General features: G+C 47.9%; 2 protein-coding genes across 2 annotated transcripts; both read right to left on the minus strand.

The window, feature by feature from the left end:
* Window positions 1–37,509: 37,509 nt before the first annotated feature.
* LOC144102675 (uncharacterized) lies at window positions 37,510–43,717 on the minus strand. Its single transcript, XM_077635880.1, has 5 exons — window positions 43,598–43,717; window positions 41,589–41,878; window positions 40,838–41,023; window positions 37,649–38,242; window positions 37,510–37,551 (listed from the first exon to the last, which is right to left on the minus strand). The coding sequence occupies exons 1-5, from the start codon at window positions 43,686–43,688 to the stop codon at window positions 37,510–37,512; spliced, it is 1,203 nt and encodes a 400-aa protein (XP_077492006.1). The 5' UTR covers window positions 43,689–43,717.
* A 17,357-nt stretch (window positions 43,718–61,074) lies between these two features.
* On the minus strand, window positions 61,075–64,840 carry LOC144102044 (uncharacterized). Its single transcript, XM_077635311.1, has one exon. It carries the CDS (start codon window positions 64,734–64,736, stop codon window positions 63,675–63,677), a length of 1,062 nt encoding a protein of 353 aa, XP_077491437.1. The 5' UTR covers window positions 64,737–64,840; the 3' UTR covers window positions 61,075–63,674.
* Between the last annotated feature and the right edge of the window lie 6,661 nt (window positions 64,841–71,501).

Here is a 71,501-nt window from a genome sequence, read left to right on the forward strand (position 1 = left end):
GCTTAACAAGACCATTGCCGACATGATTTCGATGTACGTATACAATGGCCATGGGAACTGGGACCGGATGCTGCTTTGCATCATGTTCGCGTGCAACACAGCACCCCACGAAACGACGTGTTTCACTCCGTTTCATTTGGTGCATGGTCGCAAAATTTTGCCCATGGTGAACTCAATGCTTCTGTGCCGACGATGCTGCCTTTTCTCTCGTGGGCGCTGACCAATTTATTTATTTATTGTACCCTCAGGGCTAGAGGCATTACTGAGTGTAGTGGGTTGCATAGGATAAAGCAAAATAATGAATACAGAACAGTGAATGTTATCAGAATACAAATTCAATTTTCTGTTGAATATACAAAGCAGCTATAGTGCATCGCCAGAACGTTGGTCATCTTGAATGGCTGTACTATCGGGGGCTTGTTTTATTGAGTTTTAACGACCCAAAGCGACTCAGGCTATGAGGGACACCGTAGTGAAGGGCTCCGGAAATTTCTACCATCTGGGGTTCTTTAACGTACACTGACATCGCACAGTACACGGGCCTCTAGAATGTCGCCTCCATCGAAGTTCGACCACCGCGGCCAGGATCGAACCCGCATCTTTCGGGCCAGCAGCCGAGCGCCATAACCACTCAGCCACCGCGACGGCCTCACCACTATCGAGAGGGAAGGCGGTTTAGCTGAGACTGAAAACGCAACAGGCATGTTCGTGACGCAGAAGTCGCTCGCCACCTTGCTCGACATCAAATCAAGCGCCAACAAGAACAACGCCTGCGCCACAACCTCCGCCACGAGAAGGTGATTTACACGCCTTGCGACCAAGTCTGGGTGCGAAGCCCGGTCCATTTTCGAGGGCGCTCTTAAAGGGGCCCCGAAACACATTTTTCAGTGCATTGTTTTTCCTGTTGGTTGCATAGAATGAGTTATAGTGATGCTATTAGCATCGGTCGTACAGCGTATACTGTGGCTTTTAATATTTTAATTAGCTCGCAAAAACAATTTCTGGCGCTTTTTAGCAGCTGATATGACATCACTTAGTGCGAGCTTGATGATTGGACAAAGAGTAAATATATTGCAAATTGCGTTAATAACTAGAGATATGTTTGTTAAGTTTTTGTGTTTCATATTACATTAACAAAACTAACTTGTTTGCCTTAGATAAAAGCACTGTAAATCAAGTAAAACAAAAAGACACCACCAGAGGCACTGGCTACTTTTTGCACCGAAGGACTTTGCGCCTGTCCGTAAACATCCTACGACCTAGCACTAAACACTTATGAATACTCTCTATGTATCTTTGAGAGGCTTTGCGGAATCGATCAGATCGAGCCATTGCACTCTGTAAGGAAGGTAGGAAGGAAAACGTTTATTGAGCTCTAGAGAGTAGGTGAGCAATTTGGCGGAGTCAGGTGTGTCGTCCGTCTTCTTAGCAATGGTCGTCTGCCCCTAGTCCAGGGCTGCGCTGGTTGCCGCTGCCAGCTGTGCTTGCCGGATCAGCCCAAGTTGGACGTCCTGACGGTCGCTGGAGAGCATTCCTTCCAACTGCTCCGCACTCGGGTTTGGTATTTTTGGTGCCACCTCTATTTTCTGGCAGGCCCACGTTATGTGATAGAGCGTGGGTGTTTCATGGCACCATGGGCATTTGTCTGTGTATTGTGTGGGTTGTATTTTGTTGAGTGTATTTAGATTCGGGTATGAGCCCGTCTGTAGCAGCCTCCAGGCGACGGCGTCTTCCCTGGAGAGGGATCTATGCGGTGGGGGGTACCGTTTCCTGCAGCCCCTGTAGTGGTTTAAGATTGCCGAGTAATCTCTAGGGACAGGTTCGGCGTCCTCGAGGTCGCTTTTGGGGGGAGCTCGGTAAAAAGTGTACCCTCGAGCTACCCTGTCGACCACTTGCTTGCCTTCCACTCCCGCGTGTCCCGGCGTCCACACCATCGTATGTTATATTGGTTCTTCTTCTGTGCTTTGTTTGGGTCGGTCCCCAGAGCGGAGTATGCGGAGCGCTTTGTGACCTATTCTGCCTAACATGAAGTTTCGGCATGCCGTTTGAGAGTCGGTTAGTATTGTTAAGGATCGCTTAGTCCGGTAGCCCTCCGCTGCCGCTAGAGCGACGGCCACTTCTTCAGCCTCGACTACCGTGCAGTCCCGTAGCGACGCGCTGATGATTTCCCGCATGTCCGAGTTTATCACAGCCGCTACCGCGTTGGGGTTGTTTTGTCCCGTCCTTCTGGGGTATGTGGCTGCGTCCACATACACCATTGTTGTCTGGCGGGCTAGTGATTTTTGGATGTACTCGGCTCTCGCCTTTCTGCGTTCTTCGTGTAGGTTGGGGTCCATGTTCTTGGGTATGGGGGTTACTTTAATTGTGCCCCGCATGCCGTCCGGGATAGTCGCGGTTCGCTGCATTTCTTGTATTTGTTCGTTGCATCCCAACTTCTGCAGAAGCTCCCTGCCAGGCGGAGTCTGCTGTAGTCTCTGCAACTGGGCGACGTGTTGTGCCTCTCTCAGTTCTTCAAAGTTGTTGTGAAGTCCTAGTGCTAAAAGCTTCTCTGTGGATGTGCATTGCGGTAGATGGAGTGCTGTTTTGTATGCTTTGCGTATAATCGCATCAATCTGTAGGATTTCGCTTTTGATTGGGTTGCAGTATGGAAGACTCGGCTGATCACCAGGCTCCTGACCAGCTTTAGCGTGTCTTCTTCTCGCATGCCCGAGCGTTTATAGGAGACGCGCGTGATCATGCGGGCAACTTGTAGGGTGGAAGCTTTGAGTAGAGAAAGTGCATGTGTACACCGTTGGTTTGATTGTATCCACATGCCCAAGGTTCTTATGAGTGTTTTCTCTGGTATGGGTTTTCCCTCTAGGTAGACATTGAGCCTAAGCTCGTCGCTGTTCGGGACTGTGCGGTTTTGTTTCCATTTCCAGACTCTGAGCAGTTCTGATTTTTCGGTGGAGCATGCTAGCCCTCTCGCTTTTACGTAGTTCTCTACGCATGTCGCGGCCTCCTGTAGTCTTTCTTCCTTTTCTTTTAGTGAGCCCGTATTTGTCCAGATGGTGATGTCGTCCGCATACATGACATGGTGTATTCCTTCGACTTCCTTAAGTTGTTTCGCAAAGCTGATCATTGCAACGTTAAAAAGCGTAGGTGAGATGACCGAGCCTTGGGGAGTTCCCTTGTTAGGGGTGTGGAACTTCTCTGAGCGGAGTTCTCCCAGCCCTATCGTCGCTGTTCTATCTGAGAGGAAAGCTTTGACGTAACCGAAGACCCTCCTGCCGCAGTTCAGGTCGTCCAGGCCTGTCAGGATGGCTTCGTTGCTTACGTTGTAAAGAGCTCCTTTGATATCCAGTTCCGTTATTATGTTCTCTCCGTCCCTAGGAACGTTACTTAGAACTCCTTGGATTTGTAGAAGTACGTCTTGGGTCGACAGCTTCGCCCTGAATCCGAACATACTGTGGGGATAGAGTTCGTGATCCTCCATGTATTGTTGTAGCCTTAATGCTACCACTATCTCGTACAGCTTGCCGAGGCACGATGTGAGGGAGATGGGTCTTAGGTTTTCGATTTGTAGCTCTTTACCCGGTTTTGGAATCATAACCACTTCTGCATGCTTCCAAACCTCGGGAACGGTCTCCGCTGCCCAGTGCTTGTTTAGGAAATCGGTTAATTCTGCGACTAGCTCGTCACTGAGGTTGCGAATGAGTGCGTTGTGCTTCGAATTGCTGCATAGACTTCTTCTCGTGTGATGGGTCTATCTAGGTTTGGATTTTCTTTCCCCTGATAATCTCTTGCATAGGTTCTCGGGTTTGTGTCCCCGAAGCACTTGATGAGCACTTTGTCCAGGAGTTCCTCATCGGTTCCTTCGAACTGGTGGATTAATCGGTATATTGCTTTATTGTTTTCTGCTTTGGTTTTGGTCGGATCGATGAGCGCTTTCAGGATATGCCATGTCCTAGCTGTGCTCAGAGTTCCGTTGAGGGAGTCACTGAATTGCTGCCAGTTCGTTTTCGCCAACTGTACTGCGTACTCCTCTGCTTTCTTTGTAATTTCTGCTATTTTAAGTTTGAGCTTCCTGTTGTGTTTCTGTTTCTTCCACCTATTGATTAGACCACGTCTGGCTTCCCATAGCCTAAGGAGCCTGGCGTCTACTTCGGGTGTCAGTGTTGTTCTCTTGATCTCTTTGGTGTGCTCATTTTGCCTTTGCTTGAGTATGTTTCCCCATTCTTCAATCGTCTGAATCCCTCCTTTGATGAGGTGTTCGTCGCATGCTTCTCTAAAGGCGTTCAGGTCTGTGATTTTAGCCGTGCCTCGTTGCCGCTTGAGTCGGTCGGAGGCCACTTGGGTTTTGATTATGTAGTGGTCACTCCCCAGATTTTCCGTCAGGTTTTCCCAATGCGCCTGTCCCGGACCCTTAATGAAGGTGAGGTCCGGGCAGGTGTTGGTACTGACACTGTTGCCTATTCTGGTCGGAGTCTCTGGGTCTGTGAGTAAATTGTAGCCTGCAGTTTCAGCCGCTTCCGCTGATGTCTTTCCTTTAACATTGAAATTCTTGTATCCCCAGCTTTTATCCCGGGCATTAAAATCGCCTAAGACGACTAGCGTGTTGCCCTTTGCCAGTTTGCTGGCGCCTTGAAAAATCTCTTGGAATTTGGCTTTCCTCTGTTTCGGCGGGCTGTAGGTATTAACGATGAAAATGCTGCCCCTTTTCCTCTGTTTCTGTGGAATAATTTCTATGATCACATGCTCAATGTCCGTTTCAGCTATCCTGTCGTGGCTTATGGCTATGATCGCTTTGTTGACTAGGATTGCCGTCCTTCCTTTTTCTCGGGTTTCGTAGCACGTGTATCCTCCTAGGGTTGAGGTGATTCCTGTTCCCTGAAGCACTATAATGTCGGTGGCGTTCGTTGTGTGTGCATGTACTGTTGAAGTAGGTCTTGCTTCCTCCTATAGCCTTTGCAGTTCCATTGCCAAATTTCTAGGTTTTCTTGTTTGCTTAAGGTTTTGTTGGCCATGTGTAAGCTTCCGTGTTGGTTGTGTTGGCGACGGCCGCCAGCGCGGGACGGTGATATGCCTTCTCTCTAATATTCTCAGTGAATTTTTGCTTGCGGATTGAGCTCCGTATCTCTATAATTTGTAGTTGCATTTGTTGCATCATTTGCTGCATTTCAGCTTTGAAGTTGTTGAAATCCTGATTGCCTGCTTGCGGCGAGGGTGGCGGTTGGATTTGCTCGGGTTGCGGCTGCGGAGGGCTGTTTGATCTCTGTTCCCTAACTGCCTTCGTGAATTCGGCTACCTGGTGTTCTAGCTCGCTCCGTCTGACACGGGCGAGCTCTAGTTCGCGTCTTAGGGCTGTGATAACTTTGTTCGCGTCCTCCTGCTGCTTGGGCGCGTTATTATTGTTTGTATGTGTGCTCTGTTTAGTTTCCCCACCTGAGTGTGGAGGAAACCAAGGATTTCCTGCTCCCCAACTCACCTTGACTCCGGTGTTCCTTGCGGGTTTCTTCTGGTTTTGCTGCTGTTGCTGCCGGCCAACCAGGGGCACCAGGGGCGGGAAGGACCGTGAACGGCTCCTCGACCGGCTCCGTGACGCCCGGGATCTCGAACGGCTGCGCGAGGTCTCCCCCTCAGAGCTGAACCACCGCGGATTCTTTCCGCGGTCGTCCCGACTGCGTCGTCTGCTGTCGTGGCTGCCGCCACCGCCTCCGCTGCCGCCGTGGTTGTTGCGCAGTTCTCTAGTCTTCTTCAGTTTGTCCTTGCACTCCTTGGCTCCGGTGACGTGGCTGCCGCCGCAGATCAAGCATTTGGGTGTGCATTGGTGGCCCTCCACCGGATGTTGCGTGCCGCATTGCTTGCACGCCTTGGCTTCCGGATTCGGTCACACGTCTGACCGATGGCCTTGTTGACAATAGATGTAGCATGCCTGCCACGTGGGGCGATACGGGTAGCACCACATTTCGCCTCCGTAATAGATGACTTGCTTCGGGACTATGGGACCGTCGAAGGTGATGACGGCCGACTTGGAATCTCCTAGCATTCGAGCGCTGTGGATTTTAACTCCTTGAGTGCGCACTCGTAGGTTGGCTTTCAATTCTTCCGGCGATGTCCCGGAGTCCACTCCGTGTATCACACCGCGGCGAGTGTCTTCCGGGGCTGCCACGTAAGCATTTATTGCGTATGAGCTTTCCCCCAAAGTGAGACTGGAAATGCGTCTCACGTGTTGGGCGGCCATCTCACTTGCCGTGCTCACTATTATATGTTTGAACTGGTACGAAGCCTGATGATCAGATCTTCTCCTTTACATTGGTGGTTGCATGCTACCGCTACGGCTCGGGCTACTTGATGAGTCTGGAGCGACTTGACTGCATGTCCCTTCGGTCGCAGAATGATCTTGAAATCATCTTTTGGGAGTGGTGGCAGCCTCGGCCTATGCCGCCGCGGCGCTCCCTTCCCGTCGCTGTTCGAAGTAGCGTCAGCTGTCGCACCAGCTGCCGACGGAGCGTTGGCCGGGGTTTTTCCGCCGAGGTCACCTTGAGCGGTCGGTGGAAAATTCCCGTGAGTGTTCCGTTCTTTCTTCCGTTGGCGTTTCTTTTGGCGTTTGGACAGGGCCAATTCCCAATTTGCTTCGTCTTGCCTTGGGGCGTCTTGTTGCTGTTCTCACATGGCGGCATCTTCGATTGCCCCGTCTGCCGAGGTTTTCGGAGTCGGTGGCGTCGAGGTAGTCCTCGTCCATTTCCTGGGCTTCCAATAAATTCTGGGCTGGTCTGCTCGTTGTCTGTTCAAAACTAGGGTAATTCGTGGGGCGGGAACCCGTACCGGGCTGCATCGTCACCTCGGGCCGAGCCGGGTTGCCCGCGAGCGCCCGTAGTCTAGTTGAGCCTCGTTAGGCCTAGCGCCCGCTCGGCCACCTGGAATCTTCCAGGTCCGGTAAAAAACCAAAAATTGGTCCCACCGTCTGGAATTCGGTGTCCCAGTGGTCCAGCTTGTGTTTCCTCTAAGCTCCTGCCAAAATCTGGGGGCCTTGTGGGTTGAGAAGGTCCGGGGAAGTAAAAATCTGCGGAGCCCATGCGACGCACGTCCGCACTCTTTTGGACAGAACTAATTTGTCCACTCTGTAAGCATTCATTTCTGTCCCAGGGAAGTATGCGTTCGTTTCACATTTAGCAGGCAGTGCGCATCGTCAGCTTGTGGAGGATCACCGGGCGGTGGCGCCAGATGGCACCACGTTCCCGTCAACAGCGCGGGCTCCTTGCTCGGCGTGGCCAACCAGCGCGCTAAGAGCGACGGGCGATGTTTGGCGGTAAGCAGTAGCGGTACACGCTATGCTAAATGTGTCTGATATCTTGCGCAGGCTTTCACACCATCGCAGTGTCTCGCGCTCGAGTTCAGATCCATTAGTAATGGAACGTCACTGATCAGTGTTCCCTTCTGCGCCGTCGACGTGACGGTGAAGCAACGCTGGGTTAGCTGGGCGTTCACATGGTTGTTGTAACCATAAACGGCGCTGCCAGCCTTGGCATGAACGAGTTACAGAGAACTGGAGACCATGGAACGCAAACTTCCGCCACGTGCTAAGATAAGCTGTTTTGATTGGTCGCACTGAGTGTCGTCATTGGGAGAGTGAAATGGGAATGGGAAGCTGTGCGAAAATCGAGTTGAGGGCAGCATTTTGTTCGCTTGTATTTTGAAATTTCTTCATTGAATAACTACCGTTCCTATGCATCGATTCTCGTAATTCTTTTTGAGTCAGCATTTGTGTGACAAAGAATCAATATGAAGCGTAACCGGCATCCGTTCAAGCGGTGTTTCGCAGCCCCTTTAAAAGCTTCTTCGCCGTTACTTTGACATTTACGAGGTGCTAAGCCGCCTCAGCGAGATGAAATACGAAGCGATCCCACAAGAAACTCTAGACAGCCGACGTCCGAAGTAGACCATGCGGCGAGAATGAAGCGAATTACACCCGTTAGCCCCTTTTCAAGGCCCATGTCCAGGGCCAAGGACATTCGCGCAATTAACTTGCAGCTCTTACTCATTCTTTTCCTCGCACGTGTGACATCGAGTCGATGCCTTTGGGAAGGAAGGGGGCAATACGACACTGCTGACACTCTACCGGCTCCATTATGTGGCCTAACCTCACATCTTAGCTCGTGGCAAAGCGTCTTCTTCGTCTTGAATGAGCGCGGCTGTTCGGCGATCCTCGCCCCAGTAAACGGCTGTGCTGTCCTGCTTCTTGCTACGTTTCTTGCTACGTTTTTCGGCAACAATATCATATCCTAGAATGACGTTCTGCCTTCCTTGTCAAACTTCGCTCCGTCGCTGACTTGCTCAAACCGACTACCTTAAAAGAACTTCGCAGCTTTATGGGCTCAAGTTCATGTTTTCGCCACTTGATGAGCAATTTCGCCTCTATCATCTCCCTTAAACGCAGATTCTCGCCGGCAGCACCAGTCATTGTGGTCACCAACCTGCGATGTCGCGTGCAACAATTTACGTCGCCTTCTAGTCGCTCTCCCAATACTTCGCCGTTTGGACGCCGACTGTCCAACATGAATTCATACTGACGCATGCGGCGTGGGCTTGGGTGCAGTTACTGCCCAACGTAAGTCTGGGTATCCGGAATGTGTTGCCGCTTACGCCAGCCGCATCCTCACCAAGACGGAATCCAACAATTTGACAGTCTTGTTCTTCAGCACACTGCCCTGAAAAAAAAAACAGCGAAGTGACCGCGGCCATAATTTTTTCTCGGACGCCTTCGAGACTCTGCTAAAGCAATTACAACTAGTTCATAGTTGTACCTGAGCATATCAATCCTAAAGCAGCGGCATGGTTGAGCGGTTCAACCACACTCTCAGTGACACGTTCGCTATGGACGTTGATACCGCCCATTGTAACTGCGGGTAAGTACTCCCTTTCGTCACGTACGCGCATAATATAATATATAATATGCCACTTCCGGTCTCACCACGAAACTCATTTCTCGGTGGACGGACCTTAGCGCATTCTATAACAAACTGCTCCCATGAATTACATAGTCCAGCCACTCGCTCCTCTCCGGACCATCGTTGCCGGGGGCGCGAAACTGTACCCGTCGAGCACCTGAAACCTTAATGTGATCCCCCCGTTCTTCACTCCCCGAAAGTCGCTAGGGTGGCTCCTTTTTCAGCGGGGAAGTAACTGGAATGGGGCCAACCGGCAGCAGTTCAAGCAGCGCAGCGAAGTAGTAGACGTGGTGCAGTTGAGATCCTTAGTGCCTCATGGGTGTATGTCCGTCGTGACGCTTTTCGACTAACGCTCACTGATCTCATCTCCGAATAAATACGTTTAAATTTCCAAATGCTTCTCTGTAATGAGAACTATAAACCGCTGCAAAATATTTATTTAAAATGTTTGCCTGTTCTTCTATGCTTGTCTGCATAGGCAACAACAATTCGCTACCAGCCGCCGCGATCACATAGCAACCAGCGCCACCCAACGAGTGGAGGTGAAGAGTATTAGAGGAGCCCTCCCGCGCAGCCGGTGAAGGAGACTATCGTTAAACCGAGAGCATCGCGAGAGAGCGTGCGGATAATTTGTTCGCCGGAATTGCATGGACTGCAGAGTTGAATTCGAGGTCTGTTACCTTAAGCAAATGAGTACGCTCGCGCTTTCTTGATAAAGGGCAAGTACATCGCGTGAAGAAGCTCGTGTTATCAGGCAACTCCGAGATCACGGCAAAATGAATGTCACCGACGACCAATGAGCCGCCTTGCTTCCTCATAATAAACACTTGCATTTTGTGTGTCTAGAGATCTCGCTGTTTTCACACTGTTTTAGCACATCCGTGAGCCGGTCTGTACTGCAACGCGTGGCCGTTGCTGCCCTTACGGTGTGCTTGCCCGCATTTCCCGTGCGGTTGCGTAGTATACGTAGCTAGCGTATTTACCGTGTGACAGTGCTGAAACAGTATGCCGACACAAATAACTACCGGTTTCCTGCGGCTTAGTTGCGGCAAGGGAAAAAAGTACGAGTATGGTACACCTGTTTCGCTGCGCGCTCGACTCGCACTGTTCGATCGCGAACCAGTCGCGAGTCTGCGCCTGTTGTGTTATCTCCTTGTCCTTGTCTTTTTGTGCGCAGTACCCCCCTCCTTGTATTTACCAAGAAGGGTTATATATCTTTGCAACGATCTGTACGGATCGAGTGGTACATAATAACGCTCTTTGAAACAAGACGAAGGAAACCGTTCCGGCAAGAGGAGAAACATACATTTTTATTGTCAAACGTTTTCAGTGCTTGCCCAAAGTTTCCATTCATGCACCGCCGTTTCTTCACAGCACTGCGGGCTGACTAGCATGCTTTATGTAGAACAGGTTCCGAAGCAAAAACACCTTCCTCGTGCGGCGTTGCTTTCTGAAATCATTATATATTGGTATTCGAGATGGGAGGAAATTCAACAAACCTATAATAACTTGCGCTGAAATCAAATTATTCCTGAAGGAATTTGTTCTCGCCCAAAAATTTGCACAAATATAGCCATATTCTAACGAGGGGAAAGAACGTCCCTTAATAAAAATTCCGAGCGGTTGTGAGCCAGGTTGGTCTGACGTGGTTTCGCACCGCCAACAAAAAGCCTGCCACATATTCTAGATTGACGTGTGGGGAGCCAATCTCAATTATCGGTCCATGCAATTTGCATTCATAGCTTCATTTCCGAGTAACAGACAAACACTAGTGTGTGTACTGCAACATTTACCGCTGTACAAAAGCAATAAAGAGACTGAAGCTGAAAACCGACTTCCTGGTGAAATATCTTAAGCGGAAGACTACGCAATAGGCAGCGATGCGACAGCTCTAAGGTTTTTGTTTAAAATCGGCACTCTTAGCAAACTGAGAACGCAGCAGGAGCCGCCGTCGCGATCGGGTTGCGGCAGTTTGAGCTCGCGCGGCGGCGTGTTTAACGTGAAATAGTTGCGCTCCTCGCCGCAAGTGGCGTTGCCGTCGGCGCCGGAGTTACGTTAGTCTGCTGCCCAACCGGGAGCTGTCAGAAAGGGATCTCTGAGTAAGGAGTAGCTGCCATTTCGCTTTCGAACCTTCTCCATTTATTTGGTGTGGTTGAGCTGTTTATGAACGACACGTAATTTTGCAACGAGGTTTTTCGACGCTGCGACGTATATATCTGGCTTTCGCTCTCGCGTTTTTATTCAAAATTTATGAAATCTATTGGGTTGGCTATCTACGAAAAATTCTCCCAGGCATTAGTTTGTTTCTTTCTTGCTTCTTTACATTCTAGTGTATGCGATACTTTGCGATAATTTTACATTGGACAAACTGGTAGGTGTTTTAATGAACGGGCACGCCAACATAACTTGGCAGTGAAGAACAATATGGGTAACGTGAAATAGTTGCGCTCCTCGCCGCAAGTGGCGTTGCCGTCGGCGCCGGAGTTACGTTAGTCTGCTGCCCAACCGGGAGCTGTCAGAAAGGGATCTCTGAGCAAGGAGTAGCTGCCATTTCGCTTTCGAGCCTTCTCCATTTATTTGGTGTGGTTGAGCTGTTTATGAACGACACGTAATTTTGCAACGAGGTTTTTCGACGCTGCGACGTATATATCTGGCTTTCGCTCTCGCGTTTTTATTCAAAATTTATGAAATCTACTTGTGTTGGCTATCTACGAAAAATTCTCCCAGGCATTAGTTTGTTTCTTTCTTGCTTCTTTACATTCTAGTGTATGCGATACTTTGCGATAATTTTACATTGGACAAACTGGTAGGCGTTTTAATGAACGGGCACGCCAACATAACTTGGCAGTGAAGAACAATATGGGAGGTCATCTGGCGCAGCATTGTAAGAAATGTAAAGGGAAGGGTAAGGAAAAGAAAAAAGTGACTTGCAACCCAGTTTTGCGCAACACTACATTTTGTTTAAATCTAGAGATAAGACGGAAAGGGAGTTGGTCGAAGCCTATCACATCGTAAAAAATGGTGAAAAATGTGTCAGCACTCCGTCTATTTCGCTTTCACTGAGTGAAATCACGTTTTTAGAAGGCCACCTATAAGTGTTTCACTTATGTCCTAATTTGGTTAAGATGTGTGTACCTCAAAGACGGAAATCTAGTTTTATCTGGTTTAATCCTCCCCTTTACACTTGTTCTTTGTGGGCTTCCATGTCATACTTGTTTTTACATACCTCATCCCACTATTTTACCTGCTTTTAATATTCCCCTTTTGACGTGTTCTTTGTTGTTTCCATGCTCTCATGCCGGTTTTTTCATATGTCACACCATGATTTTATCGCGTTTGCATAGTTTTTTTTACTCGTGTTCTCGGTTGGGTCACCTGCCTTGTCACTTCCCGTATTTTTCACCGTCTTTACTCAGGTTGGTTGTTAGGGCCCTTACATTTCTTTAATCATTTTCTTGATATGGAGTGTTTGGGGACATGCTGACTGAGTGCTGTGTGGTTTATCGGTCCTTCTGCAACGTAAAAATGTGATTAATGTTGTCTAGATTTTAATCAGGTCTTTTGTGAATGACAGCGATGATTGTGCGCCTAGGTTCATGCCTTATATAGCGTTTACATTTAGGTCTCAAATAAACAGTTGGAAGTCTGCGGCTGTGTTGTCGTTTTTGTTCCTGTTTTCGTGTGTGTCTCATTCGCGCAGTACAAACCTTTTTTTCTGCAATGAACCAACTAGCCCACAAGATCGTTCTACTTGTGATCTTGGTTTATTACTAGCCATAGCTAGGCGCCCAGTGGTAATAATACAGTTTGTGAAAAAATTGATTCAGTTCGTCTACACTGAGGTTGTTTGGAAGCATTTTATCTAAGCTGGATTTTTCTCGGAATTGTCCCCAAGCGGCTAAATGCCGCTTCTAACGCTGTGGTTTCGTTGGAATGATTCTGGTGAAGACGTTAGGCTGAGTACAGGTAGATGACTACTTCCGTATCCACTGTCTACAAGAATCCATTTAAAAACAGAAAAAAAATTGCGAAACCAAAAGACAAGTCTCGGAAAAGCGTTTGAGTTTGTTGCCCACAAAATTTTGCTTTGTATCCTAGACCACGCGAATGGAGGTGCAGTAATCCGGTAGAGCGTGGCTATGGCGTGCCGCGGCTATAAGCAAGAGTCGGGAGCATTGGGGGGGGGGGGGGGGGGGGGGGGCGGCAAAGTTTGGTGAGCCCTGGTTGCCCTTTCAGGCCCCTTTTGTTTGCCATTTATATAGAGACACTGTGTTAGAACGTTATCAAAAACGAGACTATTCATGGTTTTAGGTTGCAGGCAGCAGAAGTCAAGTTGCTTGCGCACGCGGATGACTCTGCCGTCTTTAGAAGAGCATACTAATGACCGACACCCAGATCTCAAAAGTAGGGTCAATGCTTGAGCTCCATTAAGCCACTTTTCCTGATAGCTTATATTTGCGAGGCTTGTTATTGGTGCATTGTGGAGAAGAGACTTTCCGTAAGTCATCTACTCTCAACCTCACACAATATTTCGCTTTGACTTCTCCCGTTACGCCTTCGTTATGGAGCATATGTTCCTCCAGTTATCGGTTTCTGTTGTGTGCATTTTTGGTAGTAAAAATCCTCCTGTATTCTCAAAGGTTATCGTCGTAATATTTCCAGGTGAAATTTGCTTACTAAACTTTTTTTAAACAGAGTTGGGAACCGTAATGTTTTCATTGCACGATGTTCAAAATCCCCGGATTTGTGTCTAGGCCACACTTAACTACACCTGCCATTCCGTGACTTTCTGTGCTTAAATCCCGACGGAAATGCTAGTGTGTACATGTCAAGAAGTGTTTCAACATACTGAAATAAACGACTTACCAGATGTTCTGATTGTGTTTGTTTTGCAGTAATAAATAATATTTAGGTGGAAAGCAGGCGAGATAAATCGGATTCATGGTCAACTTGGCACCAAAGGCAAACGGGTGACGAAAGAGTTAAGGAAGACACGACACGTCCTCGTCCTTCGCGATAACTTCACGGTAAATAATGTTCTCTTAATTATCATTCTTGCAATTTCAATGAGCTGTCTCTCGGTGTCTGCCTTAAGTCTCTTGAATGGATGCTTTTTTGTTCTCGCTTATTCCAAGGGCAATGAATTCAGTTTTGTCTATGTTCGACGGGGCCTTGCATCATTCGCCACTTCAGTTGTCTTTAATCATTCCTACGTAATGGGTACACGCATTAAATTCAGAGGGTCTGTATATCTGGAAATAGTCCTTGGCCTATTCCGCTTTAGCTCTACCTATAGCTTTTTTTACTGATCTGGTTTAAACGTTTTAAAGGCTCACATAAAAATCGATATTCTTCTTGCACAGTCAGTCGCCACTTTTATCCATGTCTTCAAAACACTTTTGTGTTTATTTCTTCATCTGACATAATTAAAAACTTTGCGCAGAATAACACAGGACGGGAGGGAGAAACACGCACACACACACACACACGAGCGCAAACTTGCAACTGTATTTTCAGAAAAGATACACCGCCTTAAGAAGCAGAGAGGGCGCAAGCGTACAAAATTCAGAACATCACGTGTGGGAAGAAAAGAGCACGCTCATAGATACAGTAAAAATTGCATCAAGAATAGGCACATGCAGGATCTTATCATAACTAATCAGATTTGAACAACAAAAGCAGGCTATCCATTGCGGAGAAAGGCGAGCCTTACTCACGCAGCCTTTCGTGGTGCTAATTTTAAGGGCCTCTACAATTTCCCGGGCCATCCAATAGGAAGCTCGCCCGATAACAACAGTGGAACGGAGGAAAGGACGGCACTGCTGTTTCTTCTTATTATTACTGTCAGTATAGTGTTCGCATTTGAGGCAATGCAAAGACAGGTTCGAGCCGGCACTTGCGCCCAGAGAATTGGCATGCTCTCTGAGCCTGTCATTGAGACAGCACCCTGTCTGGCCTATGTACACAGACCCACAGCTGAGCGGAACTTTATACACCACACCAACAGTACAAGGCACAAACTGAGTTCGGTGTTTGATTACACATTTGTTATTTGCCCTTTTGATTTGGCACCTGCTGGTCATGGCGCACAGGCGGGACAATTTCAAGGGGGCTGTAAAAACGACATCAACTCCGAACTTATTAGCCACCCTCTTGACATTGTGCGATAGCTTGTGCACATAAGGAATGACTTGAAAAGGTCTTTTTTTCTCTTGCCAGCGTGGAGTGAGGAACATCGACGGCCCTCTCAAGCCTACTAAATTGGTTGAGCATCGACTCCGCCACAGAACCTATTACCGGTCTCGGGAATCCGGCTTGCTCCAAGCGTTCAACCTGGTGGTCAAAACTGGATTCGACCCTACGCGTGCATGACTTTGAAAGGGCTGATCTAAGACAAGAAGACACAATGCCACGTTTTACGAGCTTAGAATGAGAAGAGTCATATGGCAACAATTCTTTCTTCGAGCGCGGCATATAAGCCCATCAAAGGTGTTTGTCAATGCTGAAAAATAATGTTAGATCTAAAAATTGCAGACAGTTGGCCTGTGGTAGTTCAAGGGTAAAATTCAGTCTTGAAGCAAGCAAAAAACTTCCCCAAGACTGAGTCAGCAACCGTAGAAACGTCATTGTTCAAAGCTAGTTGTAGAAGGAGTAGAAAATCGTCAACATACCTAGAAATACCAACAATGCTTTGGTTGTCAAGATCAGCCTTCAAGTCTCGGTCAAATTTAGCTAAAAATATCTCGCATAAAACTGGCGCGACACAAGAGCCAATACATATCCCGCGTTTTTGAACATAGTACCCATTCTCAAACCTGACTACCATCGATTTCAAGTACACGCTCAATAACTCTAAAAACCGAGCCAATGAAACACCACATAAGTTTTGGAAAGCCACTGCGCTAGTTTCTTCTATGCACCCACGGACGGCCAAGAAAAGTTCCTCGTGCGGCACCGAATAAAACAATTCCTCAATGTCCACCGAAAACCGAGAGTTATACCTTCCAGCGTCCTCTCGAAGTTGATTTACCAGGGTATCGGAACTGTCAAGCTTAAAAGGATCATCAATCACAAGCGTGCTCAGGTGACTCTGAAGATATTTGCTAACCAGTGCCTGCCAGCAGCCTCTCTCTGTGATAATGGCCCTGAAAGGGTTCTGGGGTTTGTGTGTTTTCACAGTGAAAAACACATTCAACGTATCTGACTTGCATTCCTCACAGCCTTCATCAACTTCTCCATGTTCAGATCACGGAGCAACGCCACAGCCCCAGCCTTTAACTTCTGCGGTTCCTGCTTACACACTCTGAAGTTCTTCAGCACCGCCGTCATGGCCTTTTCACCGAACATCTGAAAGGCATAACGGCGAAGCCTCCCTCTTTATCAGCTTGCAACAAGGCCAAGTCTGACCCACTGAAGAAATCAGCAACGTTACACAGAATTGCCTTCCCGGTTTGCTTTGCGGAATAGCTGCTGCACACAGCATGAACACCTTCAGCTAGGCAACACGCCCGTTCTTCATCTGGAGCCTTCTCGGCTATCCTGCGCACCGAAGCAAGGACGTCGTGTTTCTCAAGTCGAGTCTCAACCGCAAACTTCAGCCCGCGCTCCAATACCTTGGCTATTTTGGGTGGAACAGAGGCACCTCCGAGAAGCACGAGAGGAACCATACCTTTCTAGTTCTTTGCAGTCTTGGGAAGGCTTTGAAGAAGGCGGCACCACAAAAACTCTGTGCCAGCCTGTACAGATCTTCGATAACCCTGCAAGAGCTTCAATCCAGAAAAACCAAACCCTCCAACGTTGCAGCAGCTCAGTCGAAGCCAGTCGTTGAGCAGACGAACTTGGCGCCAGCATTCTGATTTGAGTATCTTAGCAATTTATTTCTAGTGTCCGATGGACGGCCCAATCTCACCAAAGAGTACTGCAATCTCTGGAGGGCACAAGCCCTTCCGCAGCGAGAAGGCATAGAACCTTGCTCGGCAAGTAGCAACAATTAAAAGATTGCAACAGCGTGCGCACTGTTTCAAAGGCGGAGAATTACATAGAAAAGTGCCCAATGGAGAAGTAATGAAGCTTAATAGGGTAGAATGTTGGGCCAGTTGGTGTAGAGACATAATTAAAAACATTGCGCAGAATAACACAGGACGGGAGGGAGAAACACGCACACACACACACGAGCGCAAACTTGCAACTGTATTTTCAGAAAAGATACACCGCCTTAAGAAGCAGAGAGGGCGCAAGCGTACAAAATTCGGAACATCACGTGTGGGAAGAAAAGAGAACACTCATAGATACAGTAAAAATTGCATCAAGAATAGGCACATGCAGAATGTTATCAGAACTAATCGGATTTGAACAACAAAAGCAGGATATCTATTGCGGAGAAAGGCGAGTTCTTTTTTGAGAAGGGCCACCGAAGCCTTACTCACGCAGCCTTCCGTGGTGCTAATTTTAAGGGCCTCTACAATTTCCCGGGCCATTCTATCAGAAGCTCGCCCGATAACAACAGTGGAACGGAGGAAAGGACGGCACTGCTGTTTCTCCTTATTATTCCTGTCAGTATAGTGTTCGCATTTGAGGCAATGCAAGGACAGGTCTTGACAACCAAAGCATTGTTGGTATTTTTAGGTATGTTGACGATTTTCTAGTCCTTCTACAACTAGATTTGAACAATGACGTTTCTACGGTTGCTGACTCAGTTTCGGGGAAGTTTTTTGCTTGCTCCAAGACTGAATTTTACCCTTGAACTACCACAGGTCAACTGTCTGCAATTTTTAGATCAAAAATTATTTTTCAGCATTGACAAACACCTTTGATGGGCTTATATGACGCGCTCGAAGAAAGAATTGTTGCCATATGACTCTTCTCATTCTAAGCTCGTAAAACGTGGCATTGTGTCTTCTTGTCTTAGATCAGCCCTTTCAAAGTCATGCACGCGTAGGGTCGAATCCAGTTTTGACCACCAGGTTGAACGCTTGGAGCAAGCCGGATTCCCGAGACCGGTAATAGGTTCTGTGGCGGAGTCGATGCTCAAACAATTTAGTAGGCTTGAGAGAGCCGTCGATGTTCCTCACTCCACGCTGGCAAGAGAAAAAAAGACCTTTTCAAGTCATTCCTTATGTGCACAAGCTATCGCAGAATGTCAAGAGGGTGGCTAATAAGTTCGGAGTTGATGTCGTTTTTACAACCCCCTAGAAATTGTCCCGCCTGTGCGCCATGACCAGCAGGTGCCAAAGCAAAAGGGCAAATAACAAATGTGTAATCAAACATTGAACTCAGTTTGTGCCTTGTACTGTTGGTGTGGTGTATAAGATTCCGCTCAGCTGTGGGTCTGTGTACATAGGCCAGACAGGGCGCTGTCTCAATGACAGGCTCAGAGAGCATGCCAGTTCTCTGGGCGCAAGTGGCGGCTCGAACCTGTCTTTGCATTGCCTCAAATGCGAACACTATACTGACAGGAATAATAAGAAGAAACAGCAGTGCCGTCCTTTCCTCCGTTCCACTGCTGTTATCGGGCGAGCTTCCGATAGGCTGGCCCGGGAAATTGTAGAGGCCCTTAAAATTAGCACTATGGAAGGCTGCGTGAGTAAGGCTTCGGTGACCCTTCTACAAAAAAGAATTCGTTTTTCTCTGCAATGTATAGCCTGCTTTTGTTGTTCAAATCTGATTAGTTATGATAAGATTCTGCATGTGCCTATTCTTGATGAAATTTTTACTGTATCTATGAGCGTGCTCTTTTCTTCCCACACGTGATGTTCTGAATTTTGTACGCTTGCGCCCTCTCTGCTTCTTAAGGCGGTGTATATTTCCTGAAAATACAGTTGCAAGTTTGCGCTCATGTGTGTTTCTCCCTCCCGTCCTGTGTTATTCTGCGCAAAGTTTTTAATTATCTCGCTACACCAACTGGCCCAATGTTCTACCCTATTAATCTTCATATGAGTTCATTGGTTCTAAAAGCAAATTTGAGAGATTTGTTTTTCTGGCCCTGCTAGTATGAACATGCAAATGCATTCACGAAGTGAGTTTTTGATGGAATTGTTTGCGGAATTATCTGTCGTATAGTATAGAGCGAGCTCAACAGAGAAGCGGAGAACAGCGATAACGCAGTGCACTGGAAGGCAAGAGGGAGGGGATGACGAGCTGGCCACGTACCACACCGGGTGGCGTATTTACGTTTGCTAGCCGCTGCAGAGAAGACCAATGTTGCCCGTGCCCGTTCCCGACAAGTGCAATGTTGCCAAAACCGCTGCCGCGTATTTCCGTTTGCTGGCCGTTCTGTTTGCTAGCCGTTCCCCCGCGTCTGCACAAGTTATATTGTAGTAACGCTAGCCTGCGTCTGCACAAGTTGTATTGTAGTAACGCTAGCCTGCGTCTGCACAAGTTCCCCGCGTCTGCACAAGTTGTATTGTAGTAACGCTAGCCTGGCCTGCATTTGTGTGAATAGGTGAGTGTCACCGCCAGTGTGTGAAATTCCGTGCCTTTCACAAACCGTCAAACGTTCATATCTATCTCATACCTCTCATGAAAGCTGCGCGCGGTTACGGGTGACGTTGTCGCATGATTGTTTAGGCGAAACTGAAATAAAGGAGCTGAAGTGACAATTATGTCAGGTAACCTAGAACAGTGCACTGGGCTGTAAGATCATTGCCTTTAGCCACTGTTGCAAACAGTTTCATGATGGCATATACTTGCTGTCGGCATACCCTTGCTGTCTTGCCTTAACATTGGACACAGGAATGGAAAAATCCCACTAAGCGCAACCTCCCATACCTAAACTGTTCAGAGTGCAAACAGTAGTCATTATTAATATTGCATCCACTGCTCTGTGTCTAATCTGAGCTCGATGTGGCATCCACATGTTTTCTGCAATCTGTGATCTGGTAGGTCCTAACATAGGTGATAATGCTGCTTGGTTTATGTGCTTGCTCCTTTTCTCCAATGCATAATGACTCTTTTGGTGCTGTTTAAAGTGAGCCGCCCTTTGGTGGTTGGAGCTTATATAGTGCCCTCAGAATAAAAAAAGAAAAAGGTGGCTACTTCTCTGAACATCAATATTTATTTTTTATTTAACAGTTACTTGCACCACCCCATAGGACATTACAGCAAGCTGTTCCACTCTAAGATAGGTAAAAAACAGAAGAGTAGAAAACATCACCCTTTAAGGAAAGCTCTTTCACCTTGAAATGCTTCAATATGTAATTAAGTTGGTTAATTTCCTGGTGGAAATCAAGCAGCACTGTTGTGAATTTTTTCAATTTACTTATAAGTGGCCATGTCTGCAAGCCCCAACAGACACATCCATATTCAAGTATTGATCACACATGACCATCAGCTGTATTCTGAAATCACTTTGCAAATGACCGAATCTCTACTGTAATAAACCCAGAACTGATGGCTGCCTTGTTCCCAATGTAATTCAGTTGCTTATTCCAAGGCCCGAGATAAAAAGCACTCCTAAGCATAAATTTCTTGCTTGTTCTTAAAGTAATATTTAACTCTGTACCTATCAAAGTCATTACAGCACTGTCTTGTAAAGGTGATGTGAACAGTTTGCAAAGCTTTTAGCAAAGTAGGTGAATCATACACAATTTGTGAATTACACCGGAGGAATATCATCAGGACCAAATACCTTGGCCTGATTAACATCTTGCAATAATATACCAATCCCGTTAACACAAAATATGATCTCCAGCATACGGTCTAGCTTAGCAGCCAGTGTGAATCTAACAGTATGTGAGCAAGACGGCATGCAGATGACGAATAACCACTGCAAAGTTTTGTTTGACATACATTATTGTTTATTCAAAAACTAGTGCAGGCATGAGGTAAATAAATTAGTAGAAGAGCAGGCCCCAAGTAGAAACTGTCGTGGGGACCTCCTGTTATTAATTGTATATATGACGCATGATAAACATATGGAAGATAGTAACTGCATATCGGAAAACAGGTGCGGTGGAAATTAACAATCACAAGAAAAAATTTGATTAAGTATGCTCAATTTTGCAAACTCATTAAGGAACACGGCAAAAGAGAACACAATACTATACAAAAGCACTCGAGCAATAAAAGCAATATACAATAAATACAGGGTTCATTGGCATGGCAAATGATGGTAATTAAAAAGTACACTCTTTCAACCTTTTATGGAATGATGCTTCTGTACTAGATGATGTGATGATTGTTAGCAGAGAGTTGCAAACAGTGATTGCTGAGAATGATGAATAAATACGAAACTAGAATATATATCACGACTTTTCAAGCCAGGTATACAGATGTTGTCCTCATGAAAAAAAAAAAATTCAGGGTGTAGTGTACAGTATGCATGCACAGACTGTGACCAAGTGTATGTGGGTGAAAGGGGAAATTTCGTTGAAAGGTTGAAACAACACCAGTATGATGTTGCAAACAAGGAAGCTTCGTCAAATGCACTCGCCGAACATTCTGAAAGCAGGCAGCATGATATAGATTGGAGCAACGCGTGCATTTTGAAAACAGAAAATAATCTGCTGAGCCGTCTATATCTAGAATCCTTAATCATTCAGACAACCGAACATACTCTTAATCGCACGGACGGAGCACTTCCTGGTGCATACGTCCGCTGCCTAGGGCACATTTTCAAGCTTAAATAGCCAGCCTTTCACATCTGTACCTGTTTGTGAACAAGGTTCCCGTGTGGGAGCCGAAACGTCATTTAGGAGTTCATTTTATTTTCGTCGGTGTTCTGCCTTCTTCTTCATGTACACCCCCAACCAGATGGGTTTCCGTCCAACCCTCGAGTTCATCAACTTACACCGGTCGTATGGCCAAAGAGCAATCACCGAAATCTGTCGATTTACTTCCGTGACCACTCGAGTGGCATCATTCAAATGGTCACTTGAACTTCAACATGACATATGCAAGACCCTTGGCCTCATTCCTCAGTCCCTCCGCCTCAACAGGCCCGTTGCAACAACTTTCGGCTACAGCATTATCGCCAAGGCTGAACGATTTCTACTACAGGCAAGAATTTTGGATTGCAAACAAACTATTAGGAAACTAGAAAAAAAATCTTTCTTTGCACAGTGCCGGCTAGAGTGCCAGTACTCGGCAGTATTCATAAGTGTGCAGCTACACGCCAATTTTCAGGCCAAATTATCTGCAGCCAGAGCAGAACAGTCCCACGAAGACAAACTCAACAGGCTCACACATCAGGATAGGCCTGCACGCAGCAACATCACTTTGTCAACAGTCCACAGCCTGTACTCTCATAAAGCTCTAATGTCTGTACTTAGCCTGGGCCTAAACTTCAAGTGGCCCCGGCCCCAGACCAAAGAAAATATTCTATACGCAGTGGAGAACGCCATCAGCAAGGTGGAACCTTCCCGCCGCGAGGAAGCACGTACTCGCACACTCGGCGCTCTTTTGAGGCTGCGGCCGCTTCAGGCCTCCTCGACACTCTCTTCAGTTCAGTGCAACGCCATCAAGCAGCTCCAGGCTAATGCCGATTTGGTCATTCTACCAGCTGACAAAGGAAATGCCACTGTTCTTCTCGACAAGGTCACCTACAAGACCAAATGCTGGCCCTGCTGTATGACCAGAGCACTTACGTGTGTGTCAAGAGGGATCAAATGGCAAAGATACAGGCACAGTTGCAAAAGCTTCTATCACACCTTTTGTGGTGCCACCCCAACATAAGTCCTTCTGCTTAGCGCTACTATGTCACAATGACTCAGCACCAGCGTTCTATGGCCTTCCTAAGATACACAAAACCGATGTTCTAGTGAGGCCTGTCGCACATTTTACCAGTTTACCGCTCTACAAGCTCTCTGGCTTCATGCACCACATACTGGCTCCGCTCATCGGAAGAACCCCGACCAGTGTGCCTCATTCTGCTGACTTTATATAAAAAGTTCGAAACGTACGTCTTGACAACTGTGATATGATGGTCTCTTTTGATGTCAAGCCACTCTTCATGAGTGTTCCAACTGACTTAGCAGTCGAGGTTTGCGCGGCGGCCCTAGAATCTGATGCTACTTCGCCTAGCAGGTCGCCAATCGATGTGCCAGATCTCGGGCGACTCCTGCGTTTCTGCCTGAGTAAAACATAATTTACTTTCGACCAGGTGTTTTACAAACAGGTTCACGGCACAGCCATGGGTGCTTCAGTTTCTGTTACCCCTGCAAACCTAACAATGGAATGGCCTGAAATCCACGCACTAAATTCATTCAGCCCACAGCCAAAGATTTTTGTGTGGTACGTTGATGACTGCTTTTCTATTATCAAGAAGGATGTTTTATTTGATTTCACAGCGCATCTTAACAGCACCGAAAGAGCCGTCCAGTTCACAGTCGAAAAGAAGAGAATGGACAGCTTCCGTTTTTGGATGTCTTAGTGAAACGAAGCCAATCCATGCTCTCATCCAAAATGTACAGAGAGAGCACTCATACTGGCTGCTATCTTCACTTTCACTCCTTTCACCCAGCCTCTCACAAGAGATCAGTAGTTGCCTCGCTATTTCTTCAAGCAAACCGCATCTGCACAGCGCCAGAGGACGTGAAGGCCGACCGTCACGGTGTTCGCAAGGACTTCTCCGAATGTGGCTACCTGTTGCCTTTCGTCAACGCTGTGGAACGCAAACTGTTGCAACCCCCACGATCTTACAGTGGCTCAGCCGCCAAAAAACGTGGACCTGTGCCATATGTGCCCGGGTTCAATGAAGCCTTGGCACGCATCTTGCGATCTTATGACGCTGAGGTGTCACACGTGGCGGCGAAAAAGTTGCTCGTCAATGTAAAAAGACTGCCTGCCGAAAGAAACATTTCCGGGCGTAGTGTACACTACACCGTGCAGAGACTGTAACTATGTGTATGTAGGTAAATGTGGAAACTTTGTTAAAAGGTTGAGACAACACTTGCATGCTGTTGCAGACAAGAAAGCCTCGTCAAATGCACTAGACTCCTTAGCCATTCAAACAACCGAACACACTCTTAATCGCACTGACGGGGCACTTCCTAGTGCATAAGCCCACTGCCTAGGGCACATTTTCAAGCTTAAATAGCCAGCATTTCACGTCTGCACCTTTTTGTGAACAAGGCTCCCGTGTGAGAGCCGAAATGTCATTTAGGAGTTCATTTTGTTTTGGCCGGTGTTCTGCCTTCTCGATGTACAGCCCCGACCAAACAGGTTTCCGTCCAACCCTCGACTTCATGCAGGAAGCATATACTGTCTAGAAAGCCCAAGAGGGAGCCTAAATTCAAACGTCAACATGTGTTAGTTCATGCTGTAGGTCATCCTGCTAGGACTGCAGCCACTGTGAAAAAATGTGAAGCTGCTTTCATGCATGTTGCACAAAGCATTATCTAACATTATCTCTAATCCCAAGTTTCAGTGTACTCCGGAAATGCAGAAAGATGACCCCGAGAAACTGCCAGAAAGCACATGTTAGGTCCAACAGGTTTGCAGCATAAGAATCCAGCTATCTAAAAGCTTCCTGCTACATTTTATTCCATTGCAAAGAAAGTAAATTCGAACACTCTGTGAACTGCAGCAAATAGCCTGCTAAATATACCTGTTAAATGAAACAGGTGCAATCAGACTCCACAGCCTTGGCAAAAGAAAAATAGGAAATTGGAAGGGGGTAGGTAATGCAGGCAGCACTGCAGCAAAAACCCTCTTGCAACCAAACAGTAAACATGAACGTTCATCGTGAGAGGCACTGAATGGAACTGTAAAGTGAGAGTGCGATTGATTTGTGTCTTAAGTCTGTGTACACAATGCTGTATCAAAAGTATCGTTACAATAGGATGCGTATATTCTCAAAGACTGAATAGGAAATTCCTGTTGACAGTGTCAGCATGGAGCCTCTTGTTTTGTTTTGAGTTTCAGATTGATAACTGTTATGAGGCAAGGAGAATGTTGGGGAATGGAAGATGCTCTTGGAATGCACATTCACAATGTAGCTCAAAGTGCTTAAGGGAAACACTCAAGGTGAAGTGCATTTCAATTAGGCAGTAATTACTCATGAGTTTCTACTTGAGCACATTTATACGGTTGCAGAGCAAAGCTAGACAGCTTTTTCAGAAACTTTGCAGCTGAAGGAAAATTCGTCTCAGTCTGGGGTAGAACCAGGGACCACAGCCTGCCTGGGCAGTCACTCTACTTTTAAGCTAACCAGGATGCCTAGCAGATGCCATGGTGCACGAGGCCATATTGACCAACAACCTGAAGCAAGAACGGTGTTAGTCTCGCTCTGAGCTGTTCATCAATTAGCTCTCTTTACCTAAATGGTTTGAAGGTTTAGACACCATGAGACACAGTACTGGAAATAGTTCAGGATAGCCCTTGGCCTTTTGCTTGTAACAGCCTATGCAGAAGTTCTCGAGGCAGCATGGTCACACTACGTTAAGTGTATGTCTTCAGTCTTCTGTGATGACCCCCCATAATGCGCAGGTCCACACGGGACGGAGAGGCAAAGAGACACCGTATGGCTCAGTTTAAACAAACAGATATATTCAATAATTACACATGATTAAGATTATACATCAGAGGCTGGGGCGTCCGAGCTTACGTGCCGACGACTTCATGGGGACGATGGAGGGGCTCCGGAGTTGATCTCGAACGGTTGCTCGCAGAAGCTGCACGCCGTCGGGCTTCGGCGCTGAAGGCCCCCTTGGCGAACGATGTCGTCCTGAGCGTGCCTTCTTCGGTACTGCTTGTCGATTTTTATATCCTCTTATCCCCACACTCCCTAGGGTGAGGACGCCCACGCCAGAGTGGGGGGGGGAGCCTAGGGCTTTCACTTGGGCGCACAAACACATCTCGCCCCCCCCTCACGTGTTGAGTCCGAGGGAAAGAAGGTTGTCTTCGAGGTAGCGCATAGCGTCGGCTGTGGTAAGGCGCGCTCTGGCCCGCTGACTGTTCCCGCGGGTCACCGGCCTCCGTTCTCCATCAAATGACACTCGCCCCTCAAGGCCGGAACACGAGGTCACTAAAAGGCCGGGAAAATGGTCCCTTGTCCTGGGATGTGCTCGGAAGGGTTGATTGATGATGCCCACCGTCTTGCCACGGGGCCAGGCCCGCCGAAACGAGGCCCCCTGGAACCGCCACGGCAATTGGGGAAGATAACGCCCGTCTCCCCGCGGCGGCGTTCGTCTCGTGCCGACACTATGGAAAGGGGGTCCGGTTGGGCTTAAATCCCTTCGTTCTGGTCGTCACTCTCAACGAGTATGGCTCGGTAATTGATGATGCCGCTGTCATCTGGGTCGTCTCCGTGCGGTCCACGGCGGCAGGCCCAAAAGCAATCTCACTCAAGTTGCTTGCAGCCATATACAGTAGAAACATGAAAGGGGGTCCGGTTGTGCTTTCGCCCCCACTGGGGGCTCCGTCTACGCCGCGCCGTCGAACGGGGACCCTCGTAGCACACACAAGGAACGTCACACTCGTTCACCCTCCAGAAGAATGTTCTCCGAACATTTGAGTCCATGCAGCTCCCCTTGTCTTTCTGAATCGCCTCGCACAGTGCGTCCGACAAAACACTTTTCGCTGCACTCAACACCACTGCACAACACCATATGCCTCCGCTGTCATAACTGGCGTCTCCAGGGGCAGCACTGATCTTCTTTTACAGATAAACATGAAACTCAGCACCCAAGCCTCTCCTTTCTAGTCCAAACTGGACGAAATAAATTTACCACAGTTACAAAGGAGCTCCCACTTCTAGCACAATCACGGCACAGACAAAAATATAGATAACGAAAGGAAGTAGGGCAGGTTCCGCATGCGCTCCGCATGCTCTCCTGTGAAGGTGTTACTTAATGACAGAAAGGTTTAACTACCAACTCCGATAACTTGACACATAAGCACATAGCAATGTTATGAGCTGCGGCATTACACAATTCTAACCAGTTCCCAACTCCGCTCTGTTTACGCCATTAGTCCGACTTAGCTTTCCGATTTCGCAGCGGATATCGGCCTTCATGAGTCATACTAAGTAAGTCTGTGACCCTTTGTCTGCTTTGGGACTCACGAGGGCTCGTGGCAGGAGCCTCTCCTGGCGTTATCTGCGCGGCAACCTCGCGCGCTTCCTCTTCTAGCAATGCATGAAGTAAATCCGGTGGCATTCCGGCCGTCACCTCTAGCGCCTACCGAACAAATGCAGGAGAGGGCGTTTCTTGCGAACTATCTGCGCGCTCCGCTTCACTTCTGTCCCCATCAAAATCCGCGCTTTCCCTTTCCTCATTTCGTGAATACTGAACCGGTGCCGACTTGAGGCGATTTGCGTGTATCCTTATCAAGCGCCGGTTCACGTCTCGTACTCTTAAGTTTACCGGAGAAAGCTTCTCGACAACCTCGCACGGTCCTCTCCACTTCGTCTGGAACTTACGAGCTAGCCCAATCTGCCTTTGGCAGTTTTCAATGTACACGCTGTCCCCCACATCAAACGGCGCGTCTCTAGCACTGCGATCGTGCACCTCCTTCCTGCGCTTCGCCGCTTTCTTTAAGGCCTCCTTTGCAATGTCCCTCGCCACTTGCAAGCGCGATTCTAGCTCAACCTTATAGTCGTCCAGTGAAGCGTATGGGACACGACGGGGGCCCTCTGGCACTTCCCTAGGCTCGTCCGGGTCTCGGCCGTAGAGAAGAAAGAATGGCGATTCGCCCGTGCTCTCGTGTGCTGCGGAATTGTAGGCAAACATTGCATAAGGGAGTCACAAGTCCCAGTCCCGCTGGTCGCGCGAAACAAAATGCGACAGGAACCCGGCCACGGTTTGGTTCAGTCGCTCCACCGCGCCGTTGCAAGCCGGATGGTACGGTGTTGTCTGCTTCTTAGCGATCTTAAGCAGCTCGCAAACTCTCCTCATTAGCTGCGACACGAAGTTCGTTCCCCGATCTGTCAAGAGTTGCCTCGGGGGTCCATGTCGGAGCACGATCTGTTCGACAAATGCTCTTGCAACCGTGTCTGCCTTCTGATCTGGGAGTGCTACCGCTTCCGCGTATTTTGAAAGGTGATCGACAAATACTAAAATGTACTTGTTTCCGGAAGTGGTCGTGGGCAATGGGCCCATTATGTCCATACCTGTCCGCTCGAAGGGAGCCGAAACCTCAGGGAACGGCTGAATTGGAGCTGGTCTTCGTCCCTTGGGTGTTTTTCTTTCGAGACAGGAATGACACTTCGCACAGTAGTCTCTAAGATCCTGTCGCATGCCACTCCAAAAGTACAAACGCTCCACACGCCTGCGTGTCTTCGCTACGCCAAAATGACCGGCGCATGGCGCATCGTGAAACGCGCGAAGAACCCTTTCTCTCCACGACCGAGGTATGACGACTCTCTAGCAAGCGGTTTTCTCTGGTCTCCCTTTCCTGGTTGGCCTCGTGCGCCGACACAGGGTGCCGTCTTTGCCAATGAAATAACCTAGCTGTTCGGGGTGAGACGGTGCGCCCTCTAAGCTTTCGATTATTCGCTTCAGGTCAGGATCTTTGCACTGCTCTGTGCGTAATTCGGCGGGGTCGACTACGGGGACAAACTCATCTATAGCTGCCACGGCAGCTTTGCGGCTGAGTGCATCAGCATTCAGATGTGTCTTTCCTGACTTGTGCTCAACTTCAAAGCAGTATTCCTGCAGGTGTAGATTCCATCTAGCGAGTCGCGAGCTAGGGTCCCTGACACTCATCACCCATTTCAGAGGATGGCAGTCTGTGACTAGCTTGAATTTGCGGCCGTAAAGGTAGCATCTGAAGTGCTTTACTGCCCATACAACGGCGAGGCACTCCCTTTCCGTAGCTCCCTACTTTTGCTCTGTGGGGCTCAGCTGTCGGCTAGCAAAAGCAACGGGATGTTCTTTGCCCGCGATAACCTGAGATACCACGGCACCAACTGCGAAATTTGACGCATCTGTGGCCATAACGAAGGGCAAATTAAAATCCGGGTGGCGCAACAGCGGTGCACTCATTAGCATCCTTTTCAGGGCCCCAAAAGCATCCTCCGCGTTTTCGTCCCAGCGAAAGACGACATTTTTGGCTGTTAAGGCGGTGAGCGGCTTAGCGAGCTTGGCGAACTCCTCTATGTGCCTTCGGTAGTAACCGATCAGGCCGAGAAACTGCCGGACCTGGCGGACGCTAGTCGGGGATGGAAAATCCGAGACACACCTTAGTTTCTCAGGGTCCGGTCGCACGCCGTCAGCTGAAACAACGTGCCCGAGGTATTTCACCTCGTTTTTGAGGAATTGGCACTTAGAGGGCTTCAGCTTGAGACCCGCTCCTCTTAGTCGCACCAAAACCTGCTCAATATCGCGCAAATGGTTCTCAAAACTGTCACTGTATATGATTATGTCATCCATATACACGAAGCACAGCCTCCCCAGAAGACCTGCCAGGATAACATCAGCGGTTCTCTACCAGACAGCAGGGCTGTTGGCCAGACCCATCGGCATTCTTTTCCATTCATAGTGCCCTGAGGGCGTGTTGAATGCCGTTTTCTCGGCATCAGCCGGATCCATTGCTATCTGCCAGAATCCCGCCGCCATGTCAACTACCGTGAAGTACCTGGCAGAGCCCAGCTGAGAAAGCGTCTCCTGTATATTGGGGATGGGGTATGGATCAATGCGAGTTACGGCATTTAGTTTGCGTTAGTCCACTACCAATCGATACGAGCCATCTGGCTTTTCCACCAATAGTGCTGGTGCTCCCCAGGGTGACTTTGAGTGTTCGACAATGCCGCGATCAATCAGGTCCTGCACCTGCCGCCCCATCTTCTCACGTTGGGAGTAAGGAATCCTGTACGCACGCTGGTAAACGGGCGATGAAGTGCCGGTTTCTATCCTGTGCTTTATAACGCCACAGCAGCCCAAATCCAGGTTGGACGCGGCGAATACCTCCGAGTAGTCGTTCAGCAAACCAGCCAGAGCCTCCCTCTCCCTGGATTTTACGTGAGAAAGATCGAACGACACCTTTGGAGCAGCCGAAGGACTAGCATGCTCTACAGTTGTGAGTACCGTATCGGTGGGCTCACGTTTCTCTATCGCAGAGGTGAAGAAAGCCAATGTTTTGTTCTTGGGAAGGCTCAGTGGCTGCTGGCTACAGTTAACCACCCGTAGGGACACTCTGTGGGCGTCATTAACTGTCACGAGGCACGCGGCTGCCTTCAGGCCATTGCTGAGAGAGTCGACCGGCTCATGCACTCCCACGGAGCCGCTCTCTACATCTGAAGGCACTAACGCGTACAAAATGTGCTCCGACCAAGGAAGGACGACCGCCTCATCGACCAGCCTGACGGCAACCCGCGAAAATACCTTCTCCAATGATCCCACTGTTTGACGGGTGTCAATATCGGTAATGCGAATCTCAGCCCCTCTCCTGTTCGAAAACGGAACTTTTGAGCCGCCCGCATTAACCTCTTCCTCAGAGAATGAGACTACTACCTTCCCTTTTCTCAAAAAATCCTGCCCTAATATACCTGACACTCCGTTTGGCAGAGACACCGTGTCCGGGCATACGTAGCAGGTGTGCTCCAATGCAATTCCGCTGAGAGAGAAGTGTAACCGGTAGAGTCCACTTATGCCAAGAGGATCCCCCGTTATGCCTACAAATTTGGTTGCCATACCACCAGACGCTTCCAACACCTCGCGGTCCCCCTTCCTTCGAAGCGTGTTAAAACTGCTCTCCTTAAGCAATGTCACCTTTGACCCCGTATCTATCAACAATTCCATGCAACAACCATTTAACTTGCAACGCACAACAGGGCATGCCTCGTCGGCCACACAAACTACCACCACCTCATCATCCACTGCTCCCTCCCCACGCTCCTCAGGCTGGGGAGGACTATCTAGTTTTTTGTCTCGGTATCTGGAGCCCCGCTGTAGGCTTGCTTAGGACGTGTCTCGCCTGCTTCTCTTTGTGGCTCCCCACGGCGCACGTTTTGGCAGAACCTGGCGATGTGTCCGCGACCCTGGCAAGCGAAGCATACGATTTCTTCAAAATCTCGCATACCGCGCCTGTAGCTTTGTGGCGGTCTCCGGTTTCCCGCGAATGGGCGCTGTTGAGCGCGCGCTTCAACCTGGTGTTCCACCTGCTGAGATAGCAGCTGTTCTAAGCGATCTAACCGCTCTGTCAAGAGAGCAACCTCAGGGTTGAGCACCGCTCTCTCTATGACGCGTACTCTCGCTGCGGCTGTCGTTAACGCCTCATTTCGTTCCTCATCCAATGCGGCCGCCACGGCTTGGTCGAAATTGCTCGGCTTGCGCGAGAGCACGAACCTGCGCACGGGGTCTTGCAGACCAGCCACGAAAAAAGCGGTCATTTCCTCTTTAAGTAGATCCACCACGTATTTCTTCCTTAGCTGGTCCCCTTCCTCCTCCCTGCTTAACGTATCGCGTGCTAGGCGCTGAAACCGCGACGCAAACGTTCGCACGTCCTCCCCTACGATCTGTCCGGCGTCACGGAACCTCTGTACCCGCACGTGACGTGGTTCAGTGTCGAAATGCTCAAACGCGAGCTTCTTAAGTTCCGCAAATGATTTTGTGGATTTTACCTTTTCGTCTCGCCATGCAAAATCATGAGCAGCTCCTGCCATCTTACACCTCGCCATTCCCAGCATTTGAGCATCGGACCATCCCCCCATTTTCCCAATCTCTTCTAGCATGGAAAAGAAATCGCAGATTGGAACCCCTGTCTTATCTCCTGTAAACGTCGGAATGACGCTTCCTAATGCCAGCATGCTTGCTCCGAGCGACGGCTGTGGAGTGGGAGCTCCCTCAGATATAGACATAAATTTTTTTTTTCACTCAAGCCCTTCGGTGCCTCAAGCCTCTCAAATGGGGGTAAAAGTCCCACAATCAGTCCCGTGATTCCCTTTTGATTACAATTTTGAAGTCATGAATGTCGCAGCATTCAGAGGACATTTGATTTTGAGACCCCACTTCTGACACCAGTGTGATGACCCCCCATAATGCGCAGGTCCACACGGGACGGAGAGGCAAAGAGACACCGTATGGCTCAGTTTAAACAAACAGATATATTCAATAATTACACATGATTAAGATTATACATCAGAGGCTGGGGCGTCCGAGCTTACGTGCCGACGACTTCATGGGGACGATGGAGGGGCTCCGGAGTTGATCTCGAACGGTTGCTGGCAGAAGCTGCACGCCGTCGGGCTTCGGCGCTGAAGGCCCCCTTGGCGAACGATGTCGTCCTGAGCGTGCCTTCTTCGGTACTGCTTGTCGATTTTTATATCCTCTTATCCCCACACTCCCTAGGGTGAGGACGCCCACGCCAGAGTGGGGGGGGGGGAGCCTAGGGCTTTCACTTGGGCGCACAAACACATCTCGCCCCCCCCCTCACGTGTTGAGTCCGAGGGAAAGAAGGTTGTCTTCGAGGTAGCGCATAGCGTCGGCTGTGGTAAGGCGCGCTCTGGCCCGCTGACTGTTCCCGCGGGTCCCCGGCCTCCGTTCTCCTTCAAATGACACTCGCCCCTCAAGGCCGGAACGCGAGGTCACTAAAAGGCCGGGAAAGTGGTCCCTTGTCCTGGGATGTGCTCGGAAGGGTTGATTGATGATGCCCACCGTCTTGCCACGGGGCCAGGCCCGCCGAAACGAGGCCCCCTGGAACCGGCACGGCAATTGGGGAAGATAACGCCCGTCTCCCCACGGCGGCGGCGGCGGTGGCGTTCGTCTCGTGCCGACACTATGGAAGGGGGGTCCGGTTGGGCTTAAACCCCTTCGTTCTGGTCGTCACTCTCAACGAGTATGGCTGGGTAATTGATGATGCCGCTGTCATCTGGGTCGTCTCCGTGCGGTCCACGGCGGCAGGCCCAAAAGCAATCTCACTCAAGTTGCTTGCAGCCATATACAGTAGAAACATGAAAGGGGGTCCGGTTGTGCTTTCGCCGCCACTGGGGGCTTCGTCTACGCCGCGCCGTCGAACGGGGACCCTCGTAGCACACACAAGGAACGTCACACTTCTTTATATGCTTTAAATTAATCCGGAGCCCTCCACTAAGGTGTCCCTTGTAGCCGGCAGGTTGTTTTGGGATGTTAAACCCTACAATTTATAAATTTTCCTCGCACGGTACGCTGGAGCCGTAGATGGGGAAGAGAGAAAGTCAAAAAGAGAGGCAATCCATTGATATTTACGCTGCTCAGGAGGCATGCCGGAGGTGGTGAGCGAAGGTGCAGCGGATTCGAGGGTAGAGAGGCTGGCAAGCTCGGCCAGTAGCGCGGAGCGGGACAAGGCAAGATATGCAACACGTATGTTATCTTCTTGTAGACGGAGATCCCATCGCGCAAGGCGACCGCAGGGATCTTTTAGCGAAGAAATCCAACATAGGGCATGATGGTTGGTGACCTCATCAAAAGGACGGCCATTATGATAGAGTCGAAACTTGCCAAGAGCCCAGACAATGGCTAAGCACTCTTTTTTCTACCACGGAGTAATTGGATTCGGCTTTTGTGAGGGTGCGGCAGGGGTCAGCAACCACATATTCCTCGAATCCAGACTTGCGTTGGGCGAGCACAGCCCCGAGGCCAATGCCATTGGCGTCCGTGTGCACTTCGGTTGGGTCTTGAAGGTCGAAGTGACGCAAGGTGGGTGGTGCCTTGAGGAGACTGCGCGTCGTCGCAGGCAGGCAACCAACTCGAAAAACCTATGTTGCTGCTGAGAAGCTGAGTTAAAGGGGCAACAATGGCCGTAAAGTTGTGAATAAAACGTCGAAAAAAGGAACAGAGGCCTAGGAAGCTGCACAGTTCCTTAATACAAGTAGGTGTTGGAAAAGCAGTCACAGCACGAAGTTTGCTTGTGTCAGGGCGGACGCCTCCTTCTGACACAACGTGGCCTAAAATTTTCAGTTCACAAGCAGCAAATCGACCCTTTTTTAATTTCAGCTGAAGGCTGGCGTTCTTGAGGCAGGTTAAGATTTGCTTCAGTCAAGACAGATGAGTTGCAAAGTCGGGCGAAAAGATCACGATGTCGTCGAGATAACAGATGGCACGGCTTCCATTTCAGGCAGTGCAGAATGGTGTTCATCATGCACTCGAAAGTAGTTGGAGCATTACAGAGGCCAAAAGGCATGACGTTAAATTCATACAGGCCATCAGGGGTCACAAGTGCGGTTTTAGGGTGATCGTCAGATACCAGGGGACCTACCAGTACCCATAGCGTAAATCGAGAGAAGCGAAATGTTCTACTCCTTGGAGGCAATCCAGAGCATCATCACTGCGGGGATGAGGGTAAACATCCTTTCGCGTGATCTTATTCAGGTGGCGGTAATCAATGCAGAAGCGAGTAGAGCCGTCTTTCTTCACGAGTACCACGGGTGAGGCCCAGGGACTGTGTGAGGCTGGAATCACGCCGCTCTGAAGCATGGTGTCACCTTGTTCTTGAATAACATGCCACTCACTGGCGGAGACACGATTTGGGCACTGACACAGAGGGCGCGGTCACCGGTGGCGATGTGGTGGGCGACAGTCGACGTGCGGGTTAAAGCGGTCTGGTGTGAATCGGAGGAGGAACGAAAGTGATGAAGCAGCGCGAGAAGTTGGGTGCGTTGAGGTGCAGGGAGAGAGGCGTTGATGGCGGGAAGGAAAACGTCTGGATGCGAAGTGTCGAGGGCAGGAACCAGCGGGCTGATGGCATCTACGTCGAGGGACGGCGAATCATCAGTCTCCTCGTGATAGAGAACGAAATCAATGATTTAAACAGTTCCGAAACACTCACTGCATTGCACAGTGGAAGCATATGTAAATGCATTCGTCACGAACAACGCGCTAAGGCCAGATGTCAGGGTGAGGATGACGTAAGGTATGGGCACGTACTTGCGGCACAAAAAGAGGTGCGATGGTGTAAAAAAGTATGTTGCCATCGCAAACAAGGTCAGAAGTGATGGGCACAAGAACTGAAGAGCAGGCAGGCAATTCAGTGTCTTCAGCAACGACGGCTTTGGCAGGAGCAGCAGCAGGGGCATTGGGCGGCGAAGAACCGCTGAATGCGAAGAACTTGAGTTCAGCACGAGCACCATCGATGACTGCATTATGGCGCATCAGGAAGACCCAACCCAAGATGATTTAATGAGCACAGGTAGACAGAATGATGAATTCAATCACGTAGAGGATCTCCTGAATAATGACGCGAGCCGCGCACGTCGCTAACGGTGCAATAGCCTGCACTCTTGCGGTGCCTAGCGAAAATCCAGAAAGTGGGGTCGTCACTTTTTGCAAGGAGCAGTAAAAGATGGCCGCCATGGCAGAAGCAGCAGCGTCGGTGTCGACAAGCGCCAGAACAGAAACACCCTCTACAGAAACGGCGATCAGATTTGCGGGAGATAATTGAGGCCTTGGACATTTCGCTGGTGGCGCAGTTCTTGCCGCAGGAACTGCAGTATCTAGCTTTCCCCTTGCAAAAGATCCAGGCACCAATGCATGGGAGAAAGGGAACGGCGACGAGGAGAAGGTGAGCACTGGGTAGAGACGGTAGTGTGATCAGGTGAACGAGGGCAACTCTGTGGCGGCTCGGCTGGTGGTGAATATTCACTGGGAGGAGGCCAGTAACCGGGAATCTGGGAGATTGGTACACGACGACAAAGCTGGGCCACATGACCGGGCAATCTGCAAGAGCAACAAATAGGCCGGTTGTAACTGGTACGCCAAGGATTGCCGAATTGTCGAAGCGGTCGGAAAAAAGGCGTCAGAGCGTGAGGGGGCTTGAGGCATAGATGCTTGAGGTGGAGCATAGGTTGGGCAGTAGTTAGGTGGCCCCGGCCGTGCGACGACGGCAGCAGCGTAAGTCAGGGGTGCAGTGACAGGTGCGGGCGGCTGAGCTGGCGCAGGCGGAGGGACCAGTGGAAGGGCCTCAGCCACTTTTTCACTGATGACAGTGCGAAGGTCGGGTACCAGGTACGGAGATTGCATGGAGTGGGATGGCAGAAGCGATATTTGACGTGCAACTTCCTCATGCACGAAATCTTTGATGTGTGCCAATAGTTGCGAGTGGTCGGGTGCAGCTGACAGGCCGGCAAGCGACTCGACAAGCGCTGTGTGCTGGCGAGTGATTAGCCTCTGCTTGCGCAGCTTGTCCTAGCTCTGGCGGAGACTGACAACTTCGGCAATGGTGCAAAGATCTCGCGACAGCAGCATCTGAAAGGCATCAAACTCAGACATCTGGGCGTTGATGCGCAGGCACAGGTTTACCACATCTTCAGTGTAGCTTGTGAACGTCTCACTCGAGTGCTGAGAGCGCTCGAGCAAGCGGTGTTCAGCGCACAGCTTGCGCACAGCAGGACGTCCTAACACTTCGGTGAGGTTCGCCTTGAAAGCAGCCCACGTAGAGAAGTCTGCTTCATGGTTTGAAAACCACAGGCTGGCAACGCTGGTCAAATAAAAGATGACGGCGCTCAACTTGGTAGATTCGTCCCACTTGTTATATGTGCTCACCTGCTCGTATGTGAGCCAGTCTTCAGCATCATGATCATCAGTACCGCTGAAGAGGGTGGGGTACCGCTGCCGGAGGGAGCTGGAGCAGAGGACTGAGGAGTCCACCTGCACGGCTTGGTGGTTGGCGTCATTAGGCATAGTGGGGGTCGGTTGTGTGCGGCTGCAAAGGTCCAGGGCGGTATGAGGATGCTAAACCAAACCTCCATCTAATGTAACGGGGGCTTAGGTCAGCGCTCAGGCTGCGGCAAAACCACGGCGGCGACAGTCTCTGGTGTGTCCAGGTCAGCAGGCTCTCGCCCTGAGCAATGGCAGTGCGGCTAGAATAATGCCCTTTTTCTTCTTCTTTCTTTACGAGTACAGCACTTGTAAAATTTTCAGTCAGGAAAAAACATGCTCTTTTGAGCACACTGGCAAATTCTGATGTCCCCATTTGGTGCTGGTCAAGGTAGGAAATTGTTGATTCGGCCACACCCACAAAGAGTTATTGAAGCCATCTTGGTTCACTTAGCTTCTTGACAGGCTAAGGATTACTGGTGATGTGTGTCCATCCTAGTGGCACTTGGCACTAGGCACATTGTCACGGACATTGCAGCTCAGTGCGTGCTTCCGTTTAAGGCTCCTTACTGCCCCTGATTGTGGTGGCCGTCCAGCGGGAACACGTCCTGAGCCCCTTGCCAGACCTGGTCGGCGCCTTGCCAGGCTTGTGGGTTGCACCTTTATCTTCTGGCCTCGCCGCCTGTCTGGTTTTGTTGCGGCCTTTACGGTTAGCATAACTCCATATGCGCCACTGCTTGTATTCACGCTACCGAGCTGTGCATTCACGGTATCAAGTAAAGCGGCGTATGACGAGTTTCCCTCAGCGAGTCTGTGTAGACGTCGCAGGTGTTGCTCCAGGGTCCGGTATTTTTCTTCGAGATCCTGCAAAAGGTTAATGAAGTCTGATTTTAATACGTCACCAGTTATGGCAGCTGGAACACTAAGTGGCTAGGAGTGTAATTATTAGACCTTGCTGAAGGCTAACTATTTTCGGCATGCAATACAAGGTATCTTGCATCATGGTTGTGCTGTTTTGCCTACAAGATTTTTTTTTCACTTTTGATGAAAGTAAATAGAATGAAAGGTTCTGCTGTACCTCTGGCTTTAAACGTGGCCCAGGACTTGTCTCATCCGACGTATCCATTGGTTGATCACAGCAGCTGGGGCCTTGGTGGTGTTCTGGGTCTTGCAGACTGGCAGAAGAAGAAGACACAGAAGTGCCTGCAGGTGCATCACTTTGTAGACCTCCCGTCATGGGCATAAAAAACTCCAGTGGTGGGCATCTCTCACCCAGTGCCAGCTGACCCAGCTGGACACAGCAGGTGTTAGCTGTGGGCTGTTAGGAAAGGACCCTCCAAAGGCCCTCTGTACAAGTGCCTGGTGTTTGCAGAAGGCCCATTGACTCCCTGCCCAGCAGCTACAGACCCCAATGTCGGCATGTACTTCATACATCCCAGTCCCAGCTGAGTTTGGGACGCTGTAACCTTCGTCATGGTTTTGCACGATAGATTCGGTAGCCATGTCTGGGATCTTGTCTAAGAGACGGTCTATGCTGTTTCGATGCGCCGATTCTCTGTTGTGCGCATGGCGAAGAATTCTTGTCTCAAAATACTTCTCCCATGCTGTTGTGATATATTCCACCAAGGCTACTGCGTTGTATGCTTTTGTTCTGCACAGGACAATGTCCTTCAGAATTCTAATCGATGCCTCGCTGTAGTTGTTTGTGTTCTGTCCTCTTGTAACAATGCCTGCCCGGTACATAGCCACCCATTCCTCCTCGGTCTTCAAAAGCGAGTCGACTCTTTGCACGTAGTCTTGGTGAGGCAGTGAGCGAAGAGCTGCTTTTGCTTCTTCAAGTTCTTCCTTGGTCTTTGAATACAGGACCTGTGACATAAATGATAACAGTAGGAGTGTATTAACCATGCTTAATGAACGTAGTGATGCACAATCGTTTTTTTTTGCCTCAATCATGCATGAGGAGGTACTTTGTCACAGAAAAAGGTTTTTTAAAAAAAGGAAGAGCTAAACTCAAATTCTGCACTTCTTTCTGAAGCCATTTTTATTAGGAGCTCGTAATTCAGTTCCAGATCAGTCATTATGATTTCGTTTCTGATTGAGTATTTCAGCTGCTTTCGTTGTTTTGTAAAGGTTTACACACGCACGTGCACACGCACGTGCACACACACGCGCGCACGCACGCACACACACGCACACACACACTGCTTGGAGTGCCCTCACTGGCACGTCGTTGTTTTAGGGAAAACTGCACAACAGAAAAACAGAATGCATTATAATGAACAGGTGATATCATGTCCAAAGCTGTTAACACAAGCCATGCATTTTATGAGCAAATAAGGTAGTAGAAAAAAAAGTGAGCCAGTGCAGTAAAAGGAAAGTGAAAGAAGTACTGTCTTAATATTAACCTGTAGCATAACTAAACCTGTTTCTGAGCAAACACCCGTTAAAAGGGTGGGTAACTGAGCTTGTTGCATACTTTATGGTGGCTCCAACACATTTCGTAGAGCGAGGACAAAGAAAAGAGCAAAAATTCAGGGGGTACTTTGTTGACCTAAAGTGCGGTGAGGGCTTTAGCACTGTGTTGCTGCTTGTGTCACTGATGTGTGGCTAAAATGTTAAGTACACAATTGTTTGTGAATCTTAAATGCTGGAGACACTGGAGGATGTTTGGGAGGCATCCGTCTGATTAGATGCCTTTCCGCAAACACTCTCCAGCATCCTTACGGTGGACAAAAATTACAGTGGGACTAAAAAAAGAATGAAAAAGAAAATGACCCTGCCCATTTCACTAGGTATAACGGGCTGTCTTATGCTAGACCAAAATTATTGTTGGACTATAAAAAGAATAAAAATAAATTGTCCCTGCCCATGCCACTACATATAACAGGCTTGCCTTACATTAGACATATATTAGTGTGGGCAAAGAAAAAGAAAGAAAAATAAAGTTGCCCAGCCCGCGCCTTACAGCATACAAGGAGAACTACATATGCATTGGCAGGAAGTAGCGTAGTCGTTAGCACGCTTGGCTGCGGAGCGGAAGGATGCTGGTTCGAGTTCCGCTGTGCACAAGGATTTTTTTCTTATCCAGTTGATGTCATTTTATTGACAGCTATAGTGTGACAGATAGTGTGACAGTGTGACTAGATATGCTTCAATCCATGTGAAGAGGGTAGTAGGAATGTTTGCTATTCAGAGTTTTTGCAATACCTATTAAGTGTTGAGATTCTAAATTGGAAGCCTTTCGAGAAGCCAGAGAAATGCAGTCTACCGAAAAAAGAATGCTGAGATGAATTCTATGAGTTGTGTTTCACACAATAAGCCTGACCTAACTCCATGTTGCTTTTAGTGGGGAAAAAAACCACTTGTTTTGTAGATTTCATCATAATCATCAATCTGACTATGCCCACCTTCAGGACAAACGCCTCTCCCATGGCCCCTTTTCCCTGCAGACTTCTTAGTATCATTCACCCATCTGGCTTTATGCAGCCGCCGGGTACACTTGCCTTCTCCTGGAATCCAGTCCATTACACTTAACGACCATCGGCTATTTTGACCTCACATTACATGCCGTGCCCAAGTCCATCACTTTTTGATTTTAACTAAGATGTTGTTAACCTGTGTTGACATGTTATATATATTGGTCGCAGCCGAATACAGCGGGGTGCTGTATACATAAAAATGTCTAATGCATTGTTTGAAAGAGGAAAACACGCAAGCAAAAATCGGGTATCTATAGTCCTTTAAGGTGTCCGCTGACCCTGGGAGCCAGTTATATGCCTTTTTTGTCCCGAAATTGAATGGAGTGCTTAGACTGCGAATAAGGCAACACTGGGAACTAGACTGCTTGCTTTGTGCAAACAGATCCTGGAGTCCGTGAAGTGTGCCGGGAATGGGATCGAACTGAACATTGGAAGCAGAAGAAGGCAGAGTGTTCATGTGAGCATATAGGCACCAGAACAGGCCTGTAAGACGCCCAAGTGGGCAGGCGCTTGTGAAACGTCAAATTGGGCCTGCCACTCCAGACCTTTCAGCTGCTGACGCCAATCAGCTTTCACTGATTAATGCATTAGGCTGGTGAGCTGAGGTATAATAATTCTCTTCCGTTAGTGCAAGCAGTGCATTCTGGCTCAGACTGGACAGAACCCAGTGTCTACATCACTCTGCATTTAGTGTTTAACAATCATTAAATATTACATCAATTTCCTACCAAATAAATATTAATCTTATAGGCTCAGATGTGGTGTGGGAAAAATGAAAACCTGGACAATTTGGTAAACGTTCATATTGTTTGAGCACCATGCCAAAACTTAAGACCTTGATCTTGTTTAGTTTTTTCTGTGTAATGTGTACCACGCAAGCAGTATGATAGCTTAGATGTAGTGCTTCCATCATTTAAATTTTCTCACACAGCATTTGGTCTATTTTTTGTGTAGTACTCAGCGAGCAGTAAGTTGGCAATACCTTTTGGAAGGCTGCCATGAAGCGGCGTCGGTCATCTTTGTCCACCTTATGGTGTGAAGAGGTGATCCACCTCCACTCTGCCTGCAGGATATGAAAATGGCACAACAGCTGTTGTGCCGAGGGCCAGACGTCACGCAGGGCGTCCTTCTCAGGCCGAGAAGAATCTGACATGAATGCAGCAGGTGCCTGCAACAGCAGTTGACATACGCCAAAAAGATAAGCATTCTTTGCTGCATTAAGGGAAAGTGCATGTGTACTGTGTTTGTTGAGGGCGTTTAGACAGTTATTTTTATCTGTTAATGCAGTGAATGAAAGCTATGAAGTAACATTTAAAACATTACCATGCTTCTGTACTCATGGGTAGTAAAGGCTTAACCACATGTCAAGCAGTATTACCCATATGTGAAGTTTACCTTTGCAAAAGTAAGGCGGGCAGTGCGTGTACGTGCTTTACCATGGTGAGACCTTCTTTCCCCGATACCAGCTTCACAGGGAAAACTGACGTTAAGAAACGAAATTTGTTGAAAACAAAGGAAGTCGTTTTCATTTAAGAGTATGGTTTCTAAACATCTTGAAGCAAGCATGCCACTTTCAACACTAGTGCACAAGCACCTCACTTCCAACAACAGTATGTCAGATGCTAATGACGTCATTTGATTTTCCTTGAAAAATAAGCAACATAATCTACAACTGTCACCCGTTAGATACTGTCGCTATTTTCCAGCTCCTGCATTAGTTCAGAAACCCTTACCTCCCTGTTTCCAAAGCATGTTGGGTAGCAATGCTTCAGCAGCTGGAAAGCCAAACTGTAGCCCTCCCTGCTCTGTGAGCTGTGTATTAGCACAGCTATTGGCACTGCACCAGCTTTTGTGGCTGTCAACAACACTGGGACTGTGCTCCTTGTAGTGTCGCAGGAAGCCGTCGAGTCAACAAAGATGAGTTCTTGAGCTGACTCCAGGCTCTGGGCACGCCGCATAATGGGTGTGACCACGAGTGCTGCCCAGCAGTCATCTGCCTTACTGCTGGTGTAGACATCTGTGCCTGTGCAACAGAACATGCAGAATGGTCATTCAGGAGACACAAATGAAGTAACACAGATACCGAGATTTCCAGAGTGAACATATTTGCTGCCTCCTTTCTGTAGTAACTATATTTTAACACTCTGTCATATGCTAGGTATGATTGAAAGTTTAGGCAGATGTGCGTCACAAATGGGAGTCACATTTGCGAGCTATTCAGTATTGATGGCAGGAGAAAGTCAAAAAGTGTGAAACAATGTTTTCAACTTTCGCTTGGACCCGCCGCGGTGGCTCAGTGGTTAGGGCGCTCGACTACTGATCCGGAGTTCCCGGGTTCGAACCCGACCGCGGCGGCTGCGTTTTTATGGAGGAAAAACGCTAAGGCGCCCGTGTGCTGTGCGATGTCAGTGCACGTTAAAGATCCCCAGGTGGTCGAAATTATTCCGGAGCCCTCCACTACGGCACCTAATTCTTCCTTTCTTCTTTCACTCCCTCTCTTATCCCTTCCCTTACGGCGCGGTTCAGGTGTCCAACGATATATGAGACAGATACTGCGCCATTTCCTTTCTCCAAAAAACCAATTATTATTATTATTAACTTTCGCTTGGAAAGTCATCTCTCTTGGTTGTGTCAGAAATGATGTTGGTTCACAGTTTTGCCTAGGAGCCATGGCTGCTACCATATTGCTCATGACTGATGGAACACATGTAGTATGTGAAAAATTATGGCCAAACTAAGCTACAGATTAGTTAAAACATTTGGTGAGAGCCCTGATTTTTCTCGTCTTCGCCTCCTCTTATTTCTCCCTCCTTCTTTGTCTTGGCTTAGCTTGCAGATTTCTACTACTACTACTACTACTACTACAACTACTACTACTACTACTACTAGCCGTCACAGTAACTCGGTGGTTACGGTGCTTGGCTGCTCACCTGAAAGGCGTAGGTTCAATCCCGTTTGCAGCGGTTGCATTTCATTGAAGGCAAAATGCTTAAGACCCATGTACTATACGATGTCATTGCACTTAAAGTGAACCCCAGGTGATTGAAATTATCCGAAGTCCTCTACTACTGCACCTCTCATAGCCTAAATTGGTTTAGGATGTTAAACCCCATAAACCAAACTGCTACTGCTACTTGACTACAACTACAACAGTCAAACCCGGATGTATCAAACTTGACGGGGCTCACGAAAAGTTTGATATGTTGGTAATTCGATGTCTAAAAAATGGCAAGAAATGAGCTTATCTGTAACCTAAAAACAAGAATACATTGCACTCACTGTAGCAGCGGGCTTCTTGCAACAAAGCGTCGTCCATCAGTGTACTGGTAGCACACCACTCGCTAGGCATTCCTAGATGTAATGTGCTTTTCACTGGAGCCGCAGCACATGGTGCTTTGGAGCTAGCCACTGCCTAATATAAGAAGTATAATCCTGCCATCAGTACACTATAAATATTCTAATCACAGTGCATATTAAGGTACAGTTAGTTTCCACAATGCCTTCGGCAGTGAAGCGAGCGCAGCATGCCAGCCGAGAGTTGCTGCTACACTCCGCAGCAGCGACCTACTGGGCGGCAGAGCAGCTGCACTATTAAGTTAATGCTTCATCCTGTATAGAAAGTTCCTGTCACTGCATGTGGCGCGCTTACTTCTCTGTACGAGCAGCAGCAAGGACACCAACTTGGCATGCTGCATAGGTTTCAAACATATTACAGTGAAATTTAAGGAATGATATTGCATACCTTGGGCTGCATATTGTGGCATCTTTTCCTGCAGCTTGACCAGTGGACTCCCGCATGGTCCATACTTGTCGGTCCGCCAATGGTCGTGCATGTAGTACACGGCCCTTTTAGTAGGATTCACAAAACCACTTGCTAGAAGTTGTGGCCCATCGGGCTGCACAGCGAGGAGACTCTCATGGTGGTTTATAGCCTGAGAGGGTGTCATTCCCGCTTCAAAGTAGGAAATAAATGTGGCCTTTGTTTCGGGGCTGGTGCGAAGCATTCTGAGTGAATCAGCTGACTCGGTACTATGATTGTGGCTTGATGTCAACCGAATTACAGCAGGCAGAGGGACTGCCCTGCAGAGGAACTGGTCATTCTTCTTTGTATTCCGATTCAGTTTTTTTATTTTGAAATGCAGTTTTGCAGGGCAGCCTGAGAAGAAGTCACTGAGAAGAAGTCTTGTTCCTGTGGTGGTGCTGACAGCACCATACCTTATGGAAGACCGTCCTGCAAAAAACAGAACTGCCTTAGGGATTTCACAGCTCAAATCACAATAATTACAAATTTGGCATATTGTATGTACAGTCGCGAGTAAAAAGATTAGCACATATGAGGGAACACCGGAGCGCCGGAATGACAACGCGTGGCGCTGCGGGGGATGAGTAGGCTGATAACAAGAGTGCCGGACCGTTGCCACTCTACAGTATTAGAGGGGTTTAACGGACTGTCACGGCCCAGCAAAATTTATTTTTCTGTCTCGCCCTTTTTCTTTTTTTTTACCTAATGCAGCCTTGCTCCCAAAGGCAACTGGTGAAGAATATAATATTTGTTTTTTTTTCTTGTGTGGCCGTTACTTTTGCGAGCAGCCTCAGCCGCACTGCGCTTGGTAACTGCTTGAGCAGCTCTGCATCCAGGAGCCGCCATGGCCTCCGAAGGGAGATTTGAATATAATTGAAAATATAATCAGGTTTAATGAAAAAGCGACTTGCTAAAAGGCAGCTGCACAAGTCATCGCCACATATCCTTTGGGCGGCAGTTCGAGAGGAATGGAGCAGGCTCCAGCCTCTTCTTGACCTTGCAAGCAGCCTGCTTGACTCCTTCCCTGAGCGCCTTCAAAGCGTTGTGAGGGTCGGTGGGACCTATGCACGCCATTAGTGCAACGACGCATTTGCTCTCGCATCACGACAGCGAGCTGGCTCTCCTCCTTACTTCTTTTCCTGAATTGATGGCATAGTGCTCCTGTTAATATTGTTACTACAGTTTCCTAACAAAGTGACTTGTGTGTATTAGTTGCACCGGGAAAATAAACTCTATCTCTTTTTCGAGCTTGTGTAATACTGGCTAAAAGCAGCACTATCATCTATTGTTCCCGTGAGTTCCTTTTGACACACCATCACGGACATAAAAAAACAGTAATAAAAAGAAGCCATCTTTGCTCATGATAACCGAGCCAAAATAAATGCAGCGTGCACAGTCACGTAGGGTCAACACTTCGATGTTCGGGCAATGGCACACTTGATAAAGCTTACTTCCTGCACCCCCCCCCCCCCCCCCTCAGGTACATAAACATGCAAGGCGGTAGAAAGAGAGCGAAGTGGTTAGAGATAGAACAGCAGTTGAAGGACGAAGAAGTAGGTGTGTACACGCTATGCGAGACACATCTCAGGGATCTAGAAGACCCACCGCTTATTGATGGCTACGCCTGGGAAGGGAGGAACAGAACAACTACGGAGAGGAAGAGTATAGGTATGCTTATGCAGCAAGGAAAAAATTGGCAAAGATTAAAGTCAACTTGCAAAGAACATGTCTGGGTATCGCGTACAATTGCCGGTAAAAGGACATGGCTAGGTGTAGTTTATTTAGGGACAGGGGATAAATGCAGGCAAGAGAACACGGATCTAGTTAAGTGTCTGAATGACGATATAAAGCAGTTTGGGGAAGGCGCCGATATTATTCTGTTGGGGGACATGAATGGCCACATCGAGGATCTGGATGGATACACAGATTGTAACGGAAGTTGATGCTAGACTTCTGTGAGCTACACAACCTAGTTATTGCAAATAGAGAAACTAAGTGTGAGGGACAAATCAAGTGGGAATCCCATAACAGGCAAACAACCATTGACTACTGCTTAATCTCGCAGGGGATGTATAGCAAGCTCGCAATGATGGAAATAGACGAAGAGGGGAAGTACAGCCTCGGTAGTGATCATAAGCGTATTAGTCTACAGTTTGGAACCCTGCTCAAAAGAGAAATGAAGGGGAGTCAAAAAGAGTATGCAAAATTAAATGACAAACAAATAGTGCAAATAGCGGCCTGCATAGGGGAAGCAAAAAGGACACATCCCATGGAAAAGTGGGATTATAATAAGTTAAAACTACTCATTAGTACAAAAATAAAACAAGTTAAAGGAGTAAACCGCTGGAGAGGAAAGAGGAAGCCACGAAGTTGGTGGAATAAGGAAATTAGGGAGGCCATCGAACAACGACGGTTGGCATCACGGGAACACAGAGAAGCAAAGAGGGCGCAGTTATCTGAAGAGGAAATAGGCCGAAAATAGGAATATTATCGACAAAAGAAACAGCAAGTGCAGGTCCTCGTCCAGGCTAAAATAAAGCAGTCCTCTGATCGCTGGCTGGCTGAAGTTCGCGATGCAACTAAAGGGGGACCAAAAAAATTCTGGAACCATATAGGCTGGCTGGGCAAAGCGAATCACAGAAGGCAGGAACAGATTCACGATGCCGAGGGAAAACCCTACAATTATAGCTGGTTCATTTAAGAAAGACGATAGAGTAATCACCCAAATGAGGGAGCAACACAGGACAGTAAATAGAAAACAGCGAGGAACTGACGAATCTTAACTGGAAAAAGGCGGAAACAAATATTCCAAGATGTACGTCCGCAGGGATCGAAGAAATTCCAATCAAGCTAATTATTGAACTTGGCCCAAGAGGCAAGGAAACGCTGCTAAAGTATTGGAGGCAGTCATAACAAATAAGCAAATTCCGCACAACTGAAAACAGACTAAAATTAATTTGATTTATAAAGGGAATGGCAATAAGACGAACAAAAAATCCTTCCGACCAATTACGATAACATCAGTTACATACAGGCTGGTGATGTAGGCGGTGAAAATAAATATGCAGTCAAGGGTAGAAAGTAATAAAATACTCTGAGAACTTCAGAACGGGTTCAGAAGTGGTAGGCGCTTAGATGACTGCCTGTTCGTGCTTACCCAGTGCATATAAATACCTAAGGCGGAAAACAGACCTCTGTATTTAGCCTTCCTGGAGATAAGCGGTTCATACGACAACGTGAACAGGGAACTCCTGTGGAACATAATAAAAGGTGAAGGTGTCGGTCATGAGGTAATTAATTTTCTGCAGGAAATATATCGAGAAAATGCTGAAATAACATGAGAAGGAATTAAGAGTACAATAAGTGTCCAGGTACACAAAGGATTAAGGCAAGGTTGTCCTCTATCACCGCTGCTGTTCATGCTTTACATTATAAGTATGGAAATAAGGCTACAAGGAAGCAATCTAGGTTATAATCTGTCGTAAAGATTAGGCGGAAAGGTTGTTGAGCAGCGACTACCAGGTTTAATGTATGCAGATGGTATTGTACTGTTAGCAGATAGCCAGGAAGATTTGCAAACTGTGGTGAATTGCTGTGGAGACGAAGGAGACAGTCTAGGTTACAGTTTTAGCGCGACTAAATCAGGTGTGATGGTTTTCAACGGTACAACTGATCAGGAGCTTACAATACAAGGCCATGAAATACCCTGAGTGGCCGAATACAAATATCTCGGAGTATGGGAAAACAAAGGACATATGTACATGGAAAAGCATGAACAGTCTCTCATAGGAAAAGGGCGAAGAGATGCCGGAATAATGAAACATAGGGCATTGTGGGGGTACAACAGGTATGAAGTCCTCAGAGGTATTTGGAAAGGAATAATGGTGCCGGGGCTTACTTTCGGGAATGCAGTTCTATGCTTAAGGGCTGAAGTTCAGTCGCGATTAGAACTAAATCAGAGAACTATTGGAAGATCAGCACTAGGTGCCCACGGGAAAACCACAAACGAGGCAGTACAGGGGGATATGGGCTAGGCAACGTTTGAAGCACGGGAAGCTCAGAGTAAAGTACTATACAAAGAACGCCTGAGCAAATTGGACGTAACAGGTGGGCAGCTAAGGTATTTAAATACCTGTACAGAAAGAGCGTTGACACACAGTGTCGGAAACGAACTAGAAAGCTGGCCAGTAAGTTTGCCAGAGATGAGGAAGGAGAAAGAAAGAGAACTAATTGACAGGTTAAAAACGTCGAAGGTAAAAATTGGATAGATTCAGTGGAAAAGAAGCGTAGTGTAGAACTATATCGATGCTGGAAAAGGCAAATCAGGAAGGAAGCCTTTTATGATAACTCAAGAGGCAGTGCCCTCCTCTTTGAAGCAAGGTCAGGGTGTCCCAGAACGCGCCGCTACAAAAAGAAATTTAACGAAGAAGCTAGATGACACGTGTGCTGCGTGTGGTAAATCTGTAGAAACAATAGAACACCTCATTCTAAAATGTGATGGTATCCATCCCCATGTTGATGCAGGCAGTCACTCTTCCTGAGGCCTTAGGGTTTAGAGATAACTATAGTCATGTAAATAAATCTGCGGTGGAAATTAGCAAAAAGTGATTGGAGGATTGGTGGCACAAAAACAGAGAGGTGACATAAGTTTTAAAGTGTAGAAAGACGTATTTTAAAGAAAATGAGCGAATTTTATTTAAACTTACAGCAGAGTTAAACAAAAATAAAGGAAAAAACAGCATGGTGGGGACTACCACTGCCCCGTTTCAAAGGTGACGCTCCTACTTTCCATCCACCATCCAAGGTTCGGTTACACTACATATAAATGCTCCCCAAAACAAAGATTGAACAGCCTTCGCCGTGGCTCAGTTGGTAGAGCACCGGACGCGGAATCGGGAGGTCGTAGGTTTGGATCACCGGCGAGATGGGTTTTTTTTCTTCTGCTTTTATTAATCTCCTAGACGGGATAGCTCATACATAGCCTATAAGGAGAATGGTACCAGTTCCCACCGGAGTTCTGGCGGGAAAATCGGAAGAACATTGAGCTAGATCTCATTGTAGACACCATGGCAAGCAACGTAAAGGCCGTCGGAGTTTTTTCTTTAGAATTATTTCCCCATTGTCTTGTTTCGTGCCTATCGCGCAAGAGTTGCCTGCCGCTAACTGGCATGGTATTTTTTAATAAATCCGAGATGGCCGAGATCGAGCCCCCCCTCCTTCTCGTGTAATGAACGCCACATTTTGTCGTGTGTGGCATGCTATGCTAACATCACTTACTTGGTGCATTTTGTTGTCACCTTGTCGACGATCCACGATGTGTTAGTATCGGCGCTGTACTGTTGCACCCATTGCTCCGCTGCTGCGTCATCTGAGAGGTTGCAGCGAAGCACCTTCACATCAGGGGTGGAGGCTTGGACGTCTTCCATGCACTCCAGTGGAGTAGGAGCCGACATTTGTAGATGTGATGCCCATAAGGCAGGCGTGGCTTACGCAAACTTGACAGGTCGCAACGCGAGGCACACAGCTTAAGAGAACAAGACACGGACTCGGGACGAGCTCTGGCTGTCGAATGGCGTTCACGTGGTGCGCCGTGAAACAATGCACTTTTGGCGGGACAGGACGGGAAATGAGGGAGAAGAGAAAGGGCGTGTGAAAGAGAGCAGACGGAGGAAGGAGAGGGCAAATATCGACTGCGAGCGAGGGGTGAACGAGGACGGAGGGAGATGTTTTATAAGCTTGTTATTAAGGAGAAAGCCTTTAATGGCTCATGCTGTGTCCGTTCATCCGTCCGTCCGTTACACTCTTGAACAATGGCTTCCGGAATCACCCATTTCGCGTTAGTTGTCGGTAATCTCGGAGGCCGTGTTGCGCCATTGGTAGTTCACTGTTCATTGTAGCTGCTTTTGAGAGGAATGAGCATTTAAGCCTATAGTATACGTCATACAGTATCTGGCGACTGAATAGCGAGATCACGGAGGAAGACTATAAGGAGTGGAAACTCCGCCGTCTGCGGCGACCAGAAAAGGTCACATCCCGCGGCGCCACTATCCTGCTGGCGGCCTGGAAAGAAACTACTGAAATACAACGTCACGGCGTGCCCGCTGAAGCAAACACCCGTTTCGTCTGCTTGTCGTCTGCTCTGAGCTCGCGCCACCGGAGAGCGCGCCGGAGCCGCGTGTCTGGGCGCTGCATTTTTTTTTCCCTGCTGCTTCTACGAGGCGCCGCAAGGCGCCGCCACTGCATGCGCCCCCGTCGGCGCATACAATTGTGATTATCTGGTCGCCTGCGCTCGCTCGCGCTGACGGGAGTTTCACCTCCTGTATAGTCTTGCTCCGTGAGGGAGGTGGAGCTACAATAAACGTTTTTCCAAGAACTCTCGTCCCGGATAGTACATACTGTATGTGAATAGTGGCGTGTCGCGTCCGTGAAATATACGGTGCGGCACTGCTGCATTCTTGTAAACGCAGCTTATCTCGGCCTGCATTATTTACCCGTCCTTGTGAAACGCGATATGACGCCTTGAGAAAAGGGTTGAGACTGCACAATTAATATCTTCCATGCACCTCCATGAATGACAGCACCTTCGCTCAGCGCTGCTGTGGTTATTGTGCTCGGCTTCTGACCCGAAAGGCACAGGTTCGATCCCGCGGCGGCTGCCGCATTTCGATGGAGGCGTTAATGCTAGGGGCCCGTGCACTGTCTGATGGCAGTGCACGTTAAGGAAACGAAACCAATCTTGTTTCGGTTATGAGAGATCATTTGATTCGAGAAATGACATTTTCACGCTTCAAAATTGAGATTCAAGTTGGTGCAGTTGTAGGTCAACGCGCTTCGATGCCAAAAAAAAAATGGTAAAGTCGTCTGCTGAGTGCATTCTTTGCCGAGTTTGGGTTTTGATTTTACGATCGGCAGTTTTGTCTAAAATCTGTACTTTCGCTATTTTTGCTGTCAGCTTTAATTATTTTTATGGTGCTAATGTGGTGTCCTTTCTTACTAATTCTGAGTCATGCTTCCAGCGGATTTCGTAACAGTTTCAGAAAAAGTTCATTTCGTAGGTGGCGCTGCAGCGCCATCTGCTGGGATGGCCTGCCCATCGACATCAGCATCATCCTTCTGCGTGCCGCGGGTCGTTTGTATCTGTGGCTGGATTGGTGCTGTTCTTGTGTTTGTTGTAACACTAAGTGCATTTTTAAGCGCAAGCAAAAAGTTAGGCTGCGGTGTTGAAGTATGACACGTTGGAGCCAGTTCAGGTGAGCTCTCCGTGCTGCGCAGCTGCCTACACGGCCTTCGTTAGTACTGTACTAATTTTTCGGAAAACAGCAGTTGAGGTACCTTATAGTCACTTTTCTTTTCAGAGGCTTTCTCTGCTGCGTAATCCTGTCGGGCAGAGTCGAGTTCATACCGCGTAAATGCATGTACCACCAGCAGCAAAAGTTATTGGGGTGCGTGTTCTCTTGGAAGAAAAGTTATTGTAGAGCTTCCTCGCGAACTAGTGTTTTAAAAATGCTACCAGCGTGTGGCGAATGCAAGTCGCCTCGTTCAGACACTTCGAGCGATTGGCTTACGTGGCGCTCGGCTACTGTGCCGGAGCTCCCGGGTTCGAACCCGATCGCGGCGGCCGCGTTACCGATGGAGGCGAAACGCAAACGCGCCCGTGTGCTGTGCGATGTGAGTTAGAAGGACTGTGGTGTAGGCCAGTTGGTATGACATCATGAAGAGCAAAACCGCAAAAAAGGACGGGACCGAGGCAGGCGACAACACAGGGCGGTACTGACAACTGAACATTTATTGAAACACAGCAGAGCTTATTAGGATCAGTCGCGCGTGTAATCTGGAAAGCAATCATAAATCATAAAAAGAAGATGAAGCATGTAGAAACAGTTCAATGGCAACCATGACTAAAACATTCAGTGCGGCGAAAGTACCGCCCTGTGTTGTCGCCTGCCTTGGTCCCGTCCTGTTTTGCGGTTTTGCTCTTCGTGATGTGAGTGCACGTTGAACATACCCAGGTGGTCGAAATTATTCCGGAGCCCCCCACTACGGCACCTCTTTCTTCCCTTATTTTCTTTAGTCCCTCCTTTATCCCTTCCCTTACGGCACAGTTCAGTTGTCCGCCAAGATGCGAGACAGATACTGCGCCATTCCTTTCCCCAAAAACATCTTCTTCCCGTACACTCCCACCTCGTAAATTTTGCCTGCCGATAGTACCTCCGTGTGACGCGACACGAAATTGATCGCTTCAGGCCTGACCTGTTCAATTAAGTGAGTTCACACAGTTAATTTTCTTAGAAATACTGAGCGCAGTGCTTGAGCTCAGCCACGGCGCCCCTGTATAGTAAATGGGTACCGCACCAGGGGGGAAAAATGGTAGGGTTTCAACGTAGTTAAACCGAGTATATGTGCGAAAGCATGTGTTTAGCCTGTTTGTCTCATGGTATTGCTTTGCTAGGTCGTCGGCACTTCTGGTGACAAGATTAGTTCTAGAGTAGTTTTACTTAATGGAAGACGACGATATGCAATGCACAGCGTGAGCATGTGTTGCAGCTTAACGCAGTTTGGGGAACGTTGCTGTGTTAGACGCCAAGTGCCGGCGCAAAGGCCTAAAGGGCTGAAAAACCGCTGCTTGGTGGCTGCTGCTGCTTCGTCACTGCCTGCCTGCTTCATTTCCTGGTGGTGCCGGGCATTTCTTTTCTTTTGGTGAGGCCGTTCCCTGTTCATGGGTTTTCTGCCACGGTTCAGGGTAGCTGTGCTTACTCAGGAGATGTAAGGTTGCCGGCGCGCAGTGTGTAGGCATGTCTTTCACCTCCCCGGGAGGAGGCTCGGCAGCCTGGTTCACCAGCCTACCGGCCGAAAGCTTGCCTTTGAATTAATTTCTAAAAATGGCGTCGATTCAATTCCCATGGCGCATGTACCGATTGGAGATGCAATTCTCAAAATGAAGAACCCAAAACAATGCAGCATCAACTAAAAAGTCTAACCAGTCACTATCTCGACATCTCTGAAGTGCGACCTTTTGGAAGGTGGGGCATTGTTTGTAAGTCGGTAAACATTGAGTGTGTGTCGGATCTGCTCCGGTGTAATACCTTCACTTCTCTGCCAGTTAAAGCCTTCATTCCTGAGCGGCTTGCGTGCACTAAGGGCATTGTACGTGGAGTGGACCCGTCATCTTCAATTCAAGAAATTTTGGAGGAGTTCCAGGAAGCCGGGGCGGAAATTATTTCTGTATACCGCTGCTCTCGCGAGACGGCTGTAGTCCGTGTTGCAGCGGAGTCAGTCATAACAACTTTTGATGGTCGCACATGCCCCTCGGAGTTGAAAATTTGGCCTATTGTCTGCCGCGTGGACCCGCTGCATCCTCGACTCCTGCAATGTACCAACTGTTGGAGAGTTGGACATAGTGGCAGAGCCTGTAAGTAGGTGACCAGATGCCGGGTGTGTGGCGAAGGTCGCTCTTCCGACAGCTGCACCGCTGAACAACCAAGCTGTTGTCTATGCAGTAACAGTCACAGCGGCGATGATGCCATTTGTGAAAGTCGGTCACAGGAGCAAAGTTTACTGGAATTAATTGAGCAGAATCGCTGCTCACGGGCAGACGCTTATGCACTCCTTAACCACACTCCTTAGCGCTTGTGTTGTTTGGTCTCCCTTGTCTGTTGTCCTAAGTGCGCTTTATATAATTTTTGAAAATGAAAAACCAACTAGCTCAGATGTCAATTCTGCTTCAGTTCATATGCCAGCATTGTGCATTCCTCTACTCCTGACCTCGAGGCCACATTGTCTGCCTCAATAGTGTCAACCGTTGAAAAAGCCCTCTCAGTTGTGGTTGAGCGCATGTTTAGCAGCTTCACGCAGGCCTTGTCTGATATTGTTGCAAATCAGGCTATTCCTCAACCTCAGCTTGTAATTCCACCAGCATCAACATCACAGCAACGCTGTGCTCAAAGTTTCATTGCCACGTCATCACCCAAGGTACCGTCTCACGTGCCGCTTCTCGACAGCGCCCCTGTAAGTCTTTCTTGCAACACTGTTTGCACTAATGATGTAGAAATGGCGTGTCCTACACAGAAGCGTCGTGCTTCAACCGCCCCTTCTAAGTCGTCCATTCCCCATCTCAAGAGAAAAAAAGGGCCTTCTAGAGTGTCTTCCAGGTCAGATATGCTACAAAAGGCTGTTTCAGCCTCTATTCTCAAATAGGCATCATGGCAGGTGTAAAGGTTCTCCAATGGATTTGCCACTCTGTTGCATCTTCTCTTCCCGATTTAAAAATTCTTCTATCTTTTCATAGCCCAGATATTCTGCTCTTGCAAAGAACTTGGCTCTTCCCTCTTAAGTCATTTTCTTTAAACAGGTTTCGTATTTTCCCTGTGGACCGCATTAATGGCAGGGGGGGAGGGTTCGTGACCCTGATTTCGTCAAAATTGTGTCACCGGGCATTAATAACTAAAAAGTAATGGATTCCGATTGTGAGCTTCTAGCTATAAATCTCACTTTGCCGCACTGCTCTACTGTCACAGTTGCAAACGTCTATTTTCCAAATAGAATATGCAGAACAGACCACCTAGACAGCTTACTTGCAAGCTCTAGCAGGGTAATCATTGCTGGGGACTTCAACTCACATCACGTCGTCTGGGGTTCCTATACTGATTCACATGGACATATGTTATGGGCATGGATGTCAGAAAATGTGCGCTGCTGCAATTCTCGAGCCATAACCTTCATCCTCAGACACTTACGCTCAGTTCTCGATTTGTCCTTGGCAGCAAGAGGAGTAGGTATAGGGGCATGGTCCACAATTGACTGTGGCACGTCTAGTGACTACCTGCCAATTACTTTCACCATATTGGTGAGCCCCTCCAAGATAATGGTTCTGCCCGAAAATTAGTTGCAGGCTACAAATCATCTTTGTGTGCCTCCCTTACATCTGATCCTTGTTAATGTGTGACCGACAGGGCTCAGCGAGATTTTTCTTCAGTTTTGAAGGCTACGGAGAGATCCCAGTTCACTGTGCGTTCTGCTATTTGCAAGAAATCACCATCCCCATGGTGGAATGACGCGTGTGAGACAGCTTTCCGTTGCAGGAAAGCAGTGTGGAGGACCCTTTCGCATAATCAGAGCCAGGCAAATTGGATCAACTACAAATTTTTCTCGGCCTCGTTTTAACGAACCATAGCAAAGGCAAAGGATGACTACAATCAAAATTTGAACACCTATTTGTCAAATCCAAAAAATATGAAAGCTTTGTATCGTTTTATGGAACAGAATGAGAACTCCTCAGCCATGCATTTAAGCAGCTCAGTGGTGCTCTCTCCACATGAGGCGAAAGATGAGTTAGAGCGAATTGCTCAAGGGCGTGCTTCACGTTTTCAGGAGCAGCATAGAGTCCCTTTGTTCGCCCCCTACCCCGGCTCAGACTATGTTGCGGTTGACAAATCAGAGTTAACAACTGCAGTTTATTTAATGCAATCCTCAGCTCCGGGTTGGGATGGTGTTACGGTCGGTATGTTCAAAATCTTAGCGCAAGACTTCACTCGGGACCCCCCCATCTGGTCAATACATCATTGGAAACTGCATGGTTGCCGCACTCCTGGAAGGTAGCGAAAATAATATTGCTCTTAAAAGGTACAAAGAAAGGCTTCCATATTGATAACATTTGGCCGATAGCTCTAAAATCCAATTTGGTAAAGCTCATAGACAGAATTGTGCACAGCCGCCTATCCACGCATGTTCCAGTAGTGACCGCATTGAGCTCTGCCCAGATTGGCTTTCGCCGCGGATGCTCCGTTTGGTCTGCCCATGTCGATTTAGAGAGCAGAGTCCGCCTTGCTATGCGCAAGAAAGAAGTATCAGCATTAGCGACGCTCGACATTGCTAAAGCGTACAACAGTGTTGAATATTCGACCCTTTTCTGTAAATTGGCATTATTACACCCGCCGTACTACATTAATGCATGGATGCGCGAATTTTTAACAGGATGGCAGTTCTTTTGCTCTGACGGTTCCTTCACCTCAGACACCTATGCCCAAACCAGAGGCGTGCCACAAGGTTCTGTACTTCTGCCACTTCTATTCAATCTGCTGATGTGTGACATTCCAGTACACCCTGATGTTACAGTATATGTTTATGCAGACGACATAGCCTTCTTTGCTTCGGCAGCAGACATTCATGCCCTATATCGTTCTCTCCAGGATTACCTCAATGCGCTCGCGGTTTGGCTGGATACGTTAAATTTGGTATTAAATGTGCATAAAAGCAGCGTGATGCTTTTTAAAACCAACATGCCTCTATATATATATCGCTACACTATTGCTCGGACAGCATACCTCAGGTAGAAACGCTGAGGTATCTAGGCGTCATTTATGATGCCAGTATGGACTGGCGGCCCCACATCAAGACTAACGTTCAGAAAGGTGAGTGTGCACTGGGTAGGCTACTATGGATGAGTAATAGGAAATTTGGCATGCACCGGGACATGCTTGTACTTCACTACAAAGCCTTGCCTATGTCAGACCCATTTTGGAATTTGGCTGCATAATTTTTCTGGCTCCCCTAAATATAAGTTTCATCCGTTGCTGCTGTTAGAAAGGCGCGCACTGCGCCTCTGCCTAGGTCTCCCTCAATCAGTTTCCACCGCAGTTCTGTACCTGGAGGCTCGTATTCCCGACCTTAACTCCTGTTTTCACCTTTTAACTGTCAGGACTTTTTTGCGGGCATTTGAGTCGGCTCCTGATGTGGCTACACCTATTTTCCTCACCCAGCCCTTTTTCTCACTCCTCATTAGCCAAGGTTTATCCAACATTGGTGTGCATCTCAATTTTGTATGCAGAGTTGTTTGGGCAGCGTCCTTTGTGGATATTGCTTTTGATTATAATCTCCCACCTAATGCGAAGCATCTGCCGGCAAGGACATTAACTGGACTCCTCATTGATCACCTTGCCCATTACCCGTAACATACTGTGATTGCTACAGATGCGTCTGGGGCCAACCGGAAGGCAGTGGTTGCTATTTTTTGAGCCTCTCTTGTGGAGCTTTTCGTTTAGAGTCCCGGATTACACAACCATATTTATAGCAGAGTTTATGGCTCTTGGCCTGGTCACTTTGAATTCCCCCAACTGTTTCTCAGGTGATATTCCCCTCCGATTCTCTGTCTGTTCTGTTGGTGCTGGAGTCCACATGAAATGCTTTTTTGAGACGCCCACTAAAGTTTTTTTTATTCCTGTATGGGTGAAAGAGGTGCGCTTCGTTTGGATACCAGGCCACTGTGGTATTTTACAAAATGAAGCAGCAGACTTTTTGACAAAATAAGCTCTAAATGCACCTGTTGCCTGTAGCGTCCCTAATCTTGTTCTTTTTGGTATGACTCGATTTCAGCGCTTTCAGTTTATAACCGCCACGTGCAACGATCCCTTACTCTCTACCGTTGGCTGCCAACATCTCATGTACCCATGGAAGGCTCATGCGTGTAAAACCCGGCAGTGTGAGGTAGCGATGACACTCATGCAGTGCAGGGTTCCCCGTTTAAATCTTTACTTATGTAGATGCGGGTTCAGTCCCAGAAACCTTTGTGCGGCTTGTGGTGAAGTCGAGACATTGCAGCATTTCCTACTCTCTTGCTGGAGGTTTGCACACCAGAGGAGAGCACACCTAGAAATTCCCATTACAAAGTTGGGTCTCACTTTGTCGGTTCCCCTTCTCAACTCTTTCGGCGTGAGCGCAAGGGGTTTTGCATTGCATCAAGTTTGCGAATACCTCCACAATTATGTAACTACCGGCAGATTCCCTTGCTGATTGTTTCAAAAAGTTCCGCATTCAAAAGAGCGTTTGGGTATTTTCGTATGTTTAATATTTAATTCTCAGATATTCTCTCCCGGTATTTTGTTTCTTCCTTCTATTTTAAATTACTCTGAAATTTCACCCAAGGCACAATCATTAGCTTGACGCCAGTTTACTTTATTTTATGGGGTCTCCCCACTGAACCCTGGCCAATCCCCTGTCGTGGGTATGTGCCATGCCTCATGGCAACAACAACGCGAGCCGTGGTCGTCTGCGGCAGCAGCATAGTGTTCTCGTGCACAGGCCAGCGAAATTGATCTGCTTGTGCTGCCGTGGGTTTGAATCCCAGTCACGGCAATATTTTATTATTTTTTAGCCAAGGTCATCCTCAAGGTCAAGGTTCACACTAACTCTGTGAGCCAGTTAGACCTCATGCAGTAGTACTTTCACACTAAAATATTAGCCCTCCTGAGCCAAAATGACAGTGACGTTTACAATTGCTGTACAGTTGATGCCTTCATAACAGTATAAAGACACTCCATAAGCACGTTTCCGACCAGCCCTGCTCGATTCAGCACCTTAAATGAGCGGCAACCAGTTCAGTTTGACATAACTAGTGTTAACAGAGGTCATCAACATGGTTTAGCAAAGCATCCGTATTTGATAGCCTCTTCTCTCTCTGTATTTTTTTTACTGTAAGTGTTTTTCACCACCACTGCCTGCTCATAATGACAAATGCTACAACTGGTTAACATGTCTTGTATGAGTAATGAGTATGAGCAAACAAACTTGAAGCATGTTATGAGTAGTTAAAGAATGGGTAATAGTGTTTAAGTTCATTGTAAATATTCACTTTTTAAAGTATTTGCAAGATACCAAGTTATCATGATAAGTACTGAATATAGAATATTCAGTCTGTGATAGAAGAAGCACCAAAAGATATTGACACAAGAACTAGGGGGCTGTGCTGTTCCTGTGCCATTGTCTTGTGGTGCTGCTGTCGCCATGGAATACAAACAACTCACCAATGTACGACCCGCCGCGGTGGCTCAGTAATGGCGCTCGGCAGCTGACCCGAAAGACGCTGGTTCGATCCCGGCCGCAGCTGCGGAATTTCTATGAAGGCGAAATTCTAGAGGCCCATGTACTGTGCGATGTCAGTGCACGTTAAAGAACCCCAGGTGGTCGAAGTTCCCTTCACTACGGCGTCCCTCATAGCCTGAGTTGCTTAGGTACGTTGAACCCTAATAAACCATACCAGTGTACGGTTCTTCTCTGTTGTATGTTAGTTATGTGCATGTTTGATACAGAGTTTTCCATGGCCACTTTTGTTAAATCCTATCATCCAGAAATCTTGAGTCACAGTCATGACCTTGTGCTGCACTGCTATCTTCTGTTTTGTCAGCCTTAAAGGTTTGCAGAATGTGGCTGTGTAGAAAAAACTTCATTGGTGCGCTGCTGCCTTGTGCACCAGTTGCCTGGCATTACGCCAGTGAATGGAGCGTGCATGTTCCCTCATGATTACCTTGGAAATGTTATGGGTTATGGCGCATGTATATGGGGTTTTCTGCGCACCCAAATTTCGTTCAGTTTTTCAGGATCATACATGTCAGAAGGCCTGGTAGTTGTTATATCAGGGCAGTGTGAATGTGAAAAAACGTACTGCAGTGGGTAAATGAAAACTAGAAATATTGGTACGGTGCAAAGCTGCTGAAACCGCTCACCAGTTCTTGAAACAAAGTGAACATATCACCACTAAATTAAAGCTTCTGTTTGGGCAAGTTGGTAATGATGCATTTGCTTCAGTGGTTGTGTAGCTTGTCTTCCTTTCATGTGTCCCGTCTTCTCACACTGTTTAACAATGACATCACTACTATGCTTCACAATTTTTTACCTAATGTGTTTGTCTTGGGTGGCTTGCAAAAATGGCTCAAGCTTGCACATCTACGTCATATCAATGCCGGCATATCAAGGTCCACGGAACGTTAAATTATGGAACAACTTAGACGGTTCTCTGCATGCATTGCTAAATAATTTCATGCCTAACCATGTTATTGGCATTGTTGTAATCAAATTCTGTGTAGCCCACCCCTGTTATGCCTTTAACAGAAGACACAGCAGTATGTGTAAATAATAAAAAGCACTCGAATGCTTCTTCCCTAAAAAATTGATGCCATGTAATGACAACATTTTTTAGACATCAACTGCTAATCCTTATCGCATGCTTTGTAGCATTTCCGGCCCTTGTAGCGTTTCCAGCAGTCAGCCTGTCTGTAAAAGAGTTTTTTGTCACTGTTTAGGCGATGTAGGTGCCGACTAAACCAAAGCGCAGGATTAGTGCATGAATCTGTCAATAAGAGCAGCATGTTTTTTACTGAACAGGTTCCAGTTGACCTGCACTGAACGTGTTGAAAAAATTTAGAAGAAAGTGCTCAGCAAAAACAGTCAACTCAGCATTTATTTCGGCAAAGTTTGCTCAGTTGTAGCAGCTGATTTGTTTTTTGCGAGTTGCTTTCTTGTGGTGCTTGAAATTAAGCTTTCCCGTGATTATAGTATGATCAGAAAGGCCTTCTAAGAGGGTAATATTGGAGCAAACGTTTCCTGGTTAGGATAAGATCACGAACATTGGCAGAACAATGCGTGGGTTCAGAAATATGTTGTTGCAATAAAAAAACACGCAAGCCTGAGCTTCAGGATCATTAGCTGTAGCTGTTATTGAAGGCCAACTAATTGCTGCAAAGTTAAGATCACCTAGTAATAGTAAGCCTGAATTAGGAAATCGAACAGTAACTTCGCTTAACATTCCACAGAATTCAATTGAGAAAAAAGTGCTCATGTCAGGAGGGCTGTAAACACCAATAATGACATCCGTAGGACCACATTTCATACGAACCCACACTGACTCCAGGTACGATACGACCTCAATAAGCACAGCAGTAACCTCTTTTTTTAATGGCAAGAAGTACACCACCACCCCTACGGCCGACGTGGTCACAATGAAATATGTTAAATTCGGAGTCGCAGAGGAAAATGTAATTGTCAGAAGTCATGTCATTTAACCAGGTCTCAGTAAGCGTGATGATAGACAAACTGCTTGAATCGATTAGTGAAGAAAGAGCCATGTATTCAGATAGAACACCTCTTATGTTAGTGTACAGAAAACTAACATCCATATCAGTGTGACGCTGCATGTGACCGAGGGTGTGGTTTGACTACCAATTTATGAGGACTGGAAGGAATACATCACTCGTCTGACATGCGCACTGTGCAGAAAGTTGTGTGGACTCTGTTGTGCAGCTCCTTAACTTATGTTTCACTTCACTTTCACTTCACTTTATTACCTTAAAGACCCCACTTTGGGGGTGTTACATAAGGGGTGGGAGTACAAATATGGGTTGAATATGGTTGCTTACATGATATTTATGAAATGCATATTTAAATTGTTCACAAAACTTGATTGGCAGGTGATGGCATCAACGTCGTGGGGAAGGCCATTCCAGTCTTTAGCAGTGCGAAGAAAAAAGGATGCGGAAAAAGTGACGGTGCGGGAGCGTTGGCATGACACTTGCAGTGGATGGCCGGTGCGATGAGATATGCGAGCGGGCGGTGTGATGTAGGGTGGTTGTCCGAGGTAACTGTAAAAAAACTTATGAAACAGACTAAGAGAAACAATGCGACGACGATGGGCAAGAGTTGATAAACCTGACTGTCGTTTAAGTGACGATACACTGATGTCGTATGAATAGGCAGAATGAATGAACCTCGTGGCGCGATTTTGGACAGATTCTAGTGAACTGATGAGATATGCTTGTTGCGGGCTCCAGATAGCAGATGCGTATTCTAGTTTTGGTCGAATGAGTGATTGGTAGGCGAGAAGTTTAATACTTTGAGGGGCGTGCCGTAGGTGACGTTTCAAAAAACCCAATGACCGGTTAGCTGATGCGACGATGTTCGTTACATGAGAGCGCCAGGAGAGATCCTGGCACAAGGTGACACCTAGGTACTTGTATGAGTATACAGATTCTAGTGGAACGTTAGCAACGGAGTAAGAGAAAATATGGGGGTTACGCCGGCGGTGAAAAGATACGAGTTTACATTTATTAGGATTAAGCGACATTAGCCAGTCATCGCACCAGGCATGCACTGTGTCAATGTCGTTTTGCAGCTGTGATTGGTCAAAGGTGTTGGAAATCGTGTGGTAAATAACGCAGTCGTCTGCAAACAGACGAACATTGCAAACCAGGTTTGAGGGTAAGTCGTTTATGTAGATTAAGAATAGGAGGGGAGCAAGTACAGAACCTTGGGGTACGCCTGATGTTACTGGAAGAGGGTTGGAACTCTGGCTATTAACGAGAACAAACTGGGAGCGCTTAGAAAGGAATTCTTCGATCCACAATAAGACGTTAGGATGCAGTTTTAGCATGGTTAGTTTTAGCAGTAAACGCCTGTGGGGAACTTTATCAAATGCTTTAGCAAAGTCTAGAAAAATAGCGTCAGTTTGTAAATTTAGGTCGAGGTTAGAGTGAACGTCATGAAGAAAGACGGCCAGTTGAGTTTCACATGACAAACCCTTGCGAAACCCGTGTTGTGAGGGATGAAAGAAGTTGATAGCGTCAAGAAAGTCCATGATTTGAGAATAGATGACGTGTTCCATGATTTTGCAAGGTATGCTGGTTAATGATATCGGACGGTAATTTAAAGGAGAATCTTTGTTACCGGACTTAAAGACGGGAATGACCTTTCCCACTTTCCAGTCATCCGGAATGGAACCTGTAGAAAGCGACTGTGAAAACAATAACAATAAGTACATTGCAGAAATATTATTAGTGTTGCGCAGTATTTTGGAGTTAATTTCGTCGACGCCGGCCGATGATGAAGTTTTAAGGTGTTCAATGAGCGAGGTAATGCCGGCTTCAGAAAACGCGATAGCAGGCATGCTGGACTCTATATTGACGGCGAAAGTTGCAGTTGGTGGGTGAATTTCATTAGTGAACACAGATGAAAAGGCGTTATTAAAAATGTCAGCGCACTCAATGTCATCATCTTCCTCTCCAGACTCTTTAGTTAGAGTGATGGTATGTGCCGGGTGCTCACTTATGACCTGCCAAAACTTTCTGGGATTGGAAGTCAACAATTTGGGGAGGTCGTTGTGAAGGAAAGAGTATTTTGCGTAGCGAATTTCTGATAGGTAGGTGCGTTCGGCTGTATAGTATTTTTCCCATGCGCACTCGTCGTATTGCTTTAATTTTGCCGCACGGAAAAGGCGCTTCTTTTTATTGTCGAGTCTTTTTATCGTTTTGGTATACCATGGTTTCTGGCGGTCCGAGTGGAAGCTTATTTTGGGGATGTATCTATTGGTTAGTTCGCTAACCTTTTTCTTAAAACGGGACCAATTGTCATTTACTGAATTATCGTGAAAAGATGCTTCAAATGTTGTGAGATATTGGTTTAATTCAAGACTAAAGGCTTCATAGTTTCCTTTGTCGTAGAGGCGAATAGTTTTGTTTTGATTCTGGCGTCGTGATGGGTGGAACTCAAATGTGGCGTGGATTACTTTATGGTCGCTGATTTCGCGTAGATAAGTGATAGATGAGAGGGCTTCCGGGTGGGTAGTCAGGATTAGATCTAGGATGTTTGCACCGCGGGTCGGTTCAGATACCACTTGAGTTAAGTTGAAGTTTAGGCAGACCTCGATAAAATCATTCGCTTCCCTGTTGCCGACAGCTGTCTGTGTCTGCCAGTTGATTTCTGGAAAATTGAAGTCTCCAAAAAGAATGATATGCGCTTTTGGGTATTTCCTCGTTAATTGGCTGATCACGTCGTTAAGAATTCGAGAGAAATCGGAGTTGGTATTTGGCGCTCTATAACAAACGCCCAGCAGTACGGTTTGGGGCGCAGCGCGACAAAGTAGCCATACTATCTCAAGGTCTGATGGAATATTAATAACTGTACACGAGAACTGATTGCTAACTGCGATGAAAACGCCTCCACCTCGAGCGGATGTGCGATCTTTGCGAAGAAGGTTAAAATTCGGTAAGTCAGCAAGAACTTCAGTATCGGTGATGCCATTAGTGAGCCATGTTTCGGTAAGTATCAGCAAGTTACTAGCAGATGAACACACAAGATTGGAGATGATTTCACGTTTCGGAAGAAAACTACGTATGTTTGTGAAAATCGCCGAAAAGGAAAGATTAGGCTGGGCGGTGGTAGGTACATGAGCGGCTGGGGGCTGGCGGCGCAGCAACCGCTATGGTATCTCTTTTACAGATTGCGATGGTTCGTCGAAGATATATCGTCGGGAACCGATGAACAGGGTTTTGTATCGCAAAGAAAAACGGTTAGTCTTGCTTTTGGCAAATGTAACTAGATGTTTGCGCACATTGCGAACGCGGCGTGAAAAATCTTCACCGACGGAGTAGTCAGTGTTCTTGAATTTGCGGCCATTAGCTAGAATTTCGTCCTTCGTTTTGAAAAGTGCGAATTTGGCAATTAACGGACGGCAGCGATCAGGTTCGTGGCGCCCAAGACGGTGAGTGCGGTCTATTGTTTTGGGGTCGAGGGTGATGTCCAAAAATTCGGAGCAGTGGCGAATTAGTAGCTTTTCAGAGTCGGCCCACGTTTCAGATGGGTCAGGGTCCGGAATGTTGTAGAATATGAGGTTGTTTCTTCGTGATTGGTTTTCTGCTTCGTCTATGCGATCCTCGAGATCACAGAGCTGGCGAGTTGCCTGGGTGGTGTGAGTGCTTAGGCCTTCTATCTCTGTGCGTAGTGACTGTATGGTTTGGTAATGACCTTCAAGAGCGCTGATGCGCCTGCTTAGATCAGAAATAAGGTTGTCTGTTGTTAGTAACTGGTTTTTGAGGTCTGTAACTTCCGCGATTAATGTCGACTGACCGGCGGACAATTTTTTAAGTTCCGTAACTACAGTTTCGAGTGAGGCAGGGCCGGGGTTAGTCTCTATGTCGCCGGACAACAAAAGCAAGGAAATAATGACATCAGAACACTCAGTGACAATGGCAAGGCAGCATTGCGGGCTCGGCAGCTGTATCAAAAAGTAATCACTAGATTTCTTAGCGTAAAGACAACATGGCTTACTAACCTGCATGGCGAAGCAGAACGGGTTAAGCGACCGCATCGTGGCACAGCCACCGAGCCCACAAAGCGACGCCGGTGGCCGAAGCTGCTTAAAAGCTGGAGCGGGAGAGGATGTTGATGGCGATGGTGTCTCCAACTGTCTGTCGAGGGTGCAGTGCACTGGTGAGGTCAGCGCACGATCGGGCGAAGCGGTGATGGCGCAAGGCTGGCACATATCGGTTCGGTTGAGAGCGGGCGTCCATTCCGGCGAGATGTCCGGTGGACAGGCAGCAAGAGGGGCGGGGAAAAGCGTGGTAATCCAGAGGGGAGCGATCACCTGCATGGCGAAGCAGAACGGGTTAAGCGACCGCATCGTGGCACAGCCACCGAGCCCACAAAGCGACGCCGGTGGCCGAAGCTGCTTAAAAGCTGGAGCGGATGTTGATGGCGATGGTGTTTCCAACTGTCTGTCGAGGGTGCAGTGCACTGGTGAGGTCAGCGCACGATCGGGCGAAGCGGTGATGGCGCAAGGCTGGCACATATCGGTTCGGTTGAGAGCGGGCGTCCATTCCGGCGAGATGTCCGGTGGACAGGCAGCAAGAGGGGCGGGGAAAAGCGTGGTAATCCAGAGGGGAGCGATCACCTGCATGGCGAGGCAGAACGGGGTAAGCGACCGCATCGTGGCACAGCCACCGAGCCCACAAAGCGACGCCGGTGGCCGAAGCTGCTTAAAAGCTGGAGAGGATGTTGATGGCGATGGTGTTTCCAACTGTCTGTCGAGGGTGCAGTGCACTGGTGAGGTCAGCGCACGATCGGGCGAAGCGGTGATGGCGCAAGGCTGGCACATATCGGTTCGGTTGAGAGCGGGCGTCCATTCCGGCGAGATGTCCGGTGGACAGGCAGCAAGAGGGGCGGGGAAAAGCGTGGTAATCCAGAGGGGAGCGATCACCTGCATGGCGAGGCAGAACGGGGTAAGCGACCGCATCGTGGCACAGCCACCGAGCCCACAAAGCGACGCCGGTGGCCGAAGCTGCTTAAAAGCTGGAGCGGATGTTGATGGCGATGGTGTTTCCAACTGTCTGTCGAGGGTGCAGTGCACTGGTGAGGTCAGCGCACGATCGGGCGAAGCGGTGATGGCGCAAGGCTGGCACATATCGGTTCGGTTGAGAGCGGGCGTCCATTCCGGCGAGATGTCCGGTGGACAGGCAGCAAGAGGGGCGGGGAAAAGCGTGGTAATCCAGAGGGGAGCGATCACCTGCATGGCGAGGCAGAACGGGGTAAGCGACCGCATCGTGGCACAGCCACCGAGCCCACAAAGCGACGCCGGTGGCCGAAGCTGCTTAAAAGCTGGAGAGGATGTTGATGGCGATGGTGTTTCCAACTGTCTGTCGAGGGTGCAGTGCACTGGTGAGGTCAGCGCACGATCGGGCGAAGCGGTGATGGCGCAAGGCTGGCACATATCGGTTCGGTTGAGAGCGGGCGTCCATTCCGGCGAGATGTCCGGTGGACAGGCAGCAAGAGGGGCGGGGAAAAGCGTGGTAATCCAGAGGGGAGCGATCACCTGCATGGCGAGGCAGAACGGGGTAAGCGACCGCATCGTGGCACAGCCACCGAGCCCACAAAGCGACGCCGGTGGCCGAAGCTGCTTAAAAGCTGGAGCGGATGTTGATGGCGATGGTGTTTCCAACTGTCTGTCGAGGGTGCAGTGCACTGGTGAGGTCAGCGCACGATCGGGCGAAGCGGTGATGGCGCAAGGCTGGCACATATCGGTTCGGTTGAGAGCGGGCGTCCATTCCGGCGAGATGTCCGGTGGACAGGCAGCAAGAGGGGCGGGGAAAAGCGTGGTAATCCAGAGGGGAGCGATCACCTGCATGGCGAGGCAGAACGGGGTAAGCGACCGCATCGTGGCACAGCCACCGAGCCCACAAAGCGACGCCGGTGGCCGAAGCTGCTTAAAAGCTGGAGCGGGAGAGGATGTTGATGGCGATGGTGTTTTCAACTGTCTGTCGAGGGTGCAGTGCACTGGTGAGGTCAGCGCACGATCGGGCGAAGCGGTGATGGCGCAAGGCTGGCACATATCGGTTCGGTTGAGAGCGGGCGTCCATTCCGGCGAGATGTCCGGTGGACAGGCAGCAAGAGGGGCGGGGAAAAGCGTGGTAATCCAGAGGGGAGCGATCACCTGCATGGCGAGGCAGAACGGGGTAAGCGACCGCATCGTGGCACAGCCACCGAGCCCACAAAGCGACGCCGGTGGCCGAAGCTGCTTAAAAGCTGGAGCGGGAGAGGATGTTGATGGCGATGGTGTTTTCAACTGTCTGTCGAGGGTGCAGTGCACTGGTGAGGTCAGCGCACGATCGGGCGAAGCGGTGATGGCGCAAGGCTGGCACATATCGGTTCGGTTGGGAGCGGGCGTCCATTCCGGCGAGATGTCCGGTGGACAGGCAGCAAGAGGGGCGGGGAAAAGCGTGGTAATCCAGAGGGGAGCGATCACCTGCATGACGAGGCAGAACGGGGTAAGCGACCGCATCGTAGCACAGCCACCGAGCCCACAAAGCGACGCCGGTGGCCGAAGCTGCTTAAAAGCTGGAGCGGGAGAGGATGTTGATGGCGATGGTGTTTTCAACTGTCTGTCGAGGGTGCAGTGCACTGGTGAGGTCAGCGCACGATCGGGCGAAGCGGTGATGGCGCAAGGCTGGCACATATCGGTTCGGTTGGGAGCGGGCGTCCATTCCGGCGAGATGTCCGGTGGACAGGCAGCAAGAGGGGCGGGGAAAAGCGTGGTAATCCAGAGGGGAGCGATCACCTGCATGACGAGGCAGAACGGGGTAAGCGACCGCATCGTGGCACAGCCACCGAGCCCACAAAGCGACGCCGGTGGCCGAAGCTGCTTAAAAGCTGGAGCGGGAGAGGATGTTGATGGCGATGGTGTTTTCAACTGTCTGTCGAGGGTGCAGTGCACTGGTGAGGTCAGCGCACGATCGGGCGAAGCGGTGATGGCGCAAGGCTGGCACATATCGGTTCGGTTGGGAGCGGGCGTCCATTCCGGCGAGATGTCCGGTGGACAGGCAGCAAGAGGGGCGGGGAAAAGCGTGGTAATCCAGAGGGGAGCGATCACCTGCATGACGAGGCAGAACGGGGTAAGCGACCGCATCGTAGCACAGCCTTGGTGCGAAGCACATTGTAGAAAATGGCTTGTTTGATGAGATCGAGCCTGGTCTCGCAGTGTAAGTAATCGTAATTTTTATTTTTGGTAAAGTACACAGACAATGAATACAGAGGAAAGGATGATGCACTGCTGCTGCTGCTTGCCATTTACTGTTCGCACTCTTACACAGACTTATGCAGTAAAAAGTGCTAGAACTGTGAATGCATAAGAATCATCATCATGACTGCAGGTTTCTGCAGTAAAATGTCGGCAGTAGTAGACGTGCATTTTTCTCTTTTCAGACTATGTATTATTTCTGCTCAGACAATTTTTCGGGTTATCAGAAATGTTTCTTCCTGTTACAATATGTCAAAGATATGTTGACACCTGCATACTCTGCAATGAAGGTTGGGGAAACCACCATTCTCTGACTTTTACATGTTTGCTATGCTCGTGAAAACAATAATTTAAATGTACCCCAGTCTGTCGTTAAAGAAACCGTACCTAATACAGCGGGATCCAATGTACAAGGAATCCTGTGCACTGAACAAATGTGATGTTATATTGTTTTTTTCCGCATTCTATTCGTGCAAAAAATGGTTGGCCTAGTTACCTGGCATAACGATTGCGGCTCGTTTGGCACAGAAAGCAACCACTTTGACATTGAATCGCTGTCAGATTTTCTCTTGGCTATATATATATATGGCAGTTTGGCTGCTCTGAAGAGCAATGAGGAGACAGTGCCTATATTAAAGGACTGCTTCCATACAATTCAGTCTACCGTAAACTTGTGAAGACATCTTTTGAATGTCATTTTCACACCATGTTGGCATCGGGGCCTCAAAGAATTCACACTTAGCAGAAGCACAGTACCTTAACTATGCTTTGGCCAATGTTGGTGAAGGCTTCATTGATATAGTCTGCAGAGCACCTCAGCTGTTGCATAGCTTGAACAAAATCAGGCAGCGAACCAATATGTCAGTGGCTTTCTTCTGCAAAGCACTAGCCGCATCACTTTGTTGGATGACGAGGGCAACAACTTCTGGAAAAAAAGTGTACAAAGAAATGTGTAAGGAAAAAATTCCACTGCACAATATACAGTGTATTAGATCCTGCTATCACTGGACAGGTGTTTAGAAGGGCACACTGGGGTACGTATTTTTTCACCTCCTCATGCCACAGTTTCACCTGAGGCTGCAGGATGTGAAAATAAATAAATGTTCAGATGACCACCTCCATAAGCATTTCAGCATTTTAAAAAAAAGAATGGAAGCTTCCTCAACCTTTGTTGCACCAACCTGCACCTGCAAGAGAACAAAGCCACTAAAAAAAATATTGGAAACAAAGCTGTTCACTTGCAGTATGATGACCACTCGGGAAAAAAAAAGCGCACAAGAAAAAAGTTGCGATGAAAATTAAGCGGTATTTGGTCTTTTGGTCTTGAGATATGACTGCGGTTAAGCGCAGAACTGAGCTTAACAGCAGTTCAAAGCTCAAAATTTACGAGTATAAGCAGCAAGAACAATTTAATTTGGTCCAACCAGTGAGTAATGAAATCGAAATTAAACTTTTGGAGTTGAACAGGTCCAATGCTTGACCTCAGCTTTGACGCACAGACTCTATCATCGATACTGCCAGATTCGGGAACAGCTCAACTCAGCAGTGCAGTGTCTGTCATTGTGCATACATCCTGCACAAGAATTGGAATTTAGTTAGGGAACCTGCTAATGGTGCTATCATGAGTACAGAACCATATGCAAACAGATAGGTGAACCGGGGAACCTACAACTCCAGTACAAAAGGTGCAAACGCACACAGACACCTGGAAAGATTCTGCATATCCAACAAAGCCCACATATACATTGGCTCACCATCGTTGTCACAGAGCAGACAAGAAATCACATTCCTCACAGGGAGGTCACAGGAAAATGAATGTGCGCATCAATGACATCCTCCTCTTGAGTACGCAGGAATGCCTGCAGCTGATGCAGTAGACCCAGGAAGTGGTGAATAACTGGTGAACAAGCAAGTTGTCTACAGGGCCACTGTGGATACAACAGCAAACACAGAATCGGACACCCAGTGCGAATCCTGGCATCATGTCTTTCACGGCCTATGAGGCACTTCGCACCGCAGTGCAATTTTTGCAACCGGGGAAATGTTCAAGTTTCTAAGATTACAACTTGGAAAAGCATAATGTAATCCCTGTGTATATATCTCAATAAATGCGTCTTTGTTTTATTTTTCTTCCCGACTTTTATGGACAGTTTTGATGCGGGATCAAAGTACCATATTAACGAGGTATGCCTGCATAACCATGCAGTATCCAAAAAACACCACCTGGTTTTGCATGATATGCATGGCCTTCCTGAGGAACGTCCCTCATCCCTGCTATGAGAAGAAAAAAAATGCAGGAATGGCAGAGCAGTAAGTTGAGCACACAGAAAAGGTATTATGCAAAACTTTCTGAAGTAAACAGCAGCCAGCCAAACAAGCTTCAGTGTTCATTTTCAGAGTCCTTTCAATATTCCTGTTATGAGGAAGCCCACTAACTTTGCATGCATCTTCTAATGTTGTGGCTGCATCAAAGGACGAACAGCACGATAAACACTGTCACTATAGTGGGAGCGATGTATAAGGAGACTGGATACCAATGATGACGGGGGGGTTACCTTTATCTCGGCCATGGAAGAACAGATGTGGTAACTTGCAGATAGTGGCTACATACAGAGTGCTACAAGGTGGCATTTCTGGAGCGCACCCATGGCAATAAACAGTCTCTCAGTAAAGGTACTCCTGCATCATGGTCGGCTGCTGAACTGTCAAGCAAGAGTGATTTCTGCATATTTCCAACCAGTCTGCTGGCGCTAATGATTGCAAAGAAAATGACCACTGCTTCAAACTACATTTCTGGCCATGTGCCACTCTGTGTCAAAAAGAGGTGGCACCTTGCCCATTTTCAAATTTCACTCACACTTGACAAGGAAATGTGAGAACCAGTCAAAAAGAAAGGCAATGAGCAAGCAATACGGCACTTGATGCAGAAGAATGCTCCGTTAGGCAAGTATCTAGGCAGAACACCTTAACAAAAAAATTTGCCTGTTTCTTGAATGTTTCGTCACAATTCACAGGCACCTAGGTTCACGAAACAATTTTTTTTACAGTACTTCCGAGTCAATTTCAAGAATTAAATTTGGGGACAGCAGAGTCATTCCATGCGAAAGGAGATGAACCAAATTCTTGGCATTTTAGATTTCGCTGAGAAAATTCATGGAAGACCAGTCCCAACAGAAATGTAGAGACCTTCTTTCGTATAAAAACATTTTTCTTCATATATCATGCTCCAAAGTGTAAGAAATAACATTAATATGGGCATTTTGCAAAAATTATTGTTAGGAACCGGTCCTTGTCAGCAAAGTTTATCTCCGCATGTACTCTGGTATTGAAATGCCCTGTCATGCTTCAAAAAATAAACTGTGTATGATGCCATTTTGGTTTAAAATGGAAGTGCTTAACAGAAAAAAAATTTGAAGATTTCCACATTTTTTAAACTAAACCTGGAGTCTAAATATAAGCAAACTTTTTTGGGGTTTTGCTTGAAACCTTGATCTAGCACTGTTTGCAATAAACTCGAACCTTGCGTTGTTCTGTAATTAAATCAAAAAGTATATAGATTTCTACAAAAATGGCCACACTGAGGACCAGAAAACGCTATGTGAGCAACAGTGCTAGACAAAAAAAAATAGCCAAATGGTCAACCCATTGAGTTTCGTATATTAAAAAAAACGAAAAATATTTTTTTTGTTGGCGAGAAATAAATTTTTATAAAGCAGTTCCAGCGATGTGGTGCCAGCA

The sequence above is a fragment of the Amblyomma americanum genome, chromosome 8, assembly GCF_052857255.1.
Source record: "Amblyomma americanum isolate KBUSLIRL-KWMA chromosome 8, ASM5285725v1, whole genome shotgun sequence".
Lineage (NCBI taxonomy): Eukaryota > Metazoa > Arthropoda > Arachnida > Ixodida > Ixodidae > Amblyomma > Amblyomma americanum.

What these genes read in the sequence shown, in the direction of transcription:
- LOC144102675 (XM_077635880.1), bottom strand. Translation starts at nt 43,688, where the DNA reads ATGCACGACCATTGGCGGACCGACAAGTATGGACCATGCGGGAGTCCA. An exon ending in CATGCTTTGGAAACAGGGAG is followed by an intron (nt 41,024 to 41,588) that starts GTAAGGGTTTCT and finishes CTGCTGTTGCAG; the next exon opens with GCACCTGCTGCATTCATGTC. An exon ending in TCATGGCAGCCTTCCAAAAG is followed by an intron (nt 38,243 to 40,837) that starts GTATTGCCAACT and finishes TTTATGTCACAG; the next exon opens with GTCCTGTATTCAAAGACCAA.
- LOC144102044 (XM_077635311.1), bottom strand. Translation starts at nt 64,736, where the DNA reads ATGTGCCAGCCTTGCGCCATCACCGCTTCGCCCGATCGTGCGCTGACC.